The sequence below is a fragment of the Pristis pectinata genome, chromosome 2 (assembly GCF_009764475.1).
Source record: "Pristis pectinata isolate sPriPec2 chromosome 2, sPriPec2.1.pri, whole genome shotgun sequence".
NCBI classification, from domain to species: domain Eukaryota; kingdom Metazoa; phylum Chordata; class Chondrichthyes; order Rhinopristiformes; family Pristidae; genus Pristis; species Pristis pectinata.
In genome coordinates, this window is record NC_067406.1 from 141,403,432 (window position 1) to 141,460,309 (window position 56,878).

The 56,878-nt window shown below is 38.7% G+C and overlaps 1 protein-coding gene across 2 annotated transcripts; it reads left to right on the top strand.

Annotated features, from left to right (window-relative positions):
- Window positions 1-412: 412 nt before the first annotated feature.
- On the top strand, window positions 413-56,647 carry rap1gds1 (RAP1, GTP-GDP dissociation stimulator 1). Of its 2 annotated transcripts, XM_052010274.1 has the most exons (15): window positions 413-970; window positions 6,093-6,197; window positions 18,363-18,485; window positions 20,149-20,274; window positions 24,664-24,810; window positions 32,082-32,210; window positions 32,694-32,819; window positions 35,929-36,072; window positions 37,664-37,795; window positions 44,243-44,377; window positions 45,765-45,890; window positions 49,504-49,643; window positions 50,212-50,338; window positions 53,565-53,693; window positions 55,971-56,647. In XM_052010274.1, the coding sequence occupies exons 1-15, from the start codon at window positions 967-969 to the stop codon at window positions 56,096-56,098; spliced, it is 1,821 nt and encodes a 606-aa protein (XP_051866234.1). In that variant the 5' UTR covers window positions 413-966; the 3' UTR covers window positions 56,099-56,647. The 2 variants fall into 2 exon arrangements, with proteins under 2 accessions (XP_051866234.1, XP_051866235.1); XM_052010275.1 differs by lacking the exon at window positions 24,664-24,810 and having other exon boundaries at window positions 540-970.
- Window positions 56,648-56,878: the final 231 nt, after the last annotated feature.

The following is a 56,878-nucleotide window of genomic DNA, read 5'->3' on the forward strand; positions in this document are numbered from 1 at the left end:
AATACTTTAAAGCCATGCCCTCTTGTATTGAGCATTGGTGCCCTGGGAAAGAGGCGCTGGCTGTCTATCTATTCCTCTTAATATTAGCTAGGTATTTAATTATTAGTTTAATTAGTTCCTGTGCTGTACTGTTCTATGTTCTAAAATAGCCAGTTCCCAAGCTGGTCACTCAACATACATCATGATCAACAAGCATGGTGAAGGTGCAATCAAGGTCTGAAAGAATGGGCTGAATGGCCTCCTGCTGTCGCTCTGACGCAAGGAGAGGCACGTTAATAATTGACTTCTCAAGTAGCCAATCAAGAAGGACGCAGTGGCGTTTTGACGTCCCAATCAGCCTCCAATTGGTGATGTCTTCAGAGGCGGGACAACTCAGTCTTTTTAAAGAGCAAGGGGGGCAGGTGCTCGGGAAGGAGACGAGGGCAACCAATGGAAGACGGGCAAATGCTGACGTCCCGCCCTCCTGGTCTCAATTGGTGCGCGCCGATGTGATTGACGTTCACAGTCACCAAAGGGAAGCACGCTAGGCTGGCCGGGCTCCAATCGCCGCAAAAAGGGGGCGGGGCATCTGCCGCGCAGCCTCGGTGATGCTGAAGAGCTAACGGCTGTGGCGGCTGCTCAGTAGCATCGACGGGTGAGGGAAGAACGGGAGCAGCAGGAGCGGTGAGGGGGCGAAAGTACCTCGACAGGGACGCCGTTGTCCGAGCCTCGCCCGCCCCCGAGAGCCAAGGCTGCGGCGTCGGGCTGTGCCTCTTTGCCGGGCTTGGCTTGGAAGAGCGCCCGTACCCGATCGGGAGCCGCGCCCTCGCCGTGCTTCTCCTCAGACCTGTGGACGAGGACGCGGCGGGGTCGGATCCGCCCGGCATCAAACCACCACCCCCCCCCCCCCCAACCTCCTGAGGCGGGGGCGGGGTACCGGCTCCAACCGTCGGCGGGGTGTCGAGCCCTGCCCCGCGCCTGCGCGTCATGGGTAAGTGCCGCGTGCCCGTGAGCGTTTGCGCGCGGCCGCGGGGTGTGGGGGGGGGGGGGAGGGCGATGCGCATGCGCGCGCCCGGGTCCCATTCGTTCCGGGGTGGAGGCAGTGCAACGAGAGCGGCAGACCCGGCAAGGAAGGGAAATTGGTCACGCACTGGGGCTGCAGAGGAAAGCTCTTGCGCTCATCATTCCTTCTGTGTTGCATCAACTCCAAATGCGCGTCCGAGCATGCTTGCAAACTCCGCCCTGCAATTAATCAGCTTGCTTAGCCGGTCATCCAAGGGGGAAATAATGCACCTTCAAGCCCCGAGTAAACCCAAACCTCGGTCCTGTTTCCTCTTCTGCAGCTGTCACTTCCTTTCACGCCGTGTGTGTGTGAAGAACAATCCGTGCAATCATGTATTACCCTTGATTGTAGCGATTCATTCTCCCCCCCCCCCCCCAAGAATGTTGATGGAGGCATTTTAAACTACCTTTGCACTCCCCATACTGAAGATGGGAAGGATCAGTGGGGTCCTGCACTAGTTCCCATGGGAGGGGAGGAGAGTGAGCAGATGTTTTTAGCTGAATCTGTAATAAAATCTCCAGTCAAATTCCTGCTGACACTTACGATCTCTTTTGAAGAGACTATTTAAAGACTATTGTTTTATACATAGTAATGTAGAGCAAGTTATTGGGTTGCCCCACTGCAGAATGATTTTATAGTAAAACAAAGTGGCTGAACTGAAAGACTCCTCTCCATCCCTGCCATATTAATGAAAAATCATTTGCACAGTAAATGAAGGATTAGAACAGGATTAGCCCACCCCCCCCCATGGTAATTTATTTGCCCCAACACTTGATGTCTATGGGTGTCCTAAGAATGTAGAGTCTAACCCAGCAAGGAATAGTCTCTTCTAGAACTGATTTCCCTTAAGGTATTTTTGCATGTATATTTCCTTTTCATGTTCAAGAAAATTTAGGGGTTTGTTTTGCTCTCATCAACAAGATCTTAAATCTATTTCTCCCATGGCTACAAAATTAGGAATGGCTTAATTTACATCAGATAGTTGTAATTCACTTGTATGGTACCTTAGATACTTGTAAATACCTGGAATTCTTTGTGAACGTGATTTCAGGCAGGATAGTTGGTCTTGGCCGTTATTTCCAAAATTAGTTATAAATGTAGTGACTATCCTTTCAAAACTAACAGTAACTTTAAAAATTCATCAAGAAACAATTATGAAACTGATGTCTGGAACATTTTAAATAATCAAGTAGATTGCAGAATTGATAGTTTTGAAGAAAGCTTGGGTAAATTCTCAGCCCTTTATGGAGCATGGAATATAACTTCAATATTCATGTAAATAAATAGACTTCTGCCAGATACTTAAGCATAACTGCATGATTATAGCAACGTCTGAGATGAATCCGACTATGTTCGGCAGCTGGGACATAATTTAAATCAAGAGATCTTGGAAAAATCAAGAATGAATTGTGGCAACCAGCCACGATAATGCCCACAATGAGTTGTTATATCAAATGCTTTTAGCATAATCCATTCTGTTGTACAGGGAACTGCAAGACTGGGTAGTGCAGATGAAATTTCACCCCTTGTACAGAAAATGATTGTATCTTGCCAATGAGTTATGTCATGGTATTAAATAGCCTTTCAGCATAAATTTGCATATTTTTAAATATTGCAATAGATGAAAATGTGCTCTGTTCCTAAGCTAATTAAATTTAATTATGATTCTCTCTGCCTCTGTTGTAAATGCTTGTGCACACTGGTCTGAAGTGCAGCGATAGATGTTTGGGGGGGGGGAGGGAAGAAGTGAGAAAGATTTCTTTTCACGGTAAGATCAATAATTTCACAAAATTGGGCCAGTACCATTTTTTAAGGCATCTTGAATTTGGAACTGAGCTGTTATTTTCCTCTGTGCTTGGTATGCTGTTTATCTGGCATACCATTTGCAGGGATGGTAGAGAATTTGGAACATTGCTTGAGTTTTTAGCACAGCTGGCAAGATCTGACATTTTAATACTCAAACCAATTGTGCCACTGACCAGTTTTATTCCAAATGCTACCCAAAGGGACTTTTAGTTAGTGCTGCAATTTCCTTAAGTATCCCAGCCATATTATCACTGTACTGCAGAGAACTCTATTGTAACCTTTTTAAAGTTTGCATCTTCCACTTGACCATGCATTAAGTACCTTGTGTGAAGCTGAAGTGAAAACCATTAATCACAATTGGGGGATATATTATAGTGAAAAAATAAGATTTTATTTTGAATAAATATACTCCATCATTTAAAAACAAAATTCTGGCAACATTCAGTAGGTCAAGTGACATCTGTGGAAAGAGAAGCAGTCAGCCTTTTGAGTTGAAGACCCTTCATTACAACTCATGTATGCTCCCATTCATTAAATGTAAAAGTTGTGTTCAAAGCACAATTGTACTAGGAATGATCAATTTCCAGAATTTGGCACTAAATTTGAATATTCCTGTGGAAGTTGAAGCCACAGTATATCATTGATCAAAAGCTGAGAAGGCTTGTGACTTTGCAGAAAACTTGATATGTTTTTCTCAATCTGCCTTCCACATCCATCTGATTACCTAAATGCAGTGACTGGTTCTGTTCTAATGGATTATATTTGGGCATTTTATAGGTAGTCCAGAGGTCTTGTATTGGTCGACTGGTTTTGTCACCTTTTATGAAAATTGGAACGGTGGGGGGATTGCGGGTGGGTAAAGGAAGAGTACTGTACATATTATGAGAATCTGAAGTTAGCATAATTACTGGTAGGCAAATCATTATTTCTAATGATGCTGCAGCAGTTTTATTTTTATTATTACAAATTTAGCTGGGAATTGCTAGGTGCTGTTCAGTCCCCTACAATTGATTATGGAGGTTTAGGTGTGGGGAAACTTGATCATTGAGATTCCAGTAATACTAAAATCACTTCTCTCTCCCCCCCACCCCACCCCATCACCTCCCCCCCCCCCCCCCCCCCCCCCCCCCCAGCCTAGTTGTGGGTTTGGTATATTTTAAGATATTTTATGTGGGCACAACACAATGGATGCAAAAATTAATTTGGATGATTGGGGGAAGGGAATTGTAACATGCACTTGTTTCATAATCCAGCTATTCCTAATTCCAGGATTTGAAAGAAAATTGTTTATGTAATGTTTTTGGACATCTGGGGTGCTCTAAAGCATTCTGTAGCCAATGAAGTACTCTTGGAGTGTATTCATTTACCTGAACCCACATTAGTGACCACACCACAAGTTCCTACAATAGCAATGTGACAATGACCTGAATCTGTTTTGGCAAAGTATTAATATTGGATGGTGGGAATTGCATCTGATGTACTGAGAACCATTATGAATCATCCTCTTTCCATAATTGATGTGGTAGTACCTTTCAAAGGCTTGAATCAGTTAAATTCTATTTTTAAACACTTAGTCCATCTTTTTAGTTTTCCACTGATGTCCATAAGGTTTTTGTGTTCAGCCGTGCATGTGGATTGGTTCTAGCTGCCTTCTCTAACACTTGACTGGATACATTCTGTTCCACTTTTTTTAATCCCTCCTGCCTCTGATAAAGCTAAAGTTTTCTTTGGAACAAAGGAGTCTGGAAGAAAACTTGAACTGCTTTCAAAAAAAATAATGGAGCACTTGTAGTGCAAATGAGGAGGACTTGCCTTGCAGATCTCCCTTAAATTTCCTCCTCTCTACTAATGAAAATTTCCTGAGTTGTAAATTTTCTGATTTGCACTTTTTGGTAACTTGTTCCTTGGCCATTGCACAACTGTCCTAAGACCATGTTTGACTTGAGTCTCCAAGCTTATTTTGCTGTGCAGTTTACTTCCTACTTGTGACTTTTATCCATGTGCTAATCAAAAAATAACTGGGTTGAGTTGTGTTCAGTGTTGTAAGAGTTTATGCTTGCTGTCATCTTTGCTTTTGATACTGTCACTTTAAAACCAGCTTTGTGCTATCCTTGGAAAGCCTACGTTTGACCCATGTCTTAATGTTGAGTGTAATTTTTTTTGGGGGTGGTGTTTGCTCTATGTTGCCTCTAGCTCCAGAGCCACAGTCCCTTCAATGTAATCTTCAACCTATCTTCTAAGAATGGTGCATCATCACTTAGTATTCTCTTAACATCTGTCACTTACTGTAGTCCAGCTTGCCATCCTTCACTGCCTTCTTTCAGGGTTTGTATGGATTTCAGCTTGCCTATCTCAGTGAATACAGTAAATTTCTGGAGATGCTTTTCTTATGGGCTAAAGTACCCATGAGTTTTCCTGCAATTACTGCTGTCCCTCAACAGCATCATTCGCATACACAAACTCAGACTGTAACATCAAAACTTCTGTTTCTTCCTAACTGTCAGGTTGTTGAGAACTTTTGTCTATTTTTGTTTGCCTGTAAACCACAGCATGGAACTTCACAGGATTCTTGTCCTCCACCCCTCCAGCTTGTACAAGATTCCATAGTTCCCATCCTTAGACTAAATTGTTTGTTCAGCTTTGGCCAACATTTACTGCTTGTTCCCCGACATATTAAATGTTTAAATCCTTGCTGTGAGCATACAACTATTCAGCTTCACACTTTCCTGAGCTGTGGCTACTAAACCAGTCCTACTATTTGTCCTATAACTATTAGACATTGTGCCAGTATTTCCTTTTTAATCTTTGTTTTATGCCCATCCATATTAACAATATTTTGTTAATGTCCTATATCAGTTGTAGTTGTGTATTTTGCCTGATTTAAGTGAATGGAGTATTATTTGTGGCTTCTGAATCTCTGTAATTAGGTGCAGTTATCTTGATAGTATAAAATAAGCAATCCATTTTCTCTCAAAACAACTAATGAGCTCCATCAATATTCAAATAAAGCTGCAAATGAATGTTTGGATCATCAAATATTAGACCTTAAATATAAGACCTTTAAAGTAGTGAAATTAACAACTAATCCATATGCCTAATCCTTCATGAAAGATTGGATCTTGCTAAATGTTGCCTATTGTGAAAATAAGTGTACCTGTGTATATACACACAAGTTGCTAGTACACCAAAGTGTTAGTCAAACTTAAGTCTTTGATTTTATTTTTACTGTCCCCCAAAAAAACAGATAACCTAAATGATGCCCTGCAAAAACTCAAGCTAACTGCTGATGGCACATCAGATAGCGTAGAGGGATGCCTTGACTGCCTCCTCCAAGCTCTGGCTCAAAACAGTAAGTGGTTTATTGGGTGTACTTTTTCACTAAATACTGTATCTGTATGGTTTCAAAAGTTGCCTGTTCCAGCTGTTCAATAGTTGAAGGATTTTCCATAGCTTAACTGAGTCTCCAGTTACACATCTTTGTATTAATACTGTGCATAATCTATTAGAAAAGAATTAGCAATGTTTTTAAATATGGTTTAGTTTCTTCTGCAGGGAAAATCTGTTCCTGTTCCAATTGAGAACAGCATTAAGAGACCTTGCACAAGTTCTTGTGCCAGTCCTTGAATGGTTGGAACTTGCAGAGAAAATGTACTTTTTTTTTTCCCCTCCTTGATTGTCTAGGTTAGCAAAGATTGCTGCAGTTTCAATTCTCAGAAGATTTGGCTTCTGGTACATTGCCATGAAGCTACTAATTTTTAAACATAATCAGTCTGAGATGTTACCATTGCTTTGAAGCCCTACCTCTGGCTTCTGTCATGAGAATCCACACTGTTACTTGGGAGGAAGATACAATCACATGAAAACTAAGTTTTTAAAAAGTCCAGTTGATCCATCAAGCCTGACTGCACAGCTATGGCTGGATTATGCCTAAATACTACTGCATATGCCCCATCAACCATTTGTGACCCTTGGTGCTGGAATATCTGGCAGTCTGCTGTTCCTTTTTTCTTTTAACTGAGCATTGTGAAAATTCAGATGGTTGTTATTTTGATTATTTTTAATCTCCTGTTTCCACATCAATCCTGGTAGTTTTGTGGTACAGAATAACAAGGGTCTTAGAAAATATTCAATTCCTGTATCTTCAACTCCTGAGGATTCCATTACAAGGAGTTCAAATTTTGACTAAGATTACAAAAGCTGAATTTAAAAGTTTACCTTGGCAGTAATGGGTGTGAACATGAGTGTTGTAATAGTCACTTACACTGCTGCATGCAATTATACTTTTCGGAGATTTTTCTTGTTGAAAGTTAAGAATAAGTAGAAAATTGTGGGAGAACACCCATGAATTATATTAACTACTTAGATCTGACTTTCCACTACAGCTTTAATTTATATACAGCCTTTAATGTAAACATTCCAAGACACCTTTCAGGAGCATTATTGAATAAAATTTCTTAAAATAAGATGGCTGCTTAAACTTGGCAAAAGTAATTGTCTTTTAAAAACAAAACAACTGGTGTGTTGGGGAGTTAGGTGGTTCAAAGGACAGCTGCTAATAAAGTAGCCTTAACATTGGTTTAGTTACAAATTAGACATCAGATCATTCAAAACTGGAAGGAATTTTGAGGCTAACCATGTGTGCTAGAGTAGTCAAGTCCAGAATTAGGAAGGACATAGAGGAGATGCTCAAACAGAATCAGGTGATAAGGTGGAAGTCAGCCAATCTAGTGATGGTGCAGATGTGGTCAAATGTGATGCTGGGCCTGCTAATGTAAACAGCAAATGCTGTAAATACTCAAGTCAAGCAGCATCTGTGAAAGCAATAATGTTTCGGGTAGATGGCCTTTCATCTTTATAGTCTGATCAACCTGAAATCTTCGTTTCTCATCTTTTTAGCTACCTGGACACATTTTGTTTGCTGTTTTAAATTTGCAGCAATATTTAGTTTTGGATTGGGTTACAAAGTGTGGTTTAACATCCCTTTCTCTAGCAACTTGAAACAAGAAAACTAGTGGTGAGGACTGAAGATGATGGGTTTGTTCTTACAAATTTTTGATATAGGAAATTACAGTTCATCCAGTACAATTTGAATAACAGAGGAGATTTTGAGGTGATGAGCATGAGTTGGGTATCATCAGCAATTGTGGAAGCTAACACAGTATGTTGTTTCCAAGGGACTCCATGTAAGTAAGGAATGGATGTTACCAGAAATGGTGAGGATATGGGAATAGAAGAAATTGCAACTGGAAAAATGGAATTTTGAAGTGCTAATTGCAGCAAGTGGTTGATAAATGGGGCACTGAAGGAGATGATAATAAATGTCAAGACAGTTGAGGATAAAGGTTTATTTACCATGTCACAACTACATTGATGTAATTTATGACTGACAAATCTATTTACTGTGGTTGAGACAAACTAATTGGATGAATTCTAAGCATGGAGTTTTGGAAATGGTAGGCACGATCTTGGGAGGTGACAGCAATTTTAAGAGTTTGGATGAAGAGGGTGACAATGAGTACAGTATGGGAGATGAGCAGATTTGCATATTTTGTACCATTTATTTTGTGATTCCTGTACCATCTCCAAGTTATTTTCTGTTAAAGTGCCCACTTAGTTTGGAGAAGGCATTTGTTGTTTTGCAAGTTTCATCCCAGGTATCCACATCTTTAGCTTTATTGTTAACCCTTCATGTGACATGTTGCCAGATGTCTTCTGCAAGTCCAGTATAGTGTCATGGGGTTTGCCACTGCTGTAACATATAATTACTTCTAATAATTGGTCAGAACTGATCTTTTTCTATCTGAATACAATACTATTATTAAACATGCAGATAAAAATTGCTAATTGACACTATTGAACGGAACTGAAATTCTGTTTGCCTCTTCATTTTATCAACCCTTTGAATACAACGTTGGCATGTTTCTAATCTATTGGCTTTTGCAATCTCTCCCTGGTGCCAAGTCATAATGATCATTGGGATGTCTTGACTTTTTTCTAGTCTCCTTTGTAATTCTATCCCAAGTGATCTTTGTTTTGAATCTCTTTAGATGTGCTTAAAACCAACTTTCTCCAATTACACAAGACCTTAGCCCATGTATCTGTACCACTGTCCTGCAAACTTTCTCATTTTTCAAAGAAGAATTTATGAATGTCAATGGATTTTGGCAAATTAATTCTGGTTAAGTGTCTTGCTGTATTTTCACATGAGTCCTATTCCTGTAATTTCTCCAGTCCTATTAACCTCTGAGATCTTGTGCTTTGAGCATTGCTATGCTGATTGCAATCCCCTTGGTTGATTGTTCTTAGCTGATTAGCCGTAAGAGCTGGAATTTACTTCCAAAACCACTCTGCCTCCCAACATGCTTTTGGCTATCTCTTGTATAGCTTGTCATTGTTTTTGTTTGTTCCTTATTAAAATGATATTGAAACACCTTGAGATTTTTATTTGTTATTTTTAGAATCTCTAATCCTGTGTTTCAAACTGTTATAGTTCGTGCACCGTACTATTTCTGATTTGCACTATTCTGAAGTTTTGAGGGGATTTCTTGCATACGATTTGACACCATTGCCTAGGTTCTTTCTAAACTATTCAATGTTTGATCGGTGTTTAACATGATATATTCATCAGCAACCTTTTTTCTGCAGGACTCCTAAGATTTATTCCTAATTTAACAATCTTGTATTGGTTAGAAAGTTATGGTATGTATTGTATGTGTGCCAATATACTGATTTCTATACTATGGCCATACTTGTGAAAATTTCAGTTTCACAACTGAACTATCATGCAGGTAATGTAGATGTTAAATTACAGATTTGCTGATGAATAGGATCATTGCTGAAATTATGAACTAGTGTGCATTTGGTCCTGATATTAAATTTGTGAAGGCTTGCAATCAAGCTTTGCAGTACCTTTGCCCCAGGAAATGCATTGACTGCTGCAATTTCAAATATTGATTTCAAGTCTGCAGTGTGTCATGATTTTTAAAAAGCAAAATTAGCACTTCTGAGATTGATTCAAAAATCTGACACGACTTCAGTTGTGAGAGAACCAAAAAGGGCATAATACACATGATTTGTGGCCATTTGGGCCTATGAGGCCTTGATCAAGTGCTGCTGAAGAGCAGAATATGCACAAGGCCCTTGACCTGCACCATTGTCACAATGGGTTATGTGGATTGAATACCAAAAATCATGGGTATTACATGTCCCAAAACCAAAGTATTGCAATAAGTGAAGATCTGGCTAGTATTTTTCTTAGGTGGCAGTGAAGTCCAAAGTATAAGGTGGGCTTTAACTGGGTGGAAAGGGTGGTTGCTGAGAAGCATGGTTAGCAAACATTTTAGACTTGGTTAATTAACAAGATTGAACTGCTATCAGTAGCTTTTAAATTCTGAATTGGCAATGGAGTAAGAGAACAATCCTATATACTACTTTTGAACTATTATTCAGTTGTCAATTATTCAAAGTAGCATTTCAATGCCTAAAGGTCCAGAATCTCAATTGGGGCTTGAACTCTCAATCTATTCTCATAAATGTTCTTGATCTAGTATAATTTTCACTTTGGACTGTTTCATCCAATGAGACCTATGGTATTTTAAAGTGGCTGTTTAAAAACAAAAGCTGGCAAATCATTAACACCCTACTATTTTGAAGTCCTTGACTTTGTATTTCCTCTGTAATGGTGAATATTACTGGTGCACTGTGTACCATCTACAGAATGTTGCAACAAATTGCCAAGGATTCTTCATTTCTAAAATGTGCAATCTCTGCTGAGAAGGACCAAGTGCTACAGATTTCCTTCCAACACCAACCAATGTGATTTGGAAATAAATTGCTGTTTCTTCATCGTCCATGAGTCAATATTTTGGATCTTGCTACCCACCCAGCAGTGTTGGGAATACCAGTGCTAGGACTTCAGATCAAAGTGGTTGTTCAACTACCACCACCACAGAGGATTGAGAATGAGCATAACTAACAACACCCACAACTTGTGAATGTGTCAAATGATTTGAATTTGAACCTATGATTTTGAATTTTATGAACACTATTATTTGGAAACGCTATTGATAACAGGGAATTGTACACTAGAAGTTCAACATTTATCTAGGTGGTAAACCTTCATATTGTATCATTCTGCTAGCCAATGTATGAATTTAAATTTTTTTGAATCAAAGTTTTGGCATTGCTGTTTTTGTATGAATATTTGCTTACAGTAATATAAACTTGTTATCTTGTATGCATTTTTCAAAAAAATTTCCAGTACACTGGCCTGTTTATGAGATTGGCATCTAACTGAATGCAGAAGTAAGCTAACTAGCTGGTATCATTGTGCTCTTTTGAAAAATAGCTCTTGGGTTTGTTCAATAATTCTCAGTTCTATTGTTTATAGCTGGGGTAATACATTCACTGGCTCATATGTGACAATAATACAAAATGGTGAATGTTTTCCAATAGTCCTACAAAGCCCTGGTTAGAAAGTAAGTGTAAACTGAAATTTTCTATGCATACTAAAGTGGAAATAACAAATCAGATATACCAAATGATACACCTTGCATTAAATTAACGAGATGCAGCTTTTATTCCCTGTAATTTAGTAAGGTCGAATGATTTTTGATTTGAGGTTAAGAAATTAGGGTAGATATCATGTCTGCTGGAGACACAAGATGCTGCAGTTACTGAAATCTGGAGCCGCAAACACTGCTAGAGGAACTCAGCAGGTCAAGCAACATCTGAGGGAGGGGTGGGGGTGCAAGGAATTGTCAGCATTTCTGCTAGATAACCATTGGGACTAGAGAAATCTTTAGAGAACAAAATTAGGAAGTGCTCTCCTTTACCACTGTATGGTGGAGGTTTAACAATAATTGAAAATTGTAAATGAGTGACAGTTTTTGATATTCATGGGTATTAAAGTTTAATGAGGCAAATTAGACAATAGCTAATCCAGGCCTGACCATTGGGGTAAATCTACCATCTTAAATATGCTATTGATCTGTTTGAGAGTGAAATGGCAAATATTGACCAAGAAAGGACTTGTGCAGCAAAGCTGAGCAAATCAGCCTAACCTGGATAAAATGCTGAAGCAGCCCACATAAATACAAATACAAATGTTTATCGGACTATACAGTTGACGTGATAAGGCAAATGTTCAATGGGTGTATGTCTGTTCTGTGCTGTGTTGCCTTCTGTCCTTGTGCTATTGCTCAGAACTCTCCTATGCAGAAACAGTTTTTCCCCTGCCAACTTGTTGCTCTTGATGTGCTGCCAACTCCAGATAGCACATGGAGCCTTTTCCGGCTATAGGAGTAAGGGCTATGTAGGCCTGGGGGAGGGGCAGGGGGTCTATTAAGAATTGGAGCAGTCTTGGGAGCAGCAGAAACAGTCTGCCCTGGCCCTTGCAGCTCTATTTCTGCAGAGCTCAGTAGTCCAAGCCCTTGGGAAATGGGAATGCAGGTTAATTCCTAAATGGTATTGACTACAAAACTGATTCTTTTTGCACTACAGTGAATGATGTGTGCTTTCACCTTTGGTAGTCAGGCAGGCTTCTGTTTACACAAATAAAAACAGAAAATGCTGGGAACACTCAAGTCGGGCAGTGTCTGTGGTTTATATATGTATAAAATAAAAACATCTTGAGTTAACATTTTGGGTTGAAGACCCTTCAGCAGAACTAGGAAAGGAATTAGGTTTAAGTTAATCAGACAAAAGAAATGTCTGTGATGGGGTGATGCTGGTGTTACCTTTTGGTTTAAGTTGAGGTTATTGGTCAGTGGGTTAATTGGGGCAGTTAGAGTATGAAAATGCAAACAAAGGAGTGTAAAATTATTACAGGTGGAGACTTGCAATGGAAATAGCAAGTTCTCATGCAGGTGAAGAAAACAAGTTACCTGGTGGTAGAATTCGATATTGGAGCTGGACCACTGTAATGTATCCAGACAGAAAAAGAAATGCTGTTCCTTAAGCCTGAGTTAGGTCTCGTTCATAAGAGTGTAGGAATCCACAGACAGGTCAAAGTGGGAGTGAGATGGCGAAAGAGTGGCAGGCAAGAAGAAGCTAAAAGTTGCCCCTGCTTACTGTCTGCAGGCGATCTGCAAAGTAGTCACCTATTGTCCATCCTGAAGACCACCAAATGTGTGCACTCTATTGGAAGAAGCACTGTTTGGATCCCTGGATGGTGAGAAGGAAAGAGTGGAACGACAGGGATTCTGCAGGAGAAACCCAACAGATGAAGTGACTGCTTTACAGCCCACCTGCATGAAGTCTACAGGGCTGACTTGGAGTTTCCCATTGCCTGCCACTTTATTTCTCCTTTTGCTCTCACTCTGATTATGTCTGTGATCTCCTGTACAGTTATAACCAAGACCAAATGTAATATTTCCAAGTTCACTGAAGACAATCTGCTTAGGAATGTCAGTTGTAACGAGGATGCAAGGAAGCTTCAGAGGAGAAACACCATGACAGGTGGTGTACACCCTATAGAAAACTAAAGTTTTCCACATAGGTAGATAAAACAAATAGTGAGCGAGTGAGAAATGTTGATATTTAAAGATCTGGTGTCCTTTGACATGTCACTGAAAATTGATTACAGATACAGCAGGCAATTAAGAATGCAAAAAGTATGCTGGCCTTTATTGCAGGTGGATTTGAACACAAGTAAAGATATTCCACTGTATTTATATAGGGCCTTGGTGGGACCACAACTGGAGTATGGCATACAAGTTTGGTTTCCTTACAAAGATGCACATGAAATAGTGCAGTGAATATTCACCAGATTGGTTCCTGCGATGGCAGGGTTGTCAGATAAGAGACTGAGTAGTTAGGCCTTGATTCTCCAGAGTATACAAGAATGGGAGTGACCTCATTTGAAACATAACATTTTTGGAGGGCTATACAGAATGGATGCAGGTTGGCTGTTTCGCCAGAAAAGAAGCTTAAAACCTGGGGTCAGAATAAGGAGCAAACCATTTAGAACTAAAGTCATGAGAAAGTACGTGAAGGGTAGGAGGATGCCTAGGGTGAAGGTAGGTCCGATTAAGGACAAAGGTGGGAGAATTTGCCTGGAGGCGGCGGAAGTGGGAGAAGTTCTCAATGAGTACTTCTCTTCGGTATTCACCAGGGAGAGGGGTCTTGATGATGCGGAAGGGAGTGCTGGTGTGGGTAATGTTCTCGAGGTTGTTGATATCAAGAGGGAGGATGTGTTGAAGTTGTTAAATAATATTAAGACAGATAAATCTCCGGGGCCTGACAGGATTTTCCCCAGGCTGCTTCGAGAGGCTAGGGAGGAGATTGCTGAACCGCTGGTAAGGATCTTTGAATCCTCGTTGTCTACGGGAGTGGTGCCGGAGGATTGGAGGGTTGCGAATGTTGTCCCCTTGTTCAAAAAAGGTAATAGGGATAGGCCAGGGAATTATAGACCGGTGAGTCTCACGTCTGTGGTGGATTCTAAGGGATAGGATTTATGAACACCTTGAGAATCATGGACTGATTAGGGACAGCCAGCATGGCTTTGTGAAGGGAAGATCTTGCCTCACAAGCCTGATAGAGTTCTTTGAGGAGGTGACCAGGAAGATTGATGAGGGCAGTGCGGTGGATGTGGTTTACATGGATTTTAGTAAGGCATTTGATAAGGTTCCTCATGGTAGGCTTCTTCAGAAGGTCAGAGGCCAAGGGATCCAAGGAAGCTTGGCTGTGTGGATTAGGAATTGGCTTGCATGTAGAAAGCAGAGGGTTGTGGTGGAAGGAGTGCCCTCGGATTGGAAGGCAGTGACTAGTGGTGTCCCGCAGGGATCGGTTCTGGGACCCCTACTTTTTGTGATATTTATAGATGACTTAGATGAGGGGGTGGAGGGCTGGGTTAGTAAGTTTGCAGACGACACTAAGATAGGCGGTGTTGTGGATAGTGTGGAGGGCTGTCGGAGCTTACAGAGGGATATTGATAGGATGCAGAACTGGGCTGACAAGTGGCAGATGGAGTTCAATCCGGAGAAGTGTGAGGTGGTACACTTTGGAAGGACAAACTCCAGGGCAGAGTACTGGGTGAATGGCAAGGTACTTGGCAGTGTGGAGGAGCAGAGGGATATGGGGGTTCATATTCACAGTTCATTGAAAGTTGCTTCACAGGTGGAAAGAGCAGTTAAGAAGGCCAATGGGATGTTGGCTTTCATAAATCGCGGGATTGAGTTTAAGAGCCGCGAGGTTATGATGCAGCTTTACGAAACTCTAGTTAGGCCACATTTAGAGTACTGTGTTCAGTTCTGGTCGCCTCATTATAGGAAGGATGTGGAGGCATTGGAGAGGGTGCAGAGGAGATTTACCAGGATGCTGCCTGGATTGGAGGGTATTGAATATGAGGGGAGGCTTAAGGTGCTAGGGCTTTATTCACTGGAAAGGAGGAGGATGAGAGGAGACATGATAGAGGTTTATAAAATATTGAGAGGAATAGATAGAGTAGACAGTCAGCGCCTCCTTCCCAGGGCACTAATGCTCAAGACGAGAGGTCATGGCTTTAAGGTTATGGGTGGGAGGTTCAGGGGAGATGTCAGAGGGAGGTTTTTCACCCAAAGAGTGGTTGGTGCATGGAATGCACTGCCTGGGGTGGTGGTGGAGGCAGATACATTGAACAGGTTGAAGAGCTTGTTGGATAGGCATATGGAGGAATGTGAGATAGAGGGATATGCGGGAGGAAGGGGTTAGGTAGTGTGAGGGTGGTCTGATGGACGGCACGACATGGTGGGCCGAAGGGCCTGTTTTGTGCTATATGGTTCTATGGTTCTAATCCTCTACCTCGGAGTGCCGTGGAGGCTTGATCATTGGTTTCACTCAAAGTCAAGTTTATTGTTAACATCACAGATACATAGCATTGTATAAGCAGCATTCACAAGAAAAACATAAACACAAACATAATTTTTACAAGAAATAACACAAAACAAAAATAAAATCCATTTTAGTGCAAAGTGATCAAAATGGTCATAGTGTTGCTAAACGCTAGTGATTAGGGTTGTGGTAGTTGGTTCAAGAACCGAATGGGAAGTAGCTGTTCTTGAACCTAGTGATGTGGGTCTTCAGACTTCTGTACCTCCTACCCGATGGTAGCTGCGAGAAGATGGCATGGCCTGGATGGTGGGGATCTTTGATGATGGATGTTGCCTTCTTGAGGCAGCGCCTCCTGTAGATACTACTGATGGTGAGGAGGGATGTGCCCCTGACGTATTGGGCAGAGTCTACCACTCTCTACAGCTTCTTGCGTTCCTGCACATTTGAATTGCTGTACCAGACCGTGATGCAAGCAGATGAATAGATTTTTGGATATTATAGAATATGGGGATAGGACTAGAAAATGGTTTGAGATAGATGAGCTATGATCTTGTCAAATTACTACTCCAGTTATTTATTGTTTTCACATAGAACCAGTAAGAATTGGGAAGGAGGCCATTTGGTCATCAAGCTATTATCATTATAATTCTAGTCCACAGATCCAAATGTAAGTTTGCCTTATTCTTTTTGCATGCAGCAAATATGCAGTGCATTATCGTACAAGCCAGCATTTGTATAATAAAACCTTAATGTGTCATTAATTGTACAGTTTCTCCTTTTATTCCTTGTTGTAATGCTGCTGTTTGACTGTGCAAATATATAGTATTTTAAAAAAAGGAAGTTTCAACAGAAATTAAGCTAACAATTTTGCATCAGTTCTGATGTAAAGGAAGAGATGATAAAATAGAAAACCAAGAACGGAGCATAACCAGAACAAAACTTTAATCGGATGAGTCTCTAATGAAGCAGTTTAAAATGATTTCCTTCTTCAAAACACGTAAAGCAAGAGGATCAGAGTAAACAAAAAAAACATTAACAGTAATCAGAAATAAATGTAGGATTGTGTTTGAAGTACTAGTAGGATTATCATGCGGTAGTTATAAACATGCGGATTTAATTTCAGATCAAGATTCCTGATTCAGTGTAGATAGCTTTAGTTCAAAAAATGAGTATGCCTGATGATCAAAGGTATAACTTGCTGGTGATATGTTAGACCTTGTCGTATTTATAGTTTAATTTTTTGTAACAGTAATTTTCAGTGGAAATTTTCATTGTTTTTAAACTGTCTAATTTAAATTAGAATTAAGTGAATTATGTACTAAAGAAATCTTTTACTTTGAGAGAACTTGCTGGTGGTGTTCTAAATTTCCAAAGTTCTAAACTTAAGCTGGAAGGGAAAGGGTTAACATCGTCAAGAAAATCTGACGAGACCACTTGATTTGCTTTATCTTGCTTTGGTACCTGATTCAAATGATAATACATTTTAAAAATTAGTTCATAGTGAAGGAGATTTTGTAGAGAGATCTGGTTCAATACAAGTAATATCTTGTTTGGTAGAATCATGAAAGACTGGTCCTACTGTGGACCAAAAATTAAACTTGAATGTTTCTTCTTAAATAAATGAAAAGTATATCAACACTCCTCATCTGGGACTATTATTGACGTGAAAGGTCTATAGTTGCACTTTAAATCTGACCCTATTTACCAGACAACCTCCTCCAGAGATCAACACAGAATCAATGACAACAATCTGAAGCTAACACATAGTTAGCCTTTGACCCTCCAATGAGCCATAGAATTGAAAGCTCTGCAGAACTTTCATCATTTTTTATCCTTAGTAATTTTTTATCATGCATTTGTTTTACCAAGCTCAAACGTTACTGTATCCTTCTCACACCTGATACAGCCATTCATTACCAAATTTGGCTGGTCCTCGTGCAGCCCTAATGGACCCATCTTTTACCACTACTATAATTCCCTGACTTCTATCCTCCTTTAGTGCCATCCTACTCTATCAGATCTCTTTTGTGCATTTCTTTGTGAATCCCTTCACTTGCTTCCATGTTTACCTGTTCAACAGAATTTCTCAATAGACTTTCTTAGTCCTCCACTGTCATTTCAGTACTCGTCCACAGTGACCAATCTTTGTCCCTTTTTCTTTGTTCTCATGTTCTCCCTTAATCAAACACTCATGACATCAAATTCCACATCTACCTACCACCTGCCCTCTTAATCTATTCATTGTCAGGATCTTATTTCCCATTTCTGCCTCTCCCTCAACCCATGAAATTAATCCATGACTATCCAGTGTTTACCTGGATAGACTACTATATTTCATCTTCAACCAGCTCATCCATGATTCCTCTTCCCTATTTCTATTGTGTACCAAGTCCCCAACACCTAACTTAAATTTCTCATTGTGTATAATTCCATATATTCATCTTCCCTATCTCTAACCACCCCAGTGTTTAATTTTCAGCCTTCCTGCCCCAACATCAACGTTTGTCCATTATTGGCATCTGCCTCTTCAGTTATTCACATCCTATCCTTTGAAATTCTTGCATTTATCACTCTTAACATGCAAATGTATCCAATATCCAAAACATCCAATTCATTATTTGCCTTGGGTATGGATACATAAAGCATTTTTGCTTTGCTTGGATTGTATTGGAATTTTAATTTATTATTGCAATCTTTCTTGCAGATGCAGAAACCAGTGTAAAGCTCCAGGAGAGTGGCATTCTTGAAGTTTTCCCACGTCTACTGTCGCCACATTGTTCGTGTGCAGCAAAAGTAGCAAACATTATAGCGGAAGTAGCCAAAAATGGTGAGGTTTTCCACAAGAACTTTCTCTCCTGGAACATCTTCAGTTTTGCTGCACCATCTCTCAATGTTTGGTTTTGGAGGAGCAGCCTTTTATAAATTCGTGCAACTTAAAACTAACTTGTTTTTTCACGCTCCCAGTTCTGATGACAGGTCATGGATCTGATATGTTAACTCCTTCCACAGGCATTGTTTGACTTGTTGAATATTCCTAGCATTTTTTTAAGTCAGACTTGCAGCATCTTGAAGATTTTCTTTTTGACTTTTCATTTCTGAATATCGGCTGTGCTGATGCATGAATATGCTGTACAAAGTTTTTGGAAATATGTGTGTTGAGCTTCAAGCCCATTCCTATTTGCAAGTCTGATTTTCAATGCTGCAAGCGGGAGAAACTGTCTTAATCACAGTCACTCGCATCTTTGAAATATCAACGTGTCCTTTCTAATTTTCTTCAAAATTTTTTGTGGAGAAAACTGCTTAATGTTTTGGCCGCTCCATTTTCTTTCAATATTTGTCCCATTGTTCACCACTTTGTTCAGTTCTCAATCTGCTCCAATTCTAATTGATGGCTCAATATAGCCAGCACAATGATTTTCACTATAATCGAAATGTCCCAAAGTCATACCTTTTCCCTCTCTATCCAATGGTCCTATCTGTAGGCACAAGGATAATTTCTACATGAATGATGAAAATACCAGATTTCCCAGTTCACACCATGATTAGCACTGTCCTCTGGCATCATTGCAAATCGGAGAATTTACATCTGTTCCTTAACTCCAGACAAAAAAAAATTCTGAAGTATTGGTCAACTCACGCTACTTATTCCCAACCCCTATCACTATCCCAGTGTAGGCTGAAGGTAACATTACACTGTTCTGATCTTTTTTGTTTGACCCTACAATTAGCATAAACCCCATATTCTAGCATTCCATCCACACTGCCTGTAACAAAACTATCAGATTCTATTTTTACATGCCAGCACTGTTTGGGTTTTTCTCACTCTTTTCCCACCTTTGATTACTTAAGCCCTCTTGGATCATGCATTTGCTCACCGTGCAGGTTGCTGCTTACATTTTTGTCTCATCTTTTGGCAGGAAACATATATAACAGGTGGGTGAAGGAAAAATGGAATATTCTTTAAGCATCAGCTGAGACAGAATTGTGCACTGCCCATTTTGAATAAAAGAACTTTCCAGTGAATTAGTCATGCATTCCAGAATTCAATTATATCTTGAGCTACAGCTTTAATGAAGTTTGTTTTTTAAAAATACATCCAATGGAAAATTGTTTTAGATTGCCCATTATTGCTTTTGTTTACATGAAATGGCTGTATGAAGTAGATTTTTAAATAATTATATCCATGTAGGTATTGGTTTATCCTTAAGAGAATGTTTTCAATCTTTATATTTTTATATTTGAAATGTCAGTGTAACTTGTTGTCAAGTTTCTTTGGTAAAGATGTTGAAATGTGATTTACAATTTCTGTTCAGTTCAGAACTAACTAAAAGTGGAGGATTTGGAATGTATTGTCCTTGTGTTTTAATATAAGCCAATGCCTTGAATCCTAGGTGTGAATTCCACATTATCAGATCTTCAATTTGGAACGATATGGATTTATACTAGGCTTATTTCGAGAAATAGCTTGATGATATCCATTTTGTTTCCAGAATTCATGCGAAATTCATGTGTGGATACAGGATTGATTCCACCATTGGTTCTGCTGCTAAACAACAAAGATCAAGAAATACTTCTTCAAACAGGACGTGCCCTGGGAAATATTTGCTATGATAGCCGTAAGTCCAAAATGAAGATTGTGTTAAGTTGATATTATATACACAACCACATTTTGGGGCATTTACAGATCAATTTTACTAATGGTACTTCTAGTTTAGTGCCAAACTGAAACCTGTGAATCATTGAGTCATTATCTCTCTGTTTTAAAAACAAACCATATGTAACAGCATGCACAAAAATATGGCAGGAAGTATCACAAGGTTTGAATCCAGGAAAATTTACATTTGCTGTTACGTGTAATCAAATAGTACCATAAAAGTATGAAAAGTAAAATTTGAAGATCTCTTCTAATTAATGTCAGCTGACAGAAATAGCCTAAATACATTATGTTCTAGAAATGGTTTGTTAGTATCCTTGGGTTTTGTTATCAGTCTTGTATTAATTTTGTTTCTCAGGAGCCTATTTGTGCTTGTATTGAATTGTTAATACAAGATACATTACTTTGCTCTTTTCCACTCTGATGCAGTGACTCATGATTACCATAATTAAAATGTGAAATCTGTGGAATTAGTTACAGGAATATTTTTGTTTTCATTGAGGCACCAGTTTTCATACTAATGAATATTAGCTGTAATGAAATATTTAACCTTTTCTTTGACCCATGTGTGTCTTGCTTGTTTGATTGCTTTGTTTCCCATCTGCTCTGTACCCCTCCCGCTTTCCCAGTGTGCTGTGACATATTAATCCTACATATCATGGTGCACGTAGGACAGTATTAAATAGACAAGATTGCGTATGTTAAATCTTCCTGATTTTTAAAATAAATCGAGCAACAGTGATAGCCAAATAATCAGATTGATGACTGCCTGTCATTCATGAGAATTGTGGGCATGTTGGCAAGAACATAGCTGTGAGGCATTGACGATGTGAGAGGTCCCTATTATCAGTGTTATGAATTTTGCTGTAGCTGACAAAATGCATAATTAAAGTTTTAAGTAGTTTCACTGAAACTGCTTTATCTATCTAACCTCTAATACATATAAAAACAAAAAATGCTGGAAAAATGTCAGACAGCATCTATAGAAAGGAAAACAGAGTTAGTGTTTCAAATTGAAGACCTTTCATCAGAATAGTCTTCAATCTCAAATGTTAACTTCTGTCTCTCCACAGGTGCTGCTGAGTGTTTCCAGCATTTTCTATTTTTATTTCAGATTTCTGGCATCTGCAGTTCTTTGCCTTTCTAATACAAGTGAAATTTACTGCAACTAATCTTTTTGTCTATGTTTGTAATTCTGAAGTCAATTTATCAGTTATAATATATTCTTATGAATGAATGACTTAATAGCCAGATTGCTTAATGTAGGAGTTATTACAACTGATCCAATGGTTTTCTCTATATATATATATATATATACAGGTCTGGAGACACTACAGATTCTCAAAAATAGGAGAATATTGTTACAGTTTCAGCAGAAGTATAACTCTGAATTTTGTGAAATATTTTGTAACTTATTTTCATGTTAAAATGCCATTTTTTTTGTCAACAGATTTGGCTGCTTAGCATATATGCACTGATTAAGTGTTTTTGTAGACATTACGTCAGTTTGCATTGACTAGAGCTATCAAACAGTATTCAATAGTCATATCACTAAAAAGTAGTAACTAAAATCCCATGAAAAACAAAATAATGTAAAAAAAGCCTAGTGCAAAGAAAATCAGAACCATTTTAATCTAAATTTAAAGTTAGAGCATCATTACGTACATCCCTTTTAACAACTATGACAAATTTTACTTGGCTTGTAAGTTGCGTACATTTTGTTAATTTTAGATTCTTCCACCTGCTGTGGAAGAAAGGCCACACTTCACTACACAAGAATATGTTATTGTGGATAAGGTTGAAGAATATGCTGTGCTACACTACACTTTTTAATCCCAAGACTTCAGTTTATCTTACTTAAATATATGCAAACGTTATGTTTTCTTGCACTTTTAATTTGCTCCTTTAGACTATTGGTATCGACATTTTCTATTTGAAACTTCATTAAATTATAAAGGATGCCTCGTGTCTTCAGTTATCTCATAGTGTTCAGCTGGGCCCTCACGGTACGTGTGCTCTTAAGCACTATGTGAAAGATCGGAAAGCTTTTCATGGGGTACTCATTCCTCGTCCTGTATCATAACATATCTATAATTCTATCCTTTCTAAAAACAGGTCCAGTGGTTTGACGGTCTGACGCTTTGGGACACTTTTTCTAACCTTCTCTGGAGATCCCTTGAAGGTTGTTTCAATTGAAGCAGTATGAAAGTGATCCTCTTTGTATTACATGTTTCCTTCATGAGATTTCTTCTTTAGTTTTTCAGTAATTCTTATTTTGAATCTCTGGGCTCTGAGCACAAGAGGTGTTGAGCAGTAAATCAGGGAAAAAATTATAACATCATTTGTATTTGCATAGCACATTTTGAATTAGCAAAACATTTCAAAAAATATTCACAAGGAAATGGATACAAAAGCCATCAGGGGATATTTATGGTAAATAAAGAGGTTCTGGTTTTATAGAGCAATTTAAAGAGGTGTTGTGCTACTGAGGTTTACTGACTTTCTTTGGTAGTGGGCAAGGTAATTCCACTGGGGTCTTGGAGCTGATGGCATGACCACTATTTGGGCTGCATTTAAAGATGGAGATGCATAGAAGACTTGTTCTTAAGAAGCAAAACCTTTGTAGGCTTGTAGAGCAGGAGGGGAATTTAGATAGGGATGGGCAAGGCTATGGGAAGATTTGGAAATGAAGATAAGAATTTTTAAATTGAAGTGTTGCTTGATAATGTAGGGTCATAGAATTTTATAGCATGGAAACCCACCCTTCAATGCCAACCATTGTGCCTATCTGTACTAATCCCATTTACCTGCATTAATTCCATATTCTTCTATGCCCTGCTTATTCCTGTCCAGATACTTCTTAAATATTACTCTTCCACTACTTCATCTGGCAGCACATCCCAGGCACCAACTACTCTTTGTGTGGAAAATTTACCCCACAGATATCCTTTAAACGTCCTCCCTCGCACCTTAAATCTGTGCCCTCTACTTTTAGATACCCCTACCATCTCTGGCTATATACTAGATCTATGCTCCTTATAATTTTATATACTTGACATGTCACCTCTCAGCCATCTTCACTCCAGAGAAAACAGACCTTGCCTATCCAATCTCTGCTGATAACTCAAGCACTCCAATCCACACAACATCTTTGTGAAACAACAAATGATCTGCTGGAGGAAATCAGCAAGTTGAGCAGCATTTTTTGGGGGGTGGGATGGGGAAGGAATTGTGAATGTTTTGTGTTGAAACCCTGCATCAGGTGATAGCTGGTATAAAGAGGAGAGGGAGAGTGGTGAGACAGGAGCCAGAGGTGTTTGATGGACCAAGGAGAGGTGAAGGTTGACAAGGCAGATCGAGCCAGGAAGGGGTGATGCAAATATGGGTGATGGGGAACTGGAGGGGGGGATTTGGGAAAGGGGACAAAAATGGGAGGACAGGCGGAGGGTTGGGAGAGAAAAACACCGGAGGGAAGGATTACCTAAAATTGAAATCCCCATTTTCGTCCCCCTCACCCTCTCTAGTTCCATCCAAAATTCTAAAATTGTTTGCTGAAGTGGATCAGCAAACTTTGGTGACAGTCGAAATAGACATGTTGAGGAAGGACACTGGCAATAGTTTTGCGTGATCTTAAGTTTATGGAGGTGAGAACTAAGCAGTAACTGAGAATAGCTTGAATGAGTCAAGTCTAGAGCAAACAAGTGTGGAAGAAGGTTCCTGCAGGTGTGCTGCAGGACAGGGAGTCGGGTGAACTCTATGGAGGCAAAAATAAGTATACCTAGCGATGATACCAATGTGATTGGAAAGTGGGTTTGTACAGTTGTTAACCATGATACCAAATTTATCAGGCAATTGCTCGGGCAGTGGCTTCAGTTCTTGATGTCTGGTTGGAGGAAATTTCTGCTCACCTTGTCCCTGATGTCCAACAAGCCATGTTTGGAGGGAATGGTGAGGTTTTGGGAGATAGAACTTGTTTCCACACATACAGCAGTAACATTTTTATTGATGATGGCAAATGATACCATGTAGACGGAGGCCACAGAATGCATCCTTGGGGAACCTCGGGGATAATGGTGAGGGAACAAGAGGTGAAGCCATTGAGGTGGTACCCTGGCTGAGTCTAAAAAGTATTCTTGAAGGTGCTTTCATATCTCATTTAGGTGTCAAACAGTTTTAAAAATTGTATTAATTTTATTCTATTAGAACAATTTTTTATTGCTGTTTGATTCGTACTGCTATTATTTTATGAATGCTGCTTGTTTTTTTATTTAAAGCATTTTTCTTTTCACTATGCCTAGTTTGAAATTATATTTATGTTGCAGATTTTTTAATTTAATTCTTTGTTTTGCAGATGAGGGCAGGAATGCAGTTGACCTCTCTGGTGGCGTACAGATAGTAGTTGACCACTTACAGACACTATGCAGTAATATTGATGCGGCCAATCAGAAGCTCTTGACTGTCTTTTGTGGCTTCCTGTTGAACTATAGCAATGATAATGGTAAACTAAAACAAAAATATTTATGGTACATAAAGCAAACATTTTTATTAAACATTTAGTATGATGGTGGCTTTGAAAAAATCTGAAATATTCAGTATAAAACCATTGACCTTTTGTTTTGTCTTGTCCTCTATTTCCCTTATTTTCTTATTTTTGTAATTTCTTGCTTATTATCACTATAATAAGATCCTTGACTGGCATAAATAACATCTTATCCCCAACATTGGTTTATTGTTCAAAGGAAACCAATTGAATTTAACTTTTGAAAATTGGATTTATTTAAAATAGTTCCACCTTGTAGAGGGAAAAGAGGTGGGAGGGGTTTTATTCTGACATACAGATTATATGCAAAACCTAATTAGTGTCCAATAAAATTATTCAATTTTGAGCAGTCAAGAGGTTTTCTGCACAGTGTCAAGACGGTTAATCTTTCTATTGCTTTCTGCTTCATCTTGCAGTGTTGGTGATGCTATTTGAAAACTGTTACATGTTCTAATTTCCAGTTGCGTCTCCTGTAAAATCGTTACTCTTCAATGCTTATCTCCTTCACCCTAGTTATTGTGAATTTCATTGTCTTGATCTGAAATAATATTTGGTTTCATTTTAGTACACATGTTTTCATTCTTCTGCTCCTTTTTAGATAAAAGGTAAAATGTCAGGTCAACATTTCCTAGTTCATCATAATCTCCAAAATTGTAGAATGTATGGATTTTCAAATTCCAATATACTGAAGAAAATTAATAAAGATGCATGTAATGTTATGTGGCTTTACGGAATTTCGATCCTACTTTGAAACTACTTTTTAAACCAGGTGAAAAGGTTATTTTTGACTTGTGACCAATGCATTGACCAAGTACAGTAGAATTTGAATTTGCCCATGAGTTGATTACAAGTTAAAAGCTATTTTTTAGGTAGGTTGTACTTTGGTCAACATTAATTCTTTTGTTACATAAAGCAAGTGTTATAATTTTTGTGGTAGCTTAAATTTATTTTATATATGAAGTTGCTAGTTTGAGGTTGCAGGTGTTGTAAAAGCTTTTAACAAACTGATAGTATTTGGGATTCAAAGTCCAGTGAAAAAAATTGGGTCTGTAAAGTTGTATTTGCATCTTATTGTTATATTTAATCAACAAGGTATAGAATATTTTTGGCTTGAAAGTCAGTTCCATCATTGGAAGACACTGAGGGGAATTCGTGCAGTATATGTCATGAGAGGAAAAGGTTGATTTTGTTAACTGCAATTGGAAATGGTTTTGTGGTCATCCTAATTCAGTGTTAGTAGGACATTCTGTGGTTAGTGGGTTGAAGCAGTCACAAATCAGATTTGGCACTAAAATGTATGATGGTTCAGATTATAAATGGAAACAGATTATATTAACAATTATAGATCAACAATAAGGACATTACTGAAATGCAACTTTTAGCTTTTGTCATTAACGTATGTGCATTCTGTTTAGGGTTACAACCCAGAATTATTCAAGTCTTATGTGACTTAATTGGAAAGGCATGACCTTTATAATTGCCAAAAAGGTAATTTGAGGTATCATTCTAATCATTAAATGATAAGCAAGGATGTGTAGAACATTTTCAGAAAATGCTGGAACTACTAAACAAGTCTGGTAACATTTATGAAGAGAGAAATAACTAATGTCTCTATTTGTTAATCTTTCATTAATCTGTTCTGATGAAAAGTTGTTGGTGTGAAATATTAACTTTGCATTTTCACAGATGCTGACTGGCTTGCTAAGCATTTCCAGAATTTTGTGTTGTTTTCAGATTTTCAGAATCAGCAATACTTTTTTAAATACCCCAGTTGTTCAACCTGAAATATAAAGCGAGAACAGAAGTACTAAACTGACAAGCCTCAAACAAGATTAGATATAACTCTTACTACCTTCACAGTAAAGCATACATGGAGAACAGGTGCTTTCGGACAAAAGTGGCTATTTGAATAGCAGTTGTCCTGAAGAGCTGAATTTGCATTTGTAAAGAGAGGAATTAAGGATATAGCATTATCAATTTTCCAGAAAAGGTGGGGAGGAATGTATTTTCCTAAAAGAGGATCAAAAGAGCCCTTGATGGAATGATACAATTATTCTAGATAAACGAGTTGCATGAATTGTAGGTACTTCTTCAAATAATATATGCTAGTATATTATTAATAGTGTCAGAGCTAAAGTGGACAATTTTGTGATAAGTCATACTATAAATAAGCATATGGCATTTAGGGAAACTTAATTGCAGCAAAGTTTACAGCTAACCAACTTGAGAATATTCAGCTAATGTTAAAAATGCCAGGTTATTGTAGAACTAGGTTGCTTTTTTTTAATGTTTTTGATATGATACTTGCTTATAGTAGGTTCCCTGACTATTTCTTTCATGAAGTTTGCATTCAGAGTACTTCCAAGTGATGCATTTTGTGCATTATCATAGATAATGTCCTTCAAAACCACATTGGTGTGAATTGTTTTCAGTAGATTTACTCTAAGAAATTCAATTTGTAAATGACAACCTAAAACAATTTTTAATTGTCAATATCCCATTGTAAGTTAATAAATAAATTAATTGGATGAATTAAACATGGACATAAACATTCTTAAAGTCCCAAGTCTCTTTAATGATGTGGTTATTCTTGGTTACCAACAAGTTAATCTAATTTTTCAATAATTAAACCAAAGTATCCAAGGAATGCACATGCATTTCTCTCAAACTAGTACTTTACGGTCTTTTTAGAATTGATATCATAAAAATCATATTTAGAGTTGTCAGTTGCAGGTGGTGGCTTAGTAATTGAATGCTCTCCCATATTCTGGCAGCAGTTATACCATAGTTACCAGCCACAGCTCATAGCTGTACATCAATTCACAGACAGCAGCTAGAAGGGAGCATTCCATGCATTTGTACTAATGTATACACATAGCTCTGTGCCAATACAGAATTTAAAATTCATTTCAAATACTTGCAGCAGGTCTTTTGTTTCCTAATGGACACATAGTGTGTATTTATGCTGCCTTTTACAGCAATCTGTAAATATATCATTCATCTAGAAGCCAATACACTTCTAGAAATCAATTAAAAAGTTTCAATCTAAGAATCCTTAAGCATTTTTTTAGACTTTCAGCCATTACCTATGTTAAAATCCAGCTACCTATATTGATTGCTTATAATTCAAAAAAGTACTGGAAATGCCCAGTAGGTCAGACAGCCTCGAGAGAGAGAGAGAGAGAGAGAACATTAATATTTCAGATTGATTAACTTCGTCAGTTTTGATGAAAGATAAGGATGTAAAGAATACAAGAAGAGTGAAGGACAGTGGTAGCATGAAGGGCAGAAGAGATTAAATAAAAAATATGATAGGACATCATAGGCTGGCAATGGTAAAACTAAAGAAATAGTAAAAAGGTAGTGCAATTCTGCTATTTTCATTTTAACATCTTCTATCCCATTCTTCTAGTTTTTATTCAAGCACCAGCCCCTTTTACACAACAACGTCATCCAGTTTGTCACTTTATCTCTTATGTTGCATTCATTGCCTTTTTTTCTTTCTCATCCCAAACAATTTTCATTTCTGAGGGAAAGTCATTAATCTAAAATTTTCACTTTTACTCACTCCACAGATGTTTGCAAGCATTTACTATGGTTATTTCAGATTTCTAGCATCTGCAGTAGTTTGATTAATTTCTTTATATTGCATTCCTCTGATCACTATTTTAAGAAAAGTATGAACCACAAAAAATAGGTTACTTTATTTGAAATGCTAGAGATATTCCATGGGTGATATTATTGTCTCCATATTGTAGCAAATTTTCAACTCCATAATATAAAATTATTTGCATGATTTTGTAAAAGTACTTTTACCATGTAATTAATGAGCAAATACCACAGTTTGCAATTGGTTTTGCAAGTTTTTGTGTGTTGAAAACCTTGGCATTTAACAATTAATTTTCACCATTCATTAAAGTATCTTACAAGTTTGATTTCCTCTGAAGCGTACAGAATATATACTGAGGGTCTCTATTCAGTAACAATTAAAAGTTCAAAACAAAACATTGATATAAACAAATTGGAGTCCTGAATTGTAATAGTAGCATTAATATGGTCTCCAGTTTAGAAGTGTTGAGGCACACAATGGTGGATAAATCCCCAGGGCCTGATCAAGTGTATGCTAGAACACTGGGAAGCAAGGGAAGAAATTGCAGGGACCCTGGCAGTGATTTTTATATCTTCCTTAGTCATGGGTGAGGTACTGTAAGACTGGAGGGTGGTTAATATTGTGCCTTTATTTAAGAAGGGCTGCAAGTACAAGCAGGGAAATACAGGCTAGTGAGCCAAACATCAGTGGTGGAAAAGTTACTGGAGGGAATTCTGAGAGACAGGATCTATCTGCATTTGGAAAGGCAAGGACTGATTAGGCATAGTCAACATCGCTTTCTGCATGGGAAATCATGACTCCCAAATTTGATTTTTTCGAAGAGGTAACCAAGAGGATTGATAAGGGCAGGGTAGTAGACGTTATCTACATGGACTTCAATGCCTTTTGATAAGATCTCACATGGTAGGCTCGTCTGGAAGGTTAGATCACATCAGATCCAGGGTAAGCTAGCCAATTGGATGCAAAATTGACTTGGTGGTAAGAGGCAGTGGGTGGTAGTGAAGGGTCTTCAGATTGGAAACCTGTGACCAGTGGTGTGCCGCAGGGATCAGTGCTGGGTCCACCGTTGTTTGTTGAGGATGGGAATGTGGGTGGCGTAATTACTAAGTTTGTGGATGACACTGAAATTGGTGGTTTGCTGGACAGTGAAGAGGGTTATCTTAGGCTGCAACAGGATCTAGATCTAGTGGGAAAGTGAGCCAAGGAATGGGTGATGGAATTTAACTTAGATGTGTGAACTTATGCATTTTGGGAAGTTAAACCAGGGCAGGACATACACAGTGAATGACAGGCCCCTGGGGAGTGTTAAAGAACAGAGAGACCTGGGGGTACAAGTATATAGTTCCCTGAAAGTGGTGACACAAGTAGAAGGCATATGGCACGCTTACCTTCCTCGGATGTGGCAATGAGTACAAAAGTTTCAACGTCATGTCACAGCTGTGCAAGATGTTGGTGGGATTGCATCTGGAATATTGTGTGCAGTTCTGTAATATAGGAAGAATGTGATTAAGCTAAAGAAGGTGCAGAAATGATTCCCAAGGATGTTGCCAGGCCTGGCGGGTTTGAATTATAACGAGGGATTGGATAGGCTGGGACTGTTTTCCCTGGAGCGTAGGAGATTGAGGTTGATAAACCTTAGAGGTTTATAAAATCACGAGGGGCAATAAGGTGAATGTTCACAGTCTTTTTCTCATAGTAGAGGAGTCTAAAACTAGAGAGTATAGGTTTAAGGTGAGAGGGGAAAGATTTAAAGGGAACCTGAGAGTCACGTTTTTTCCACACTGAGTGGTGGGTATATGAATGGAGCTACTGGAGGTAGAGAAAGGTACAATTACAATGTTTAGTAGACATTTGGACAGGTACATGGATAGGAAAGGTTTAGAGGGAAATGGGACCAGCTCAGGAAGACATGTTGGTTGGCATGGACGAGTTAGGCTGAAGGACCTGTTTCTGTGTTAATAGAACTCTGACTATAACTGACAGAAATCCATAATCTTGTATTAATTTTAAGTCCTGTGACTTGTCATGTTAGATTACTGACAATGGAATTTGAAAAGACTAAATAATATACTGTCACAAGTACTGTCAAACATTGACTTTGACGTGATGACACACTAGTATGGTCCTTATGTAAGTTAAAATGATAACTAACTTGAAACTTGTGTTTGCATCTATGGCGTCCATTTTGTGTGGCTTAGTGTGTTAAATACTGGAAAAGCTAAATAATTAAAAGGAATATGTCTGAAAACTGTGACATTAATGTCTTAAAATGAAATCTCATAATGTATGTGAGCTTAAACAAATATCCACACCCTGCATTATAACCAGATACCTGCAGGTATAGATTTAATCTGGGAATTTAATACCATTAGTAAATCTTGCATTTATTTAATGTTGTGATCCGCTGTGCCAAATATGAAATGAAAGTGATGAATAGTGCTGTTTCTATCACTTGTATTAAGATTAGTCCTATCATAGTGGTTTGGGCATGGCAATTAGTTAGCAAATTGCAGACAAGCTTACAAAAGATGAAAATAGAGCACACCCACTTGTGTTGTTGCATTTTCTATCTCGTGAAAAAATTCTACATTTTACATTTTCCACAAATTGTTGCTAAGTCTACTAGCACATTTTTAAGTGCCAGTCATGTGTCATCCTGCAGTCGAAGTTAGAATGAGATGGGAAAATCGTCAGGTTAAGAGTCCACTTGCATTAATAGCTGCAACTGCTAACACCTGTGTGACCATTTTTTCTTAATGTATGGTAGGGTCATGAAGGCGGTTCAAGAAGGCAGCTCACCACCACCTTCTCAAGGGCAGTTAAGGATAGGCAATTAAGTGCTGGCTCAACTTGCAAAGCCCTCATCCCTTGAATGAATAATAAAAAAAAAAGCTGCAGCCAAGAGCCCCTAAATCAGATTGAGAATGGAACCTGCCACTTTCTGATGTCCAGAATTTAGAACCAGTGTCTTTACTCATGACTATTTGAAGCAGCCTTCAGCTTTGCCAAGTTTAAAATGATTGGAATTAGTGGAAGGCACTGAGTGTAGCTTGGACTGCAGAACAACAGTGTTAAAGAAGATGTGAGCTGCTTATATTTTTAAAAAAGGCAGGTTTTTAATTGCACTCGTTCTGATAATGAGCTTCCCTCTAATAAGTAATTGTCATTTTTTTTAAATTGGCCCTTAACTGTTCTTCAGTAAAGTAACCAGCAAAGGAACAGAACAAATAGATTGCCACATTCATCATGTCTTTGTACATTTACCTGCATATTCAATAATCCAGCCCTTAGTACAGTTAGATGCTGGGCCTGTCACCTCAAGCTTGTATCATTAGTTTTGGCTTTGTACATTTATAGATGTTTCATTGTATTCTGCCTGCTGAAATGCAGCATATTAGGACTGAGAAATCAAATGTGGTTTAATTGATTGGGTTTGTAAAGCCTTTAACCATTCTAAGCATAAGAATCGTTTTTGAGTTCATTGTTTTCTGGTTGTATGTGTTTTGCAACCTTGTTTCTTTTCTGTTTATTACCTGTTGTGTCAAGGATCTTGTGTGCAGCAGTGCTTTAGGCTTTTAACTTAATTACATTTTAACTTAATAAACTTATTGTTTTACAGATGCCTTGCAGGCCCAGCTGATAAATATGGGTGTCATTCCCACTTTGGTTCAGTTATTGGGCATGCATTCTCAGCATACAGCACTGACAGAAATGTGTTTGGTTGCATTTGGTAACCTGGCAGAGATAGGTAAGTAAGGATACATCATGAAAACCCAGTCAGTTTGTGTGTGTTGAAAACTTATTTTGCATCAGACCTCATAGTTGGCTTCAGATATCTTTGTCAAGTGTAACAGATTTTCTTTACTATGATGTGCAAAATTTTACTTCTATTATTTTAGGAGATGTTTATAGAGAGCAAGTGTCTTAGAAAAAAATAGCATGCAGATACTGGCTTTTGTGTTATAGAATTTAAAATGCAGCCACTGGTCCATCGTTTATTGCTCTTGAGCAGCGGTTTAGATGGCTAATTAAAGCGAAGTTGCTTAAGATGTTATTTTTAAAAATGTTTTTGTTAACCCAATGGATGAAATTTATTAAACTTTTATCATCATTATTAACACTAAAAAAATGTAATATGTGTCTGGAAAGTAAATCACCTGTTCTTTTTAATGTATTTTTCTTTTCTCTGACTATTTTTAAAAATTTTGTCTATCTATTTTATAAAATGTAGAGTCCAGCAAAGAGCAGTTTGCATCAACAAAGATTGCAGAGGAACTTGTAAAGCTGTTCAAAAAGCAAACTGAACATGAGAAGAAAGAAATGATTTTTGAAGTCTTGGCTCCATTAGCAGAACATGGTGAGTTTTCTTTCACTTCATGAGACTGCTTTTTATAGAGAATAAATATTAAATCATATGCAAGTTATTTAACAAACATCATTTTGTGATTATGCTATAGCTGCTGTGACCTTCAACATTCTGGCAGCTTGTGCCCAAAGGGGTACTGAGTGCATGTGTCATGCTCAAGTTGTTTCAGAAACTCTGGAAGCATTTAGCTGCAAGTCTTCTGAGACCAAGTATCCTGGGTACAATGTGAAAGCACTGCAGTCAAAGCTACTGTATAATTTGTATGTGCAGTGGTCAGCTGAGTTAAGAGAAATGAACAGTTTTTTTTTGCTTTCCTTCCCAAGTTTTGGAAATTTTTTGATGATTTAAAAATTGCTGCTTCCTAGTATGTTTTTGCTAATTTAACTTTCACAGTTTTTATTCATGGAAATATTTCCTCACATGCAGATCTGCGTTTCGTTAGATTTGTAGACTGACATTTCATCAATTATTGGAGAAATTTAATCCACAGTAATCTATTGGCATATATATATGGCCATCCAAGATTTGCTAACAAAAATATAGTAAATATCTTTACATCTTCCATTTAAAACAGGTTACCACTTTTTTTTTAATGATCCCCAGGTTTTATATGGAAGTCTGTCCCTCCCCTCACAGCTCTCACTTTGCATAATTAGGAATGATCAATATTTTTAATTGTGGTGTTTACTATGAGTGACATAAATGACATTTTGCACATCAGGAAGATCCCACAAATTGTGGTTGGTAGAATGATCAGTTAATGTGCTTTTGCTGGTGATAGTGGCTATGGAAGAATACTGTCCAGAATGCCAGGAGAATTCCCTGCTGAATAACATGAAATAGTCTCTGGTTATGTTTCTTCTGAAGAGCAGTGCTTTAAGCAGTGCCTTTCCGCATCAGTACAGCATTGCAGTGTCCAGCCTTGTATTAGGATTTGAATTTTATAATCTTGAGACATCTAGAGGTATTTAGTAGAAAGTTATGAGATACAAATAAATGTGAAGATGTGAGCAAGCGCATCACACTAAATATTCTAAATGACCACTTCCTCCGAATGACTAGAAATGACACGAACATGATGCTCTTCATAAAAAAAAAACAAATTAAAATCAATAGCTTTGATATAAAACAGCCTGCATCTTAAATTGTCAAGGGGAAGGAGATGTCAGTATAAAATACCTATTAGCTGGAGATGGGGTACTGTGTACAGTTCTAGTCACCACAAAATGAGAAGGATGTGATAGCTCCAGAAAAGTTGCAGATTTACTGGAATGTTGACAGGGCAGAAGTATATATTAGCCACAAGGAAGCTAACGCAGCTGAGGTTTTTGTCCCCTTTGGAATAAAGAAGGCTGGGGTATATTGACTTGAGATGTTTAAAATTGTGAAACCTGAACAAAATGAACAGAAAATTGTTTCACTGCACAGAGTAGTTGATAACTAAGGGACAGTTTTAATTGTCAGCAAGATTAGAGAAAAGTTGAGAAAGATAAATATCTTTACACAGAGTACTGGGGGTTTGAAACTCACTGCCTGAAAGTGTGATGGAGATGGAAACTGTCATCGCATTGAAATTGTGCCCGGATGAGCACTTGAAGTAGTATGACTTATGAGACTATGGGCCAAATGCTGGGAAGTGGAAATGACGTTAGTAGCTTTTTTTTGTCCCATAAATTTCTGAGACATTCACTGAATGTAGGCAGCACTGAGGCATGACAGAGCTGATCACCAGTGTCAAAGCTGTGAGCTATATGGAAAAGAATAGATTTAATCTTAGCACAGATGAGCTCTGTGGCATAATCAGAGAGATATGAGAATTCCATTCCACTAACGGAATAAAATTAATATTGCTTTTAAATTGAGAAGAGGATGAAAATGGGCTGAAATTAGTGAAAAAAATTAATACCAGGAAATCCATACTTCAAACTGCATTGCTGGAAGTGAAACACATCAGAACATTTTAAGAAACAGTTGCTGCAGTGGTGGACACTTGATCTTTTTGGATAGATTACATTTAATAAAGCAAATGGCCTACCTTTTCTTTATCCTGATCTGATCCCCTCATAAATGAGTTCAATTGTAATAAATCTGACTTATTTTGTTTGGCAAAGGTAAATTTAAATGTGGTGCATTATCTAAACTTAAAATAAGTTGTTATTGTAAGAAATATCAATGTACTTTTTAAAAGAGCAGTGTTGTTTATGTGGCACAGAATACTGTGCTCTGCTGTCACAGATATGTTGCAGTCGTGGCTTCATAAGTCTTGTGGCTGAGTTTCAATAGAAATGCGTAGATGAATCATCGAAATGTAGAAAATAAATAGCTAGGTTTGAGTGATGGGTATTTTAAATGGAAGTAATAACAGATGAGAGATTTAGGTTGAAAGTGGCATACAGAAGGATTCAGATAGAACCTCATTTCAGTTGAATCACTGTTTCTAAAACCTGGGAGGAAATCATAAAATTGCTTGCTTTTCACTGACATTCTGGTACATGCTGAAGACTAAAGAGTTTCTGTAGCCCATAGATCCTATCCAATTATTTTAATTTTATAGAAAAATACTCTTCTATTCTTGGAGTTTCAATGTGTATCAGAAAATTGAAATTATGGTTAGTGTATTGGAAGGAATTTTCAGTGTCAGCAACTTAATTGAAACGAAGTTATCACATCTTAATAGTCACTTCAACTTCAGTCTGTAGCTTCCTTCTATTTCTGAACCTGTAAATTCAAGACGTTCATTTATCAGGCTTTTTACAATAAAGCCTTGTGTTCATATTAAGGTTTGTTTGTGGTGGAGGGGGGAGGGAAACTGAATCCTGATTTTGGGGCTGTTGAAATTAGCAATTGTGAGTGGTTGGTTGTTTGCATTGTCACCAACACTTGCTTTGATCCAGTGACTGAATTTTAAATATAGCTAGTTTCTAGTTTGGGGTTTGTACTTTGGGTATTAATCTTTATTTTTAATCTTCTATTATTCGGAAGAAAGCTGTGATGTATCCTTAACTGAAGGTGGTCAAGAATAAAGAGTCTCGAAAGTACCAAATGAGATTTGAAATGACTTCTAAGACTATAGCACAACATTCATTTCCTTTCGTTTCAGATGTCATCAAACTACAACTAGTTGATGCAGGATTAGTGGACTGTCTGCTGGAGCTTGTCGAAGAGATGGTAGATAGCAATAAAGAAGATGATATCTCTGAACTTAAAACAGCTTCTGATCTCATGGTATTGCTGCTTTTGGGTGGTGAGTTTGATACATCAGTTTTCAACAATTTCGGTCAGCATAGCACTGTTTGTTAGTACCTAATAAGGAGATACTCTTGTTAAATAAACAATTCTGTATTCTTGAATTTGAGATGTGGAGCATAGGAGAAAGTACTGCTCATCCCTCATAAATTGAAGAACCAATCATAAATATTTTCTCATTTTGCTTTGGAAATGTCTAAAAATTGACCAAGATGACTGTGGCTAAATATATGGAATGTTTTTGGCTTCACTTATTGCTTGAGAAGACACTGTAGTGGGTACTACCAAACCGTAAAAATCGTGAGATGCAAAGTGAATTATTTACCAGTAAAATATGTTGACATTTCTGCAGTCTATAATTTGACATAAGGTAGCATTCATAGGTGCACAGGGCTGTGTATCAAAATACAATGTTCTTGGTTAAGATACACTAACGTGTGGCCTATTTTCTTTCATGCAGTGTTACAGCAAAAATAGAATGTGGGTCTGGTAATGATCCAGATGGTAATTTTTGTAATTTAGGTTTTGAACTTTATTCAGCAGTTGCATGTCAGGTCAAAAATAGAAATTTCTTTTAGTATTTTTCAGCAGACATACAAAACTAAAAGACTAAATCAATGATTAAGAAGTTACAACTCATATCTGATCATTTGTTTGCCTCAAATATTTTATTCAATTTCATAAGCCATCCCTGGGAAGAGGAAGGGGGGCAGAGGAAGGGAGAATTGGAATCCAGAGATGAAAAGTTAATGCAGAAACAAAAATCAACAGTAAATGCAATATAAATGACACTGAGATGGTCCAATTTGCACAAATAGAAAATGTGAAATCTTAACACCTTGGCCCTTAAAATAAATGATTAAATCAGTGTCATGGGAAGTGTCCTTTCAAAGTGGTCTCAAGCATTATTTTCTTTGAGAGTCTTTGTAAAAATGGTGCCTATATGGTCGATCTCAACCAAGCACAGGTGGGAAGTTAAAATATCAAAAATTTCGAACACAAGCCAAAACAGTTTCAAGTCTATACAGGAGGTAGGTTGGCTGTTGAAACTTTTCAAGTAGACTGAATAACTCTATTTTAACAAAATCATGTTAATCTTGTAAAATTTATTCACCCACACACCACACTGATGCTGTATATTTAAATTTTGGCCTTTTGTGGCAGTATGGATTTCCCATTCAATTCCTTACACCTGCTCCAAAGCCATAACCTGTTAATATTTGCACTGGTGGTTCTGCAACTTTGTGGGAACTTGGTTTCAGTGACTTCCCTGTACACTGTGGTCACAGGAGTAAATGGAATTACTCACCAATATATAAATGTTTTTAAAGTGCTAAATAACAAAAAGTGGTCGGCAACAACTGCCAGTCATCCTGGTATACCTTTTAAGAACTGGTTGTCATTAGGAAGAATTTTTTCAGAAACAGTAACGTAAATTTGGAATGATCTCTCAAAAATGGTGTGAAGCTAGGTCAATTGAAAATGATGACTGATATTGTTTAAAGACAAGGACAAAAAAGGATATTGAATCAAAATGTACAAATGGGAGGATAGCTTAATAAACTATTAAAGTTTCTTCTGTCTTGTAGATGAATCTATGCAGAAGTTGTTTGATACGGGTAAAGGCAGTGTCTTTCAAAAAGTGCTGTCTTGGCTTCCTTCAAATAACCATCAGCTGCAACTTGCTGGAGCACTGGCTATTGCAAACTTTGCACGGAACGGTGAGTTCTCTATTAAAATTGGTATTAATCTTTAAGCCATTTTTCAACTTAATAAACTGCCTTTTCTACTTTTTTCTAGTTGTAGGAAAACAATTTGGTGCCTTTCATATCCTTGTAGTCCCATTGAGTTGTTTTTGAAGTGTAGCTCTGGTTCAGACAAATTGGAAGAGATTTAATTTTTAGAGGGTTGTAAATTGTTGGAATTTTCTGCCCTGGAGGGCTGTGGCATTTACCTTGCTCAGCATATCTAAGGCTGAGATTGATAGATATTTGGACGCTTGGGTCATCATAAGATCTGGCAGGTAAATAGACTTTAAATACAGGATCAGCCATGAGCTTATTGAATGGCTGAGTAGGCTAAAGGGGTTGTTTAGACTCCCTTTTATTTGTGTCTTTAAATATAGTAGCCAATATACGTGGTTTCACAATCATCAGTATTGTAGCTGATAGTAAATTTGTTTTTGATCGTGTTTGAGGGATATATCTTGGCAGGATTCTAGGTGAACTTGGGCAAGAATTATTGACAAGTAGCAACATCTTATAATTGTATTCCTGTGAATTTTGGTACTTTTTTAACCCCCACATAATCATTAGCTCTTAGAAAGTAGAATTGTGGTTACATCACTGCAAGAGCACAGTGAAATTAGGCTGTGGGTTGACAGATGGAATTTTGACATAAGGACTGTGAACATTTGATGGAGACAAGCTGCGATGTTGCCTGCCTTGATTCTGTAAGGGCCGCAGACCTAATGATTGCTGCTGATCCATGCAACAGTAAGCAAAGCACAAAATCTGTGAGGAAGACAATGGAAGAGTGAATTTTTAAAATTAGATCTATCAATAGTAGGTGTACTTTCAGCCTCCTTGTCATGTTGCTACAAGTCTCATTTTAAAAAAAGGCAGTTAAAACTTAATGAGATTAACCAAGTATGAGGTGCATAACATCTTTGCAGGGCCAGGTTGACACTTCAGAATATGGAAGTCACAAATTTGTTGGAGGTCCTTCCCACTGTCATTTTTCCTGCACTCTGATTTTGGGCTCCACAGTCCAGAGAAGAGTGCTAACTTCCAACAATTTCATGACAGTAATGCAGAGGAATTTAGGCACTGAATTTGTTTCAATTTAGACAGCTTCAGTGACTCCATTCAGTTTAATGGAGATTGGCAAGTTTAAGATAATACACATTTTTTTAAAAACTCATGTATTTTTCACACTTGAATGCTTCCAATTCTTTTAATTTTAGTAACATTTATATCTAATTGTTTGAATAGTTTTTAATATTTGAATCTTAGTTATTTAAATTCTTAAGACAATTTTGACTGCCTGTAAGCCTTGGGTTGCAGCTTAACTGACTGCCAGCCAATTATGGAGATTGTGTGCGTTTCTGGCAAACTGAATTTTGGCCGTGGTATCTACATGATTTCACCAGGACAGACTATTGGTGAGGTTCACTCCCAGGAACTTGAAGCTCTCAACACTCTCGACCTCAGTACCGTTGATGTAGACAGGTGTATATACACCGCCCCCTTTCCTGAAGTCAATGACCAGCTGCTTTGTTTTGTTGACATTTAGGGAAAGGTTGTTGTCATGACACCATGCCACTAAGCTCTCTATCTCCTTCCTGTACCCCGACTGATCGTTGTTTGAGATACAGCCCACTACAGTGGTATCATCTGCAAACTTGCAGATGGAGTTAGAGGAGAATCTGGCCACACAGTCATGACTGTATAGGGAGTAGAGTAGAGGGCTGAGGACACAGCCTTGTGGGGCACCAGTGTTGAGAATAATCGTGCTGGAGGTGTTGCTGCCTATCTTCATTGATTGCAGTCTGTTGGTCAGAAAGTCAAGGATCCAGTTGCAGAGGGAGGTGTTGAGTCCTAGGTCTCGGAGTTTGGTAACGAGTTTGCTTGGAATTATAGTATTGAAGGCGGAGCTGTAGTCAATAAACAATAGTCTAACCTAGGTGTCTTTACTGTCCAGATGCTCCAGAGCTGAGTGTAGGGCCAGGGAGATGCCATCTGCTGTAGACCTGTTTCGGCGATAGGTGAATTGCAGTGGGTCAAGATTGTCTGGGAGGCTGGAGTTGATGCGTGCCACGACCAGCCTCTCAAAGCACTACATGATGGTGGATGTCAGAGCCACTGGTCAATAGTCATTAAGGCATGTTACCTTGCTTTTCTTCGGTACCGGGATGATAGTGGTCTTCTTAAAACAGGAGGGAACCTGAGACTGAAGCAGGGAGAGGTTAAATATGTCTGCAAATACTCCCGCAGCAGCTGGAGAGGGTGCAGAAGAGGTTTACCAGGATGCTGCCTGGATTAGAGGGCATGAGCTATAAGGAGAGGTTGGACAAACTTGGGTTGTTTTCCCTGGAGCGGTGGAGGCTGAGGGGAGATCTAATTGAGGTTCATAAGATTATGAGAGGCATAGAGTAGACAGTCAGTATCTTTTCCCAGGGTTGAAATGTCGAATACCAGAGGACATGCATTTAAGGTGAGAGGGGGCAAGTTCAAAGGAGATGTGCGGGGCAAGTGTTTTACACAGAGAGTGGTGGGTGCCTGAATGCACTACCTGGGATGGTGGTGGAGGCAAATTCAATAGGGACATTCAAGAGGCTCTTAGATAGGCACACGAATGTGAGGGAAATGTATGGATATTTAGGCAGAAGAGATTAGTTTAGTTGGACATTTGATTACTAATTTAATTAGATTGGCACAATGTCGGCCGAAGGGCCTGCTCCATGCTGTGCTGTTCTGTGTTACAGAAAACATTGTGCACTACCACACTAATTCCTCAGGTTCATCTCTCTTGTCAGAGAAATGCAAATATCATCAGTTTTCTATCCTGTTGATGAGTGCAGTGCCATTGAATTGCTACCAATTAAATTAAACCTTCATGTTAGTAGCACAATAATTGTTGCTGACAGTGAAGAATTAACACCCAATCACCTGGCCATGGCTTTTTGAATGTAGTTTAGATTGAAAAAAATCAGCCATATCCTTGCCCCTAAGATTAGTATTGTTGCAATTTTTTTTCCTCAGCCAGCATTGTCTTTTAAATTATGTTATTTGAAATCCCACTTTGGAGACTCTGGATGTACCAGATCCCCTGACGCTTTTCAAAGAAGTGTAAGGGGAGATATCCTGAGTGCCTTGACCACTGGCTCTCCCTTATTCAACATCACTAATTCAGCAAAGCTAGTCATTATTCACATTGCTGTTTTTAGAGTTAATATTCTCAATTTTTTGCCATGATTCTGTAACAGCCACTTTTAATTGATATTGGTTTATTATTGTCACATGTACTGTGGTACAGAGAAAATCTTGTCTTGCATACCGTTTATACACATCAATTCATTACACAGTGCATTGAGGTAGTAACAAGGTAAAGCAATAACAGAATGCAGAATAAAGTGTTACAGTTACAGAGAAAGTGCAGTGCAGGCAGACAATGAGGTGCACGGTCATAAGCAGGAAGATTGTGATGTCATGAGTCCATCTTATCGTACTAGGGAACTGTTCAATAGTCTTATAACAGTAGGATAGAAGCTGTCCTTGAGCCTGGTGGTATGTGATTTCAGGTTTTTGTATGTCCTACCAGAAGGGAGAAGAGAGAAAATCCAGGGTGGGGTCTTGATTATACTGGCTGCTTTATCGAGACAGTGAGAAGTATAGACAGAGTCCATGGAGGGGAGGCTGGTTTCCATGATGAGCTGAGGTGTGTCCACATCTCTCTGCAGTTTCTTGTGGTCTCGGGCAGAGCAGTTGCCGTACCAAGCCATGATGTATCCAGATATGGTGCATTGATAAGACTTGGTAAGTGTCAAAGGGGACATGCCAAATTTCTTTAGCTTCCTGAGTAAGTAGAAGCACTGGTGAGCTTTCTTGGCCATGGTATGTACGTGGTTGGACTAGGACAGGCTATTGGTGACCTTCACTCTTAGGAACTTGAAGCTCTCAACCCTCTCGACCTCAGCACCATTGATGTAGACAGGAGCATGTGCGCTGCCCCCCTTCCTGAAGTCAGTGACCAGCTCTTTTGTTTTGCTGACATTGAGGGAAAGGTTGTTATCATCACACCATGTCACTAAGCTCTCTATCTCCTTCCTGTACTCTGACTCATCGTTATTTGATATACGGCCCACTATGGTGGTATTATCCGCAAACTTGTGGATGGAGTTAGAGCAGAATCTGGCCACGCATTTTACTTCCAAAAGTGCTCAGTTAGTTGTTTTAAAAAAAATTGTGACAAACTTAAGTTGTGAAAGGCACTGTATAAGATCAAGTCTTTAATTCCGCTGGTGACTAATGTAATGTTAACAACAATAGATGTATTAATGAGGCACTTGAAGGTTGTACTTTAACAATTTCTGCTTATACATCATTGCAGTCTTTTTTTTTAAAAATCAGTTAATATATTAGATGCAATGGGCTAGAAGTTGCAGTCAGCAGCGAACTGCCTTTACGTTTCACACCCAACTGAACTAGTGAATTGATCTTGGGCAATCCAGATTGCAACAACTCCTGGTAAAGATCCAGCCGGATCTATTACAACAAGTAAATTGTTAAATTGTTTTGTTATTGTCACATGTTCTGAGGTACAGTGAAAAACCTGTCTTGCATACTGTTCACACAGATAAATTCATTACATAGTGCATTAAGGTAGTATGAGGTTAAACAAAACAATGCAGAATAAAGTGTTACAGTTACAGAGAGAGTGCAGGCAGACAATAAGGTGCAAGGTCATAACAACGTAGATTATGAGGTCAAGAGTCCATCTTATCGTACTAGGAACTGTTCAATAGTCTTATAACAGCGGGATAGAAGCTGTACTTGAGCCTGGTGGTACGAGCTTTCAGGCTTCTGTATCTTCTGCCCGATGGGAGGCGGGAGAAGAGAATGGCTGGCGTAGGTGGGGTCTTTGATTATGTTGGCTGCTTTACTGAGGCAGTGAGAAGTATAGACAGATTTCATGGAGGGGAGACTGTGGTTTCCATGATGTGCTGAGCTGTGTCCACAACGCTCTGCAGTTCACAAGGGACTGCACAGTGAGATCGCGCAGGATGGGCACCACATCCCCCTCACAAAACAGATGGAAAGGAACTTTACCAGCTTACTAAGGCCTACCAACCCCGTACTTAGCTGGAACTATAAAGCTGAGTATTCCAGAAATGTGCAAAGTTAAAAGTTTTGTTGAAAATTTTATAAACAATGTTCTTCAAAATCTAAAACACTCGAAGCTCAATTTTAAAAAAAACTTAATTACCTAATACTCATCAAATTCCCTTGCATCAGTTTCCTTCCACTTACCCTGATGGAGAGGCTCATAGGTGGTACCAGCATTGCTGATGGTTACAGGAGAAATGATGGCAGTTTCACTGATGTGTCACTACAAAGCTGTCGCCAGTGGGATTTTTTGCTTTCATTTAGAAAGTTTGATTGAGATAATGATGAAATTCCCACATCTTATCCTGCCATAAATACCGCTTTCATCATTTGCATCCTTGTCGGTCTGTATTGATTCTTTATCTCCCATGGCATTGAACTTCAAACTCTTTGTCTTCTGTTCCCACTATAGTTTCACCTCATTTTCTGCAATCTATTCCAATCTTATAGCTGGCCTGGGATCTTTGGCCTTCTAAATCTATGTATTATCTACATTGTTTGTGGCGTAGGTATCATCTGCTTCTGTTCTAACCTCTGGAATTCATTTCATAACTCCCAACTTACATGGGGAGTTATGAAATGAATTCCAGAGGTTGTCACCTTCCCTGTACTAATTCATGCATTATGCATTGGGCTGCTGCTTTCTGTTTTTCTCCCTTGCCCGCACTTGACATCTGTCCATCAGCCACTCCTTTGCAAAGCACCTAGAGTGTTTTGTACAACATGCTTGAATGTTCTTGGCAGATTATTTAACAACTCCTTAATGCTGCATTTTTAACTAGGGGAGCGGAAAATTTCCCTCTAAAAAAGATGCATTCTGATCGGCCCAGCAATGTGGTATTTGCAGTAACTTAAGTATATTATAAATCCTCTATTAATTTGACTTGGGCTTTCTCATCTTCCTTTTCAGCATTTCATTATCAGCTGGCTGTAGCAAATTTAAAATATTCTCTAGCATTTATTGCCAGGAACAGGAAATCACTGCAGCAGATATCATAATTATTTTCTGCAGGCAGAAAGTCCAATCAGTCAGCAAAATTTCTCCCACAGCCACTTGATTAATTCAGTCCAAAAATAACTGGTTACTGAAGTAAATACAAACTTTCTCTATATTTGTGCAGATCTGGATGATTGTGCTGTTCAGTAGCCTAATATTGATGGCTTAAACGTTGTGAACATCGAGTATCCTAAGCAGCAGTCTCAGAAGCGTACCACCCAACCTGAAGAAGCTGGTTCAGTACCTCTTTCTTGCAAATAACATACTTGTTCCCTCATCCACAGATGGAAACTGTATCCACATGGTGGAAATTGGAATTGTGCAGAAGTTATTAGATTTATTGGATAGACATGTAGACGAGGGGAATGTAACTGTACAGCATGCTGCCCTTAGTGCACTCCGAAATCTGGCAATACCTGGTAAGTTTTTCTCATTGCTGTTATATAAGGAAAACATAAGAGCCCAAGGTTTTGGTTATATATTTATTACCAAAGAAGTAAAGCAGCATAGTAGTGTGTCTCAACAGTTTGCAGCATTAAGGTGGACATGGGAATGGGTGGGGTGCACATTGGGAAGTATCATAGGAGTTGATACCATTGAAAAACAATTGTGTGGTGGGGAATGCAGGTAGATGTTGTACAAGGCAAATTTTTGTACAACAATATTTCTAGGGTTGTGGCAGTACTGGAAGAGGAATGCCAGTCAACAGCATTACAGTACTACAGAAACTGAAGATCACATAATAGAGAGGGCCAGAAGGTGTCGGCGCATAGCAAGGAGAAGTCCAAACACAAAATGGAGGAAGAGTACCTGATTTTCTATCTTGGGATCTTGCAGCATAACAGCATGAACATCAAATTCTCCCACTTTAAATAAACCAAATCCCCCACCCCCCATCATGCCTCTTTCCTTTCCTAGTCTAGCTCTCTTTTTTCTCCTCACCTATATTTTTCCTTCCCCTCCCCCCATGGGTCACCTACCTCCAAACCTTTGACCCATCCCCGGTCGATTTGCTCTCCCCTCCTCCCCCACATCTACCTATCACCACCTTGTGCCCACCCTGCCTCCCCTCTTTTGTCCACCTATCATTGCTCTGTTTCTCCCCCCTATATATTGGGCTTCCCCTTTTCCTATCTTCAGTCCTGAAGAAGGGTCCTGACCCGAACCATCTGTTTTTCTCCACGGATGCTGCCTGGCCTGCTAAATTCCTCCAGCATCATCTTGTTTTTTCATTACGCTTTGGGGCTTCTGAGCTGTGATGGAGATGGGACCCTTGGTTCTTTGTGATTTAAAGCCAGCACTGCAAATTCTCTTCAAAGTGCTCTAAGATTTATGCATTCCCAATGGACCTTCACGTGCAAGTATGAATAGCTTACATGTAGTCTCAGTACACTTTCAAATATCAGTCAATGCCTACTAGATCTGTTAAGTATGAGCAAAGTGATTTGTGCAGCACCTTTGAGTTGGCTGGTGGGTCACACTGGGAATATTTTGTCCAATGTCATGTCTTTGAGAGGTTTGGTTCCTACAATCCAAAATAGCATTGATTAATCAGAAATATGATTTTGTATCTAAATTCCCAATGTGACTCCATCGGATCTAGTCATACAAGCACACCTGCTTGAAGGCTGAGTATATTGCAACATTTATAAACCTAGTTTAAATCTAAATGACAAGTGTGAGGGGAGTATCATGACATGAATAAAAAGACCCAAAAATACCAAGCTGTAGTTTAAATCTTTATTTTCCATTAATACTGTCTGCTAACAGTTGAAAATCACCTCTTGCATTCTTTTTTTGCTTCAGTATCAAATAAAGCGAAGATGCTGTCTGCAGGAGTTGCAGAGGAAGTGTTGAAGTTTCTCAAGTCTGAGATGCCACCTGTCCAGTTCAAACTACTTGGAACGCTGCGCATGTTAATTGATACACAAGGTATTGTGGTTATGTATAAAGTGTTTGTTTATAATAAAACCGTATTTCTGAATAATTGCTTGTTTTAAAAACCTCGGCCATAGTTTTCATCTTTAAGTGATTGGATATGTCTTTGTGTAGCAAAGAGGTTATTTAATGTCGATGGACAATCTCCTAGAACATAAGCCAGAGCAGGCCAGTTGATGCTACTTTCTTGCACTCTCCCCATTCCCCCTTTGACTCCCTTGTAATTTAACTCTCTCATCAATTTCTGTCTTGAATATATTCAGTGATGTAGGATAAATAATTCCAAAGATTCACGATATTCTGTGAGAAGCGATTCCTCCTTATTTCCATCTGAAATGGGCATCCCCTTATTCTGAAACAATGCTCCCTAGTTTTAGAAAACACCACCAGGGGAAAGATCCTCTCAGCATCCAACCTGTACCATTGGAATTGTATCCCTGAGTAAGAATACATCTCATTCTTCCATACTCCAATAGCTACAGAGGGGGTCCACTCAACTTTTCTTCATACATCCACCCCTTCATCCCAGTAATCAATCCAGTGAACCTCCTCAGTGAATATTCTCTTAAATATTGAGATCAAAACGAGATGCATTACTCTAGGTGTGGTCACCAGTGCCCTATAAAGTTGCATCAAAGCTTCCTTGCTATCACATTTCATACCCCTTGTAATAAAGGCCAACTTTTCTTTAGCCACCTTAATTGCTCTATCTACATGCTGTTTTTGTGTTTCTCATCTGCAAGGACCCCCAGATCCCTTCAGCATTTTGTCATCTCACTCATATGATTCCTCACATGTTCTCACATTATACCCCACTTATCCACTTACATTATTTGCACGCTCTTTGTATCCTCTTCACAAATTGCTAACCCAACTATTTTTGTAGCATCAGCAATTTGGCTGCAGTTTTCTTGGTCCCTTCATCAAGTCATCAATATACATTATATATCATAAGGGGAAACTGACCAACACCACCAGTGTCTGGTCTATTTGCACACTTGTCAGCAGCTAATTACAGATTTCTCAGGGAAGAGAGAGTGCCTGTCTCATGCCCTGGCCCACAATATGAAGAGATGACATGAAAGCTATAAAATAATGTTAGGACATGAGAAATAAAAGTTTGCTGATGACACGAAGGTTGGTGGTGTTGTGGATAGTGTAGAAGGTTGCTGTAGGTTACAACAGGACATTGATAGGGTGCAGAGCTGGGCTGAGAAGTGGCAGATGAAGTTCATCCCGGATAATTGTGAAGTGTTACACTTTGGGAGACCGAATTTGAAGGCAGAATACAAGGTTAATGGCAGGACTCTTAGCAGTGTGGAGGAACAGAGGGATCTTGGGGTCCACGTCCATAGATCCCTCAAGGTTGCTGTGCAGGTCGATAGGGTTGTTAAGAAGGCGTATGGTGTGTTGGTCTTCAATAGTCAGGGTATTGAGTTCAAGAGCCACGAGGTGATGTTGCAGCTCTATAGAACTCTGGTTAGACCACACTTGGAGTATTGTGTTCAGTTCTGGTCGCCTCATTATAGGAAGGATGTGGCTGCTTTCGAGAGGGTGCGGAGGAGATTTACCAGGATGCTGCCTGGATTGGAGAGCATGTCTTATGAGGATAGGTTGAGTGAGCTAGGGCTTTTCTCTTTGGAGCAAAGGAGGATGAGAGGTGACTTGATAGAGGTGTACAAGATGATAAGAGGCATAGCTCGAGCAGACAGAGACTTTTTCCCAGGACGAAAATGGCTAATGTGAGGGGGCATAATTTTAAGGTGATTGGAAGAAGGTATAAGGGGGATGTCGGAGGTAAGTTTTTTCACACAGAGTGGTGGGTGTGTGGAACTCAGTGCTAGCAGAGGTTGTGGGAACATTTAAGAGACTTTTGGATAGACACATGAATAATAGAGAAATGGAGGGCTATGTTGGAGGGAAGGGTTAGATAGATCTTAGAGCAGGACAAAATGTTGGCACAACATCGTGGGCTGAATGGCCTGTACTGTGCTGTAATGTTCTATGTAAAAGAAGGGTTAGGTCATTCAGCCCTTCATGCATGCTCTAACATTCAATGATCATAGCTCATCCTTTGCCACTGTGCCACATTCCTGCAATAACCTATATCCCTTGATTTATTTCATATTCGAAAGTATTGATCTCTCTCTTGAATATAGTTAATGATTGAGACTCCACAGCCCTCTTGGGTACAAATTTCCAAGGATTCACTACCCTCTGGTTAAAGAAATTCTTCTCCTCTCTGTCCTGAATGGTGGACTTCTTTTGAGATTCTAACGCAAGGTTCCAGACCCTCAGCCAGGGGAAACATTCTATCATTTTTATAGTGCCAAGTCATCACCTAATAAGATTCCATAGTTTTGCCTGCCAGTGTCCGGTCAACTGATCTGTTGTTTCCTGATTTTTCTCTCTCCCTTCTGAGGTTTGTTTAGAGATAATTTCATCCAAGAAGCCGGTCTCCTTGTGATAAGGAGAAAAGTCACTTAGGATTCTTATGGAAAGTTCTGATGGAGAGCTTACATAAACAGGATCAGATTTAAATCAAACCTCATGGGGCCTGCTGATGCTCATCTGTTGCCCCTGCATGAAATCACAACGGCTTACAGCCATTCTCCAGAATAAGCTGCTACTTAGTGGAGTGCATAGGCAATAGAAATTTGCAAGATTTGTGTGGTTAAACTTCAAGCCCAGTTACAATAAACCTCGCATTACAAGTTCTTTGCTCTTAAATAATTTAAAAACTGAAATAAAAATACAAAAGATTGGAGAATCCTTGGGTGTTGGAACTTAGCCTAAACAAAATATTTTTTTAAATTTATCTCTGTCAGTCCATGCAAAATGCGGCTTTCCACACACACTGAATAAGTGAATTTGTATGAACCCTGGGTATCAGATGAGAGGGAAGCTTATCATTGATGCCCAGGCCAGTATTTATCTTTCAGACAAAACCACCTGGCCAGTCTCTCATCCTCTGTGAACTTTGGCTCATCGAAAAGTCTGTTGCCTGAATTCTTTTCCACAATAAGGCTGTCAGCCACCACCTGTCATTGAAAAATAGGGACAGCAGTTGTCCTACTAATTTCTCTTCCTTTGGCTCATTATCCTTTTTTATGCTTATGAACTGTCACAATACGTTTATCAACATTATGTAAAAGCAGGCTTTCGGAGTATGGACAGTAATGGCATTTTTATGATATCAATTAAGTTATTGTGAAATACCATCTCCGTTTGCTGTCTTGGTACTTCTGAACTGATGCAAGTGTTAACCCTACTACCCTACCAAAGCAGATTTGAGTGTCTATCAATAATAGAAATCCAGATTTTTAGTTCTTGACTTTTTTTTTCTTTCTAATCGTGCTGGCAGTAGTGAGGTAAAATAAAATTGATTCAAATACAGCACCTGTGTCATATTTAAAATAACGACTGGAGTACCCATTTTAGGTTGTGTGCCAGGCTTAAGCAGAGCAGTTCCAGTGCTGAATCTGGTTTGTGACTCAGTGTAATACAGCTTAAAAACAGCTTAGAAACTGCTGGTGATTTATGGAACAGTTTTCTGAAGCAGTCTCCTGCATGATCTAATTCTCTTTGTGTGCATATCCTACTGCAGCTGAAGCAGCTGAAAAGCTGGGTAAGAATATTAAACTGGTCGAACGTTTGGTAGAATGGTGCGATGCAAAGGACCACGCAGGTGTCATGGGCGAATCAAACAGGCTGCTATCTGCACTTATTAGGCACAGCAAATCAAAGGTATGTTTTCGTGACCAGTGATTCCTAAAAGTGACATCCTTGAGCCGTAAATGCAGAAATCTGCTCAAGATATTAGAATAGTTCCAGGTACAATCCTGAGCGAATAGCTCGATGTTGAATCAAAATAGACAAGGGGTGAGGAGAAATGGATGTAGAATGGTTAAAATGAACACTTAGAAAACTTATGGGACAAGAAAAAACTAAATTGAATCAACAATTCTCTGATGGAACAAATTTGAAAGTAGCTAAATTAAAATAATTCAGTGATGATTGAGCTTTGAATCAGTACAGTATTTTCAGTGATTGTAATAGTCTGGTTAAAAAAAATATAAAACTGAGATGAAAGTGTTGAAAATGTACTGAATTCTTAAAAAAATATTTCAAGAATTTTATGGCCTCGCCATTGAAAATGAAACAAAAGCTACTAAACAATGAATGTTATGCATTTCTCCTCTCAAAAATTTCAAGCTACTTTAGTGCCTTGCTAAGGTTTGATTTTGGTATATTCGTATTTAGTGCTCTTCAATGCTAACTGCTGTTTCATTTTCTATCTTCCTTACTTTATAAGGATGTTGTCAAGACGATTGTTCAAAGTGGTGGTGTTAAGCATCTGGTCACTATGGCAACAAGTGAACATGTTATAATGCAGAATGAAGCTCTTGTTGCTCTAGGACTGATTGCTGCTCTGGAACTTGGTGAGTGGTGAGCAGATAAAATTGGAAGGATTATATCAAGCATCTTGTTGCAACTTCCATTAAGTTTCATGGAAACTCTCAGGACAGTGAAGTTTTCTGTTAGAAGACAGTATCCATATCTGCCAAAGAGATGGCTGGAAGAGAAAAGCAACTACAGGCCCTGCAGTACAAGAATATATTTGTAGGATACCAAGTCAATCTCAATACTAGAAATACCAAAGTTCTGAAATCAAGCCTCTGTCTAGAAGACTGCAGGTTCCAGTGTAGCTTTGTGCATGTATTCATTTATCTTGCCCACTAGTTCCAGCCTTGGTGTTGTGTTGCATTGTTGGTCTTGGTCCATCACTTAGTTTTCTCACCTTTTAAAATATTAAGTGTAGTTTCAATTTTAACATCCATTGCGTTTCAGTATGTTCTGACTTAAAAGTCCACCTTCACTATTGTTGCAACTGACAAGTACAAACTTTTTACTTCATATTTCCCACTAAGAAATTAATACAGACATGCTTAATCACTGAAGGTTTTTTCATCTTTCATTCCCACTTTGGTTTTCAACTCTTCATTGGTAAACTTTGCACAGACTATGAGAAAGAAAACATACCTGTTTTTGGAACACATTTGTTTATATACTAATATATGTATGATACATAATTGGTTGATTATTCCCAAAGGTGGAAGTTTAATGCATTGCAATTTATCTTTAATATCACTGAATAAGTTAATACTAGTTCACATATAACATTCAGATTTATTTAACTGATTTGAACAGTTTCATTTTAGGCCTTAAATTACCAAGTGATGAAAGGATCATAACCTAATTAATGTGTACTATAAAGACTCCAGGTTGTGTATAGTCTGATGTTCTGGTCCTTCCTTGTCAAGATTAAGAAATCAGGATTTGTAAACTATGAGGATCAGCTGCTGCATCAGTTTAATTAATGAGAACACAGTCCAACCACTAGTAAAGCAGTGCTCAAATTCATTCCCCCCTCATATTGAGCTAGTTAACTTCTGCTGCATTGGCAGAATCATGGTTAATTTCATTGGTCTTGGACCAAGGAGATTCAATATTAGAACATAGAACATTACAGCACAGTACAGTCCCTTCAGCCCACGACGTTGTGCTGACCTTTTAACCTACTCTAAGATCAATCTAACCATTCGTTCCTACATACCTCTCCATTTTTCTGTCATCCATGTACCTATCTGAGAGGCTCTTAAATGTCCCTAATGTATCTGCCCCCACAACCTCTGCCGGCAGTGAGTTCCACGCACCCACCACTCTCTGTGTAAAAAAAAAAGCTTGCCTCTGATATCCCCCTGTGCTTTCCTCTGATCATCTTAAAATTATGTCCCTTCGTGTTAGCCATTTCTGCCCTGGGAAAAAGTCTCTGGGTGTCCACTCAATCTATAATCATCTTGTACACCTCTATTGTCAAGGATTTTCAATAGCCATTGTAGTCTCCCCTTCTGAAATTATGCCTCTGCAGGGGGTAAAGCAAGATCCAGTTGGTCTATTGTTCCCCTTGGTGGAATTGCTTAACTCACTTCAGTGTTCAGACTGATTATGAAACGTGGTCTCTCAGCTTAGCTAGCTGATGATAATCATTTGTAGTTGAACAACTTCTAGCAATTTCCATGGGTTTGACAGGCAAGAACCGCAGATACTGAGTTATTATGCACATTCAAGGCTAAGATGTATAGATTTTTAACCTGTAGCAGAAAAGGGTTTAGGGATTTGGATAGGAAGGGCTAATGATCAGATCTGCCATGAACTTGGGGAATGGTGGAGCAGACTCTACATCCGCCTTATTTTCTTATGCAGCAAGAGTTAGAGAGGAGGTAAAACATGTTACTTTTGTTTTGACTGATGTTTTCAAAAGTGCTTGTCTGGATATCGAGTTAGGTATTGCTTAGAAATGTTGCAATGTACAAGGAAAGGAGCAAAAGCTGCTTTTTTTCCATTTAAACTAATGGAGTTCTCCCAAAAGGAAGTATCTTCTGATAATTACAATTTTAGAAATAATTAAACCTGTCTACCTTTAGACTGCTTATATCCTGGTGTAGTTCTCCACTTGCTGCTTCTCCTAACAGCATCAGAAAGAACAGTAACTTGCAATGTAGGGAAAATGGTGGCTCACACTGGTGAGCAATGTTCCCTGTTGCTTTCTGATCCATAATGTTGTAGGTGTAAAGATTCTGTAGCTATTTCTTCCACCTCACAGTCTCTCAAAATTACTGCATTTACAAACAAAATACAAAACCACCAGAGTAGGAACATTGTGCCACCTAGAATTTCTAAAGATTATAATCCTTCAAAAGAAGAAATTTCTCCTCATTTTAAATGGTGACCCTTATTCTAAGATGCTCAGCCCACTAGCAGGAACTCCCTCCCACTTCTCCCGTAATCTGCCCTTTCACACCTTTAATAAATGTTTCAATGAGATTACCTTATTCTTTTAAAATATATGATAAAGGCCTTGCCTACTGTGCTCCATCAAAAGACCACTCCCATATTCCAGGATTCTGTCCAGCAAACCTTCGTTACAGTGCCTCTAAGGCAAATATCCTGTATTTGTACTGTATTTGCTTTCCTAATTGCTTACTGTCCCTGCCAAGTCCTTATTCCCCATTAAATTTCTCTCTCCACTATACTTTTATGGATCCAATTGCACAGTAGCTCCTATAATCCATCTTTTTCTCTCTTGCAAGTTTACTTGTTCTTTTTGTCATTCATTACTGAAATAAAACAAAACCTCAAGCCTTACTTTTGTTTTTGGCAACATTATTAGCCTCTTTACGTTATATACTATTAGCGTTGAGCAATGGTTGTTCCACGGTTTTCCTGGATTTTTTAAAAAATTCCTTAAGAATGTAGTTTTGTGAGTAATTTTTCTTATTTGCCATTAGATCTAAAGCCCTCATTTTAAGCTTAATTGTTGTTCTCGCACTCCTTTTGCTTTCATGTTATGGTCAGATGTGCAAGTCACAGATGGTAGCATCCTTTGAATCAGAAGGTCTTGGATTCAAGCCAAGCACAAAGCTAGTGGTTCTCCATTGCAGAGACATACACAATTGGAGTTACCATGTTGTAGACAAGGATTTATTGTGTGTGCATCTTAATAGTCGTCAGTTTGATTTGTGTCTAATAAAAATGCTTACAATTTAAAAGCACATTTTGTTTCTAATGCCCAGTTTTGACATGTTTTGTTATTTTCTCTGATAGGTATAGCTGAGCAGGATCTGGCAAATGCTAAACTTGTGCAAATTTTACACAAGCTGCTTTCTGATGATATCAGTGCTCCTGAAATCAAGTACAACTCAATGATAATGATTTGTACTATAATGGGATCAGGTAAGTAGCTGATGAACCATCCATAATTTCTGTGAAATGCATAGCATTGTCTAAAAATAATGCAGCTAATACAGTGCGTCTACAGCTCTGCGAAATTCAGTGTCAGGTTGGTAGCAACAGAGCTTCTCTGTGCTCCTTGATGTGAACACGGGGCTTTCAGGCAGGCTTACCATTGCACCAAGCATTTCATTGAGTGCACCCATCAATTTCTACTCCAAGTTTCCCACCAACGTCTTGTTGAAGAATGGTGTAAGAGCAATGAAATTTCATGGATTCCCAGGAAAGCTGCTGTCTTAACCTCTGTGTTTCACCTTTTAGAGGCTCAGGCTGGCTTAAACTGGAATTGTGAAACCAAGCAGAGATAGAATGATTGCTTTGCAGAGCTTGTGCGTTCAATCTGCTGGACTGGCCCTGAGCTTTCTGTTGCCTGCCACGTTCAACTCGCTGTCCCACTCCTACTCTTGACCTTTGTCAGTGGCCTCCTGCACTGGTAGAGCGAGGCCCAAAAAAGTTTGAGGAACAACACTTCATCTGGGCACATTGCAGCTTCAGGATTCGATATTGAATTCTCCAGATTTATGTAGTTTGCTCTTTCTGTCTGTATCAGAGCTGGCCATTTCTGCCTGTCATCTTTGGCTCAGTTTTTCCCTTTGTTGTACAGTGCAGCCTGCAGAGCATGAGTAACATAGACAAAGAAGCTTTATCTGATCTAAGCATTAAGTCATCTGATGTCACCCTATCAGAGATATTCCATCCTTCCCCCACCTTTTCTGCTCCCTAAAATTAATTTGTCTTTTCTCTTTCCCAGTCCTAATGAAGGATCCTGGACCAGAAACACTAACTGTTTCACTTTCCACAGATGCTGCCTGACCTGCTGAGCATTTTCTTTGTTTATTTTAAACCAGAACTAACTGCTCACGATATTGGTCGCCTCCTCTTGGGTCCATTTACAGAACTATGCAGTTAGCAGTGGCTGGATGTGTAGTCATTATACTTAGTGGGCCATTGTACCAGATATGTTAATAACATTTCTTGTACTTGATGTGAATGTCTGTTCAAACTAAACTAATAACAGGCTGGGCTGCTTTTCACACAGTGCTACAATTCACTTGTCATACAATCCAATTTTGGATTGGCCAGATGTCAGTTAGGTGCCAAATATTTATAACACTTTATTTCTACATCTGGATGTTTATTAAGCCACATCACTATCGCATTAATCATCAAAGCAGTTAACATTGTTTAAAGGGGTGTGAAGAGGGAAGATGTGAATGTCATTGATATTGTTTTGGAGGAGTTAGTCTGCCTGACACTGTCACACAGCAGAATTACAATGTTCAGTTAAAATTAAAGGGCTGCTAGAACATCTCCAAAGATCTTTATTAAATCTGTTAAATTCAGCACTTCTTTTAACCCAGTTCCCAAAGATTAACTCCCATCATTTATGGCTCCTTTTGGAATTTTAAAATTTACACCATACAAAAGTATAATTAGCATTGATTTTTGCTTGATTTTGTACACAAATCCTGACATTGGATACTGACTTGCGAGGTTATTGGGCACAAGTTTGAGAGTGAAACAGTGGTTGGTGCTGATACATCCACAATTACAGTATTTGTACAATGACTTCCTGCATTTTTAATTGTTCACTGTTAATCATCTGCCTGTCATATCAGTGATATTGATTTTACTGTTGAACAAGACCTATGACATGATCTTGCTCCTAGAAGCGTATTTTATTAAACAGACAAGATTATTGCTATTTCTAGTTAATTTTATTAGATATCAATGCAACTTATGGTGTTACTAAGAGCTCTAGTTTTGCATCTCTGTATACTTGCTTACCTCATCATTTGTAATGTTCAGGACACTGAGGCTCAGTTTTTTTTATTGTTCTGGAATTCTCTGCATCCAGAAATTTTATTTTCCCATATTGGTTGAGGATTTCACATATTTACTTTCCCCTGTTATAAATTTTGACCTATCTACAATGAAGAAAATAAAGTGAAAATTATTGCAGAGCTTTAATGTTACCATGACCTCCTGCATCACTCCCCCTCTCCTCTTTATAGTGGCCACCTCTCCTCTCAGCCCTGATGCAGGGTTTCGACCCGAAACATCAACAATTCCTTTCCCCCACCCCCCCCCCCCCCCCCCACAGCTGCTGCGTGACCCGCTAAGTTCCTCCAGTAGATTGTTTGTTGCTCCTTATATGCATAACTTCAGCAATTTGTAATTATTGACTGTAAATCAGGACATTTGGGTTTTTTGTTTCAGAACAACTTAAGAAGGAGGCGCAAGATATGCCTTTCAAAGAGATTGTGTCAAAGCTTCGTCGCCATGAGAATAAACTTGTAGCCCAACAGGCATTAGTGACGGAGCAAAGACTGGTTATAGAAAGCTGAGATTTGTTCCCAACTTGCCTGTTCTTCAGCGTCTTGTCACTGGGTCACCTTCGTCTGCTGTGAACTGCTCCTGCAGCACCCTTGCTTCTCACTTGTGCATGCATTAGATTGGTCCAGTCTTGACAAAAAAAAAATAAACTGGGACCAAGTACTTTCAGCCATAAGCTGTGGTTTTTAAAGAAAAAAAAAGTAGCCAGTTGTCATTCCATGTTCACTTGATGTCCCTTGTTGCCTGAAACAATGTGTTAGAACTTGCATGTTGTAGTAAAATAACAAAGTGACAATGTTTATAGGAAAAAAAATGCACAGCTATCACAGGCGGTGATATATGCTACTGATGTGGGGACGATGCAGGATGCAGAAATTAAACCTGGGTTTTCCTTTAGATTCAGATGTTGAAGCTTGCTCCATTCTTAATACTTCTAAAAGCCACAAAGATTAGAAAATACTAGTGTGCTTCATCAGTCCTTCCCAGGTAACCAGATATTGGCTGTTAATGGTGTAAAATCATGGTACCTAGAATTAATAAATTAAATCTTGAATTCCCAACCGTCTGTGTTGTTTTAAGTGTGAGATTTGATTATGAATTTCACTTGGGATGTCTATGTATTGGAAGGACCTTGTGTGAAGATCTCACACTCTATCATATTTCCCATGTATGTCTGTCGTCCGCTCAAAATCATGGCCCTTTGCAAGTGTGTGTTTTGGATGATTGTAATATTGGTTTTGACTGAAATGCATCTCCACCCGGGTGACATGATGTCCCTTTACTGAAACTCT

Coding starts and splice junctions, on each gene's coding strand:
- rap1gds1 (XM_052010274.1), top strand. Junction 32,211..32,693: donor TGGTAACCTGGCAGAGATAG/GTAAGTAAGGAT, acceptor TATAAAATGTAG/AGTCCAGCAAAGAGCAGTTT. Junction 36,073..37,663: donor GGTATTGCTGCTTTTGGGTG/GTGAGTTTGATA, acceptor TCTGTCTTGTAG/ATGAATCTATGCAGAAGTTG.